Source organism: Nipponia nippon, unplaced genomic scaffold (genome assembly GCF_047370975.1).
Source record: "Nipponia nippon isolate SJK-2023a ecotype South Korea unplaced genomic scaffold, ASM4737097v1 scaffold_5, whole genome shotgun sequence".
In the NCBI taxonomy this organism is placed as follows: Eukaryota; Metazoa; Chordata; class Aves; order Pelecaniformes; family Threskiornithidae; genus Nipponia; species Nipponia nippon.
This window is the reverse complement of record NW_028262369.1, coordinates 21,360,262-21,428,626: the sequence shown is the minus strand read 5'-3', so window position 1 is coordinate 21,428,626 and position 68,365 is coordinate 21,360,262. Positions and strand designations below refer to the sequence as shown.

Genomic DNA, 68,365 nt, shown 5'->3' with positions numbered 1-68,365 from the left:
AACCCATTTGCCTGCTTTAACCAAATTTGAGAAATTCACAGAGATGTAATAATGTTATATTGTCTTTTAACATAAAACACGTTAATTTCGATCCTAAATTGATTTAGATATGCGGTAGTTGGCTCTGAAACTTACAATGAATTTTCATTTTAATACTGGAAAATAATTTAATTTAAAACTATTTCTTGAATGTAGTGGAATGCTTTATTTTTTTTACTTTTTTTTTTTTCCCCCTACCTGTTGGGATGCAGAGGAAACAGAATTTCATTTTAGAATATTCATAGGAAAAAAAAATTTCATATACTAAGCTTTGGAATACCTGAATAAGGAAAACTGAAATACTCTCACTGGCCTTAGTATAATGTTTCCTGTAGCTAGAAGCCTAAGTAAAACCCAGTTCAAGTTTCCACATGTCTAATGCTTGGGAATCTTGATCTTAACAGCTTTTTATCAATTGAATATGGCTTTGTCTAATTGCTGCCTTTGTTACAGATTGGTGCTGTTCCTTTAGCTGCTTTAGGAGCTCCCGCTCTTGATCCTGCCCTAGCTGCTCTTGGGCTTCCTGGAGCAAACTTAAACTCTCAGGTATGTCACACATTCTAAAATTTTCTTTATTGTCCCTAGCACATGTGTAGTTTGACTAGCATACATGATGCTCTTAGTGCTCACCAGTATGTTAAATAACAAGCTGAAGATCTGGAAATACTATACTTAGGTTTGAAGAAGTGTTACAAAATATTACTTTTTATTAAAGGCTTGACTCAATGTAGTCTGCACAGGCTGCTGGTTCTTTAAACTTCTTAGAATTGTTATGGAATGCAGTCTTTGTTTCTTGGCATAGCAGGTTTATATATGAACACTTTTCTTTTGCTACCTTCTTTTCTGTTTTAAGAGTAATTTTCATTTATATCAGTTTAACAGCCACTGTCTGAAAAATCCAGTGGTTGATTTTTGTGAGCACTTGTTTGGAATAAATAGTATTTGTAGGAGTATCAAATTTAATGCCAGAAGGACCTAAAAAATAATTTGGGACTAGTAATGAAATATTTCAAACCTGTTGTTATCAAGCTATGAACCTGTCTTGTACTTAGAGTAAAAAAAAAAAAAAAGTTTGACTTTTTAATTTTGTAGGTGTAAATACTGAAGAGACTTTGTTAGACTGTAGTCTTTTTAAAACTGAATAAAAAAAGACTCTAAGTACTAAGTAATAGTGAGTATAATACTGAGTTAATATTTAAGGGATAAGAACCAAATACTGTGCAGAGACCGTGTTTTACAGGTACAAAAAATAGTAAAAATTTAATGCATTGCTAAGAAATCGATCATTTATCATTCTCTTTATGCATGCCGTGTGTAATAACAAACAAATAATGGTGGCAATGAAACAACGAATGAAAAACATAAGCATTCTAAATGCATGTTAGAAAAATATAAATTTGGTACAATGAAGGATTGTTTCCTTTGTCCATTAAGCCAGCTGATTGTAACAAACTGGGATCAGCACATGGCTGCCTCTGTATAAAGAAAATTAGTGGGGACTAAACATTTTGTTGTTAATACACCGCTGGTACAGGAAGTGACCAATTGTAATAATACTTGGATTTTCCTGAGAGCTGTAAAATATATTTTTTTGTGGAATTTTTAGAGTAAAGAAGCTTTTGCTTATTGTTCATAAATTGACATTGAGGACTTCCCATGGACAGGCAACACAGTTCTCTAATGAGGTCTCTGTTCTCTTGAAGTAACAGAGAAATAACCTGTAAATACCAGAAGTGTATTTTTATTTTAGTGTTTTGATTCTGTCCAGGAAAGGGCCTATGTTTGGCCGCTGTGGAAAAAAAAAAGTACCTAAGCACCACTGAGATGTGATGTTCATACCCTCACCACCATCCACAAGTTATAAAACAGAACAATATGCCTTTTTGTCTGTAACTTGTTTGGGGTGCGGTTTGTTTTGGTTTTCTCACCTGTAGAGACGTTTTGTTTTAGCCACTGCTGAGGGTACATTCAAGGAAGATAATCTTCTTAAGCATGCACATCTTCCAGCATGGTTTTAACTTTTTCTTCTCAGTCTCTTGCAGCAGATCAACTACTAAAACTTATGAGCACAGTGGATCCAAAGTAAGCATCAGTGTTTACAAATATTTGTATTGCAGTACACTTGATCTTGGGAATATCTGTTGTGATGCAGTATCCAGTCTTTGTCCTGCTGGATCTAATTAAGGTTGGAGAAAACTAGTGTCTTGGGGATCTTGTGTAGACTCTCTTCTCTGTGGTAGAGGGAAGAGGGGGAAGAAATGAGGATTATTCAGCCTTGCATCTACAGAATAACACCAGTTAATCTCTGGGATTTCATTTTGCTAGAGAGAAATTTAGTTTTTCATATGTAATTTTTGTCACTTCTGTGTCTGTAATGTAAAGGTGCAGCTAGCACCTTATATCCTGCAAGGATATAAGCCAAGACCAGCAACTGTTGTAAAAAACAATAATAAAAGAGTCTATGTATGTTACAGCTGTCAGAAGGTAACAAAAGACAGCTTGTCTTATTACTTGGTAGAAAAAGGGTACAAATAACTAAGCACAAGTATTTGCTAATTTTTATTTCAGTATTTAGAAAAAGGATAATTTTGTTCAAAATAGTATGGCATGGGGACAGCAAGTAGGGAAGGATTGTAGTACTTAATGTATTAGTGTGCCATTATGCTATTCATAACATTGCAATAGGATGATGAAAGCATATGCCATTGAAAAAAAGCTATTAAAATAGTAGATGAAAAGTGTACTAAATGCAAAGCAACCACATCTGTCTCAGCGCTTGAACTGCAAATTACAGGAAGCTTTGGTGAGAATTCTTTCAACTCTTAACTTTGGGAAAGCATATCAATGTGTGCTTGCCCTGCTGCTGTATTAGCTAAATAGACGACTTCTAACCCTGTTTGGCTGTTGCAGTGTTTTTAAATTGTCAGAGCCATCTGATCTGTACCAGGGGATAAAGTTATGTATGTGATCTATCTTTGTTTTTAATATTATTCTCTATTATATTATATTATTCTCTATTTTAAATTTACATTTCTGGAAGCAGGGAACACATACCTGATTGAACAAAATAGTTACCCAAGATAACTATTACATTAGATAAATATCAGTCAGGTATATTGGGTATACCTGGTTGGCTTCAAAGCCGCTTTGTAGAACACATTTTCTGAACTTTAAATTTCATCACTGTTTGTAGCCTTCTCAGTATGGCTTATAAAAATGGAAACTGATTCTCTACTGTGTAATACAATGTTTCCTGTGGAGTTGCTCTTTCAGGCGATGAGAATTGAAATTACGTTGTACAAAAATGTTCTGAAAAGTGGCATTAGAAACATATCTGTGCAAGACAATACAAACTTTCGTGCTATTTATAGTTGACTGGAATTCTAAATGCTAGTATCTTGTGCCACTGTTTTCAGCACAGATATCGTATCTTATACTGACTACTCTGTTACCTGAATGGTGACAAAACACAGGCAGATTCTGATTTCACTTAGATCAGTCAGTTTGAATAGGCTGCAAGCTGACAACGGAGGCATGTATTTCTTGGATTCATCAATACTGAATTTCTAAAATTCTTTTTTATTTACCAGGTTGAACCATGTAGCTGCAGGTCTTGTTTCGCCAAGTCTGAAATCAGATACCTCCAGTAAAGAAATAGAAGAAGCTATGAAAAGAGTACGGGAAGCACAGTCATTAATTTCTGCTGCTATAGAGCCAGGTAATTTTAAATCGTAGAATACCTCATTCAATTCAAGATGGAGTTTTGATGTAGTATAAGATAAAAGCTAATGGTCTGCAAAATATTGGCTTAATGCTTTCGTGTTCTGCAGTGACTTAATTTGTAGTTGACAGGTTTTTAATTGTCCTACAGTGTAAATGCTGCATGTGTCCTGCAGAATTATGCTGGGAATTAATAATCTGTTTGGTTTTTTTTTTCCCCAAATTCACTCGATTTGAAGATTGCAAAATGCTTGAACTTCCCCTGATTGAAGTTCATACTTCCGTCTCTGAGACTTCATTGGTAACAGCAAGTGGCTTAACCACTTGACATCCTAGTGATGTTTGTTCTTGGGGATAATTTCCTTTCTTTTATTTCCTAATCTGTGGAAATTTGTAAATAACTGGGGGTTTTTTAGCTTTTTTCAGTAGATGTTATTTTAGAACAAGATGCAGTAGTTCATCCACAAATATCAGATCCACCAAATCAGTAACTTGGAACACTGAAAATATAGTTTTGCAGCCTCTTGATCATTTTCAGGAAAGAACAGAGCTCCTGTTCTTTTATTATTCCAGAAAAACGTGCTGATTGTTTTGCTTGAGGCTTTTTGTGGGAAATTCGAAACAATAATTTGAGAGATTCTTTAGCCCTTCACAAAATGGCAGAGATTCTGAGAATTTAATAAGGCTTTCCATTGCCCTGCAGCTATCATCTTTTAACTGACTTTAATTAAACATTTTCTGAATTTTGACTTCTTCAATTTTGCATAAAACTTTGTTATTTTTATGTCACATACATGTCTTTGTCATGTGTTCATTCTTTGTGTCATCTTTTGAGGAAAAGGATAGATAAGCCTTAATTTCAAATGTCAAAATATTCCTTAGGTTTTCTTTGTCTTCTTTATATATGTAGTCTGAAGCTCAACTTCCTCTCCTTTATAAAATCTTTTTGAATACTAAAATAACATTGGGGTTTTTTACTATGCTTTTCCTTTTAACTCCAGACAAAAAAGATGAAAAACGAAGGCATTCAAGGTCAAGGTCACGCTCAAGGAGGAGGAGGACACCTTCTTCATCTAGACACAGGTAGTGAGCTTATTTGCTTTAAAAAAAAAAAAACAAACCAAAACCAACCAAACAAACAAAAACCCCACAAAAACCCCAACCAACCAACCAAAAAAACCCAAACCCACACATAGCTGAAACAATTCCTTCAAAAATACTTCTTGGAAGTGACACTTCACTCATGGAGCAATGCAAACGGTCTGAAGAAAGCTGAGGCTGTGATTTGGCTAGACTGAAATGTGAGATGGAGGCCTGCCTCTGTTTTTGTACAAAGGGTGGGAGAGAGATGATAGCAAAAACCACCTCAAAAATACCTAAACTACTGCAGAAAGAACTTCAGGACACCTAGTCCTAGCAGTGTTTGGACTCTGATTTTATTTAACAATAAATTGTTTCTTGTATCAAAGAAGCACCTTAGCAGAGAGCCTTAGTTTTACACAACCCTCACTACTATGAATACCTAAGCCATTGTAGGCTGTCCATTTTACAATAGTTTCTTAAACCTCTGTTGGTTCTTCAATCTCTTTCTAGTGTGCTCATGTGGTAATTATAAGTTGTCTTAAAACCAAGTAGTAGGAGGCTTCTGAGCATTGTTATTTATGTACAGAAATGTTTACCTGTTGGGCTGTTTGTTTCTAATACGTGCAGCAAATTCAGCTTCATGGAAGTATCTGGGACAAAGTTTTTCCAGCGTTTTCTAGGTTATGGTTTACTTGGCGATCAGGTCAGTTCAGGTATCCTGACTAGAGATCTTAATATTGTTCTACCCAAACAGAAAGACATATGGCTCATTTACGCTTTTGGCTTGTCAGTGCCAATTGGACAGTGCATGCCAGTGGTCTGTGCAAAGCCATTTTAACTATGGCCTTCCCATTTGTACTTTTTTGCTATTTGCATATTCAGTAATTGGCTTGTATTTGGTTTAGTGTTCTAAAAATTTCTTCACGTTTCAACATGACTTGCCGTTTTCCTCTACAATAGGACTGATATTTTCTTACAAGGAGAGTAATAAGAGAGCTGATTGAAGCATCCTTGTTCTTTGATATTTAGCATTTGTGCACTTCCTTTTTCCACTTCCTTGGCCGACTCAATGCGATTCCTCTGCTGTTTTCGATATTTTTCTTTTTTCTGTTTTCTATATCATCGTGATTCTGTATATCAAAATTTCATATCTTTAACTCCCATGTACAATGTGTTACTGGTAGACGGTCAAGAAGCAGATCAAGGAGAAGGTCCCATTCAAAATCAAGAAGCAGGAGGCGATCTAAAAGTCCAAGGCGAAGAAGATCTCATTCCAGAGAGAGGAGCAGAAGGTCTAGGAGCACATCCAAAACCAGGTAATTACTTCAGTAAATCTGTTTTATTTGCTAGAAATTAAATTACTAGATTTTGGTGCTTAATAAAAAAAAAATCAAAACCCACAAACAAACAAAAAACCTAGGGCAAAATGAATTAGTGACTCTTTTTAAAGTCACAGTCTCTTGTAACATCTTATAGAATTATATTACACTTGCCCTATACACATGCACATTTAGTTACATAAAAACATGTAACATGCTTTTCCTAAAAGTCAACAGATGCAGGAGGCATTAGCTGAGTCACTCAGTAGCTGTCTTTGGAAAGCGGGAAATGTGAGCATCTAGACTTCCAGATTTTGTGCTGTTTGTACACAGAAGCTATAAAAGAGCTGTTCTTTTATTTTGCGGTAGATAATTGTAATCTTTGTTTCCATTAATATAATGTGACTGGACCCAGAAATACTAAACAGTATATGCTATCCAATGTAGTTGTTATGTCTTCATTCATTTTCCTACGTAGCAAAAGTAGTGGAAGCTACTTGAGTAGTTTGAAAATGACTTAAAATCTGTATTTTACTAAAAAGGGATAAAAAGAAGGAAGAGAAAGAAAAGAAACGTTCTAAAACTCCCCCCAAAAGCTACAGCACAACTAGACGATCAAGAAGCACAAGCAGGTACAGTAACATGAAGGCTTTCCTTGGTCTCTATTTCCAGCATGCTTTAATGCTTTATCTACTTTAATAGAAAGAACATTCTTGTATGTAACAGGATGATGATTCTTTTGTGGATATATTGGGTATATGCACAAACGCACACATATTCTCTCTACCTATGTCTATAAGATGCTTTATTTTTTTCCCTGATACTGTAATTTTCTGGAGGTATTGTTTGGGCTTAGAATAGTTTCTACTTTCTCTGTATCAAAGAGAGTATGATGCTTTGAGGTCACTGTTAAACTCTTTCCTGATTTATGGAATACATACATGCAAAATGTGTGCCATTCTTTTTTCAAAAAACTTTCAAAATTAACTTGCAATATTAACAAGAACAAACTGCTTTGTTTCTATTTGCAAAAAGTGTCGGTATCCCTAATATGGCATAAGCTAACAATTTGTTACGAAGGTGGAGGTAGAACAGGAAACACCTTACTCTGCTGATCGGCAACTGTGTGGGCTTTGCAGTACTGCTAATAGTAAATATCCATTTTGAGTTATACGTATTTACTACCTTTTGAGCAGTGCTGATTTTGGAGGCAGAGATGTATTTGTAGCTTAAAAAAAAAAAAAAAAGCTTTGATCTCTTTCCTGCAGAGAAAGACGACGTAGAAGAAGCAGGAGTGGAACACGGTCACCTAAAAAACCCAGGTCTCCTAAAAGGAAAATGTCCCGGTCCCCATCTCCAAGAAGGTCAGTAAGCCTCTTGGCTGAAAAAAAGAAGGGTGCCCAGGTGGAAAATTCCCAAGATGTGCGCTATAGCAAAGGTCACAGTGGGGTTACTTTGAAGATGGTGTGTGCTTGGCTTGTTCCTTAAACCTAGCCCATAGGTTGACTTCTTGAGAGAGAGAGTGGATCTCTGCTGCCTGCTGCTGCTTTTATCATAATTTAATCGGCTTCAAGCATAGAGCTTCTCTGTTAGTGCCCAAGAACTCCAAACGCGAGGTATTCCAGGGGTGAGGAGTAGGAGATGCCCAGAGTTCCTGGCCTGTTTGGCTCTGTACAATAGGACTCAAGTGACTTTTGGGTGGGCCTGGGCATTTTGTGATCCTGTCTCCCTAAATGGGGAACTTGAGGTGCTCCTTCATAAAACGCTGTAGTGTTGCTGTTCTTAACACAGCGTTCCTTAGACTTCGTTTTGTGGTAGCTGTGTTTGATCCAGAGCTAAAAAATCAGGATGTTTGGTTATTTTCTGAAAGTGAATGGTGTATCTTAGTTGTACCCTGCTATTTCTCCCTTTAGATTTGTAATGAACTATGGGTAACAGTCTGGACATGGTCTGTGTTCTAGTTATGGAGTGGTGTGATTGTGGTTTTCATTCTTCTACATACTTTCTCATTGTAGACATAAAAAGGAAAAAAAGAAGGATAAAGACAAGGAGAGAAGTAGAGATGAGAGGGAGCGGTCAACAAGCAAGAAAAAAAAAAGCAAAGACAAAGAGAAGGATCGAGAACGAAAATCCGAGAGTGATAAAGATGTGAAAGTATGTTTAAAAACCTGTTTAACTTCACTGCCTGTACTGTAGTATTAACCTTAAACAAACAGGGGCTTTGAAAGCAAGTTTTACTTTTTTTTTTATCTTGGCAAAGCAGGTCACAAGGGATTATGATGAAGAAGAACAAGGATATGACAGCGAGAAGGAGAAAAAGGAAGAAAAGAAAATGGCAGATTCTTCCTCCCCTAAAGTAAAGGAGTCTGCTGCCGATAAAGGAAGTGGAGATTCAGCAAGGGAATCCAAAGTAAATGGGGATGATCATCATGAAGAGGACATGGATATGAGTGACTGAATTTTGCCTTTGCAGTGAACACAGCTGCAGACGTGCATCAGTGTCATTCCTGTGTGATTCTTTTATGCTGTACTTGTTAATCCTAAATCTAGATGTATACAGCTCTAAGCTATACATGGTTTGTAAATCTGATACTAACTCACATCAAAAGCTTTATAGAAAGGTAACCATTCTTGTTACGGCCGAAAGGGATTGCGTAGCCAAGCGATTTTTACTAACTTGGTGATGCTTCAAGCAACAGTAAAAAGCTGCATGCATCTACAGCAGGCATGGACTGTTTGTTGTATGATCTCCTTTAGTAAATCAGCTCACTTATGATAGTGTTTCTAGAATTTGATTCATTGCAGTAATAGAGCAGTATAGGGAATGCACTGACTGCATGTTGATTGTGGCAGAAACATCCTAAATGTTCTAAAGTCCTACAACATATGGTGGATCTACTTAAGGGTCTTAAGCGTGACTACACAAAAAAAATGACAGTACATCTGAAAATAAGCATTCTGATATAGATAGTTTTTTTCTTTTCTTTTTTTTTTTAAGCCATGTGGCTAGGGTTGTTTTGTTCTGTTTTGTTTTTCCCGGTGGGTTTTGTTTGGCTTTGACAAAGTTAAAATGCACTAACCTTTTTGAGGGCTTTTTTTAATCTGTCAGTTCAAATCCATCTCAGGTGAGTTGTAATGGTTCTTAACTTTTCTTCTTGAGCCTTGGGAAGTGAAAACCTCTGCTTGATCAGTGCCCAGTGATTAAAGGTTGATTTGTGCAGTTTTCATAATCCAGGTCGTTTTATTTGTTAATGAGCTAAACACATTGCAAAAAGGTAGTGCATTTTAAAATTGACCTTCGTATGCTTTTAAAAGCAAGTCTACTTGATAATGTACTTTTTACTTGATCTCAAGTTGTATAAACTAATAAATTTGTGTTTACTGTCACTGCAGTAGTAATCTTATGCACACAGTGATTCCATGTTATATGCAAAGTAGTTAGGCAAGCTGTTTTCTTAGTTACAGAAGTTCAAGAGCTTTTACTTTTGTGCAGGTAAAAAGACAAAAGTAGGCTACAGTCTGTGCCATGTTGATGTACAGTTTCTGAAATTGTTTTACAAAACTTTGATAATAAAACCCTTAAACTTATACTCATGTTCCTATACAACTCTGCTGGTATTTATTTACACCACTGAATGTATGAAACTTTACCTCATTCATTTAAAGTATACATTTTTCTTCATCTACCTATTTTAAAAAGACCTTAACTCCATCTCTTCAAAAACTGTAAGTGCAGTGACAAAGCTGATAAGCCTGCCATTTTAGCTCTAGTGAAGGATGTTACACTAAAGAAAATTATTTTGCTTTTGGGGGGAATGAAGGGAATGGGCTTAAATGGGAATCTAGAGGTATTATGGGACAAGTACTTTTAAAGAAATATGTATTTGAAAAATTTTTTGTATTTTCATTGAAATATGAACATTCACCTCTTTGGAATGGTAATGGAAGACTAGCAGAAACAGGAAGCAGCCAGTACTTTGTGCATAAGAAGAGTCTGTTAATGTCAACTAAAAAGTTACTGGTTTAAATTAGTAAGTTTTTGCAATGAAACTATTAAGTGGTGCTTGAACTTCTTGGATCTGATCAGTCAAACCACCTTCTTTTTAAACTGTCCTTTTGCCCCAGGCAAAGTGGAACTTGCCATTTAGATATGCAGCGTCATTTTTAGAATTTGTAGAAATGTAAATTTTTATCAACTGTTTGGAGTATTTTGTCAATACAGAGAGGTATATGTCATACAACCAGTTCTAGGCTTTTATTTCTAGTGGAGAAAGAGTGATAGTTCTTGTAATAAAATAAAAATAGACACAGACAAGGTGCATGATGTCTTCATAGATGTGCCTTTTTTGTTGTCATCAAGATATTTATATGTGAAGTACAAGAACGTAAACTGATTTATAGTAATAAAGTAAACCTCCTCGATCCTTAGACCTTGTTGTTGTGAAAGTCATTCACATGCTGTAATGAAGGACCAAGTCAGGGTAATGAGCTCAAGATGGCAGATCAAGGGCTACATGTAACTAAATTATGTTGTTTCTAGTTTATTTTATTAACAAACTAAGTCTGTGTTGTGTATTAACTGTGTACCTCCGGCTGCCCAAGTACAAACTGGAGAACTGTGTGTGGTTTTAGACCACGTTTGCTAATTGTGCACATAGCCTCTCCGTATTTTTGGTTTATTGCCTTTCAGGGTAGGAGCATGTGCGAGTCGGCTGAGCCGGTGGAGCCGTGCTGCAGGAGGTGGCCGCCAGTCGCGCCAGGGAACAGCCTGTAACCCCGTACAGGGCTCCCCTCCTGCAGTGGTGCAGACAAGCCGCTGCCCTCCTGTGCTGCTTGAACCTGTGCGAGAGCTTCCTCTCCTGCGTCACACAGTTAGAGCACTGAGCCAGAAGAACAACAACTTCATTTTAGTAATTGGAAGTTGGTTTGCTAATTATTATGGAGCATAGGCTCACCTGCCTCTTGGAGTGAGGCCTTCTGAGTCACATAACACCTCTGTGTTACTGCAGTAGTTTAATCCTGATTTAGCAGCAGCTGCTCCTGGCTTCTGCCATTCTTACAGGTGGATTTAACTGACAGCAGTAACTTGCAGGAGTTTTTCCACTTTAAATTGTACAGAGAACCAGGCAGCAATGGTTGGATGCGGAGGCAGCACCCGTTAGTACTGGTTGGCTGGGTCACAGACAAAAGATGCACTGCAGCATAGTAATTAAGTCACTTGCTAATTGTGAACTGAAGGGTGAGGGCAAGCGGTTCCTTGCTTTTCTCCCACTGTCTGTTGGCAGGCTGCAACCAAAGATCGGCAACTATTTTTAGACCAAACCCAAAGTCGCTGGAAAATGCCAGCTAGGAACCACAGGTGAATAATGCACTTTTTGGGTTGCAGTTGTTAAAGCCCATGCTGTGTTAAATGTTTCAGTAGCTATTGTTTCTGCTACCAGAGTTCTTAAACCCCATTTTAATATCAAGTAGGATTAATTTTTGCTTACGCATCAGCCTTACGTTTGCTATTGTCAGATTTCACTCAGATCCTCAGTAGTCCAGCTGTTCCATTTGGACATCAGCATCAAGGTGGCCAAAAGCACGTTCCCTCTCATCTTGAGGAACAAGACATCTTTTCCTCTGAAATGAAACTAAAAACGTCAGTAGAGATTTTGTTCCAACTTCTCAGGTACCCTGTCAGCATGCAGCTCGTTCTGCAATATTTCATTTTGAATGCAGACATGTGACACGTTAAATGAGACCAAAGTACCACAATCCAGATGGAAAAAGTTATGTCCTGCTGTTGACACTGGGGAATTCCGTGTCATAGCTGGGCCATACGTGGATGTCTTACTGTGTGTGAAAGAAAAATGTCTTCCTCAGCCGTACCTTCACAGTAACCAAGCTGGAAAGTCCCTAGCAAGTGTTGTCATACTCATTTTAAAAGTACTTCATCATAGCAAAAGCCAGGCTTGTGGCTAGCCCCACTATTTAGCCACACACATAAAGGCTACAACTGCACAGTTTACTGAAATCTTTAACTGTAACTCCAAACATGAGTGCTCCTTACCCTTTACAAATACGAGACTTTAAAAGTTAGCAAATCTAACTAGAGAGGGATGTCCTGATCTCTGCTCTGCAAGCTCAACTTTTGATGCTTGCAGGAGGGCAGAAGAACAATTCTAAGTCAGTCAAAAAGAAACCCCTAAAAAACCAAAAAATACCTTCGACAAGGCAAAATGAAACTTCACAAGTTCCAGGTTTTTCTCTCCGAGTCATCCACAGTTCTGAGAGACTACTGTGATGTGACCCATTGTCACATCTTGTTATTTAAGTACATTTCTAGATTTAGGAGGTAAAACTTCTGTAATTACTGAACACAGTTCAGCATGCTTAAAAGGTCTCCTTCCCTCCCTTCACAGGTATCTAAACTTCTGACTCAGCTCCAGGTAAATGCCAGAAGCTGCTGTCCATGTCCTTCCACCACTGCTATTCCACTGTGTACTAGACAGTCCAATAAAACTTGGAGCTTTACAGAGGGTAAAGAACAGTCTATAATGAAAATGCAGGATTTTATTTAAAAAATGACCAATAAAATGCCCTAGCAGAATGCAGTAGTGTGAGCTTGTCCCCTCAGATCGAATCCCTGCTCAGAGATGCATGTATGTCCACAGTGTATACATATCCTGAAAAGTACTGTGACAGGAGAGTTAAAAGCTGATTTTCATGTGTTGAACAGTTTCAGAATCAAACAGCATATTTTGGTCTTTATTCTAACAAATGATACAACCAAAAATTACTATTAGTGAAGGTAAGTTAAAAACATGGACCAGACAACTAGTAAAATGCAAAAAAGTGACATTGTTTCCATGATAATTACAAATTGTAAGGAAAATAAATGTGAAACTGCAGCAATTACAGGAAATTTGTTAATACAGATTAAATAAGCAGTTATCCTTGCATGAATTATAAATCAAGAACAAATACATTTAAAAAAAAAAAACCAGACAGTTGCTTTGAATATCAACTTAACAAGGTGGGTTTCCAGCACAAATATATCCAGAGGTTTTTTTGTAACAAATTGTTTTAATACATAAATCAAGAATTGCAGTAAAGTGAGTACAGTGACTGGAACAGCAGCTCCTTGAAAGGAAAAAGAAAATGCATTCCCTTTGCCACAAATTAAAGCAATATTTTGGAAGACCAGTAAAACAGTTTGGTTAAGAAACAACCCTAGGAATTCTTTTGCAACAATTTCTTATTTCAGTTTACCAAAATTAATGGCTGTCTTTTAATACTTATTCATAAAAAAACCTCACAGCCATCGGGGAAAAAAAAAAAACCAACCACCAAACCAAAGTGGTGAGACCAGAAAGAAACAATGCCCCAAACTCCGAACTGAGGTGGTCTCCCACAGCCCTGGTACAGAGGTTTTCTCCTCCACATGCATCACTCGTACACCATTGTCAGCTTCACCTCAAGGAACACCACAGTGTCAATGTGCATCTTAATACGGTGATTCTTACCCAATCTGTGCATGCTCCCTTTTTCATCCCACTTCGGTTAACCATAAATGGTACCGTACACCTCAGCTGGCGTGTCCAGAAAGGCGTTACCCAGATATTAACATTCCCAGGGATGTTGTTGCAATGGAAGTCTCTACACCTGCACATGTCAAAGTAACGAGTTAAAGCTGACACGCTTCTTGTTGCGCAGCAGTGATGAGACAACCTCTGTAAAACCGCTATGGATATGTATTCACTCTACAGGGGACCAAACCCTCCCTAAACACCCAACATGGTCTTAATGAAAAGGGGGAAAATAAAAATTAAGTTCTGCTAATCAATCCTGCTAGAAAAAATAAATTTCCAAAAGATATCTGAACAGATCGCAAGTGGTAAAGGACACCGGTGCCCACAGCACAGCTGCGGACTAAGGCTCCCTCTATACTAGAAACACTTCACCCATCCGCAGTGCTGGCAAAGCTTCTGTGCAGACACATCCATACCGACAAATACACGCTTTGTGTCAGTACAACAAAAACCCTTGCAAGCAAAACAAATTATAGTGGATAAAACATTTGTATCAGTGTGGACAGAGTCACCACTAAAGAACTGCACCAGCACAGCTACGCTGCTGAGATCACATCTCTTGACGCCTGTGGATTGCTACAGCTGTGCCAAGACGTGAATCCCAAAGGTAGTAGGCTCAGCCTAACGTCCCTCTTGCTAATGAGGATTCCTGCAGCTTGCAGTGTATCCATCAGGAAACCATGCCCCAAGTGTCCCTATGTTTTAAGTTTCAAAACTCATCACTAGGAATGTTTCAGACAGAAAACACATCACCAAAAGTTGAAAGGAAATGTACCGAGAAACAGTTCACCAAGTCTTACGTCATGAGGCTGTCACAGGAATCTGAAAACAGTCACTGAGCTGGAAAAGACAATCTGCTCGGAGTCAGATCATTCAGCTCCGTAGTAAGAAGAAAAGAAGTAGCAGGGTATGTTCACCATAATAATGTAAAAAGACTACAGTCAACCAAATCTGCGTCCACTCTTCTCTGCTGACACTCCAAATTAGAGCAAGCCTTAATATAGCAACCCACTATAAAAAGTTTCTGCAAATCTTAAAATGTATCAAAGTTAGTCGTTGTGTTATCATGAAGGTTAAAAAACCCCACAAAATCTGCAGCCAGAGTCCATGGAAATCACGGAAAACATTTCCACAAACTGCAGTGGGCTTCGAGTCCGACACCTCATTTGCCACCAGAAGACATGGGCTGTTCTACAGGCAGATGGAGATATACAGAACCCTCAGTTTTCACGTGAGGCTACACAAAAAAAGCTTGTTTTGTTTTTGTTTTTTGTGTTTGTTTTTTTTTTTAAAGTCTAGAATCCAGTCCATTGCAGTCACTATATTGCCTAAACCACATATCTCCAGCGGTGTATGCTCCTTCCTACGTCAGCAAGCTCTGTGATAGTAATTTGGAATAATCAAAAACGCAAAGTAATATGAAACACATGGTTCTTTCCCTGTAATACTGAGAAAAAGGATTTCTAACATTCACCTTATGGAGAAACGTTCTTCTGTGTTTGCTGAAATTTCCAAGCAACTCGGTACTCCTGTACAGTACCTGCAGTCACTTCAGCTTCACACCCGGCACAAGACCCGATCCAGCAGCACTACACAAAACATTCTACCCTGCAACAGGCATCTGTAAAAGAGGGCGACAGGAGAAAGCTGTATTTGGCCCCATTGACATTTAATCCTGGCCTCCAACACTGACAGCATAATTCAGTCTCTACATACATTCAACCCTGGTCTCTCATGGTAAGGATCTCAGCTGTTTCTAAGGAGGAGCATGAGGTGGGTGTCAATTTATACCATAGATGTAAAACACTTTAGGAATTCATCATTACTTGCAAGAACAAGTTCTATCATTCCTACCGAATGTTCAACATCTGCTACTGATACAGTACAGTACAAGAAGTCATTACAATTCTACATTTCCCTTTGCCTTTTTCCCCTATAGTTTTATTTTCAATTTGATTTTGAATTAATAACTCCAGTGTATCGATCACAGTCTGCAAAGTAAACATTACTCACCTGTCAAACTTGCAGGTTTTATAGAGATGCTGGAAGAGGATCAACCTCAACTTCCTATTTTGACTTTATCTTTACTTTGCTGATAGTGATTCACTAGGACTGCACTTATAGAGTGGACACTGTACTTCTCTACAGCAGCCTCTTTGGGTTTTATACGGATTCCAGAAGTTTTGAAAGAACGTCTACTTCAGACACGTACTTCCACGTTCTGTCGATGTGCCTGACAAGTCAGCTTTTATTGCCTTGTGATAAGCCATCTCCATTTATCGCCTGCATGGTTAGTTAGGTTGGTTACCTTTACTAAGCATCGATGGTACTCTTTATAATAAAGTTTGATACTTAACTCTATTGATTTCCAGAAAAAGTTTTAACTACAGTGCACAAAGAATATAATTTTGAAAATATTTACATTTTTGTACAATTACACCACAGCACTTTAATCTAAATTTCTTAATACAAACAAATAGCACCATTAGCCTTTTGCACAAATTCTTGCTAACAAACCAAAAAGCTGGATTATTGTCAAATTAGGAGACTGGAACCACTTGGAATGAGAACAAGCTCAAGAAGCCAGAGCACTGAAACGCTACCTATTCAAAATATTAAGAGGAAGGAAATTAATGTGGAAACATCCTAAGCATTTGCAAATAAAATCTTCCAATGTGAGCCCTATTCAATGTGCACTACAATTAAACTAACTTCAAGAGAAACTTTTTCTTATATGAAGATTTAATGCTTCAGCTTATTGTTCTAGTAACTCTTTATATGCACCCCATGTTTTCGAGTGGCTGCTGAATACAAATACAAGATAACCTAGTTGATGCTCAACCATTATGGAGCAAGTCTCCTAAGTGAATGTGAAAAAAAAGAAGAAAAAAGTGACAATTTCTAGCTAATGAACCTCTGAGCAGGGACTTCCACGCCAATATGATGAAGAAAAGTTAAGCATAGAGCCAATGAAAGGAAGATTAACAAACAGCTCAGTGAAGAAATTAACGGTTCAGACACGGATAGCACCACAATGGATTGCACTAAGGTGCTAGAGGAGGTACCTTATTCCCTGCAGAGCGAATGCTATTTCTGAAGTGTATTGCAGTATGAAAATGCAATTGTTTAATGGTTACCATTTGGTTCATTCATCTACAGAAAATGCATTCCTTCTAATATACGTTCAACTAACATTCAAATTACTGAACTATACATAATGATACATAGTTTACAATTCATGAAAACAAAGCTTGAAAGAATATAATATGGTCATCTTAAGTATGACGGGATGTTTTATAGGGCTAGTATCCAGCTAAGACATTTCAACTTTTATGCTAATGGTCCAAGAGTGCTTTTTGTATCACCAAGAAATGTAAAAAATTTAAAAACGAATGATAGTCCTCACAGCTGTTAAGTGTTCTCAGGGTCATCGAGGTGTCAGACTACCACGCTTGCACAGTACTGGATGTATAAAAGTGTGAACAACACATCAGGAGACTTGCTGTAAATCACAAACTAGATTAGATGCCCATTATAGTGAGTATCAGTACATCAGTCATTTGATGCATGTTCCCTTTTCTTCTGGATTATTCAGTTTATCCCTTCCTTTATGACCCACTTTTCTATCTATATCTGTGGGCTATTTGCATCCACTTGCTTTCACTGTGGTACGCTGGTATCGTTATTCACCATTAACCTTCCAGTTTAGTTAAAGATCAGGAAAACGGGTGGGGTCCTCCTTGTAGTCATCAGGAATAGTGAAGATGGATTCATCAAATTCGTCATAACGGAACTCCTGAAAAGTCACAGTGGCTGTGATGGTGGGAAATACAGGAATATCTAGATAGGAATCAAAATGGTACAATGAAGAGCAAAGAAATACAAGCTTACCAATAGTTACCAACTGTTACTTAAAAAGATTTGGAACTTCAGACTTGCTAAAGACATAGAAGCTTCTTTAGTATTCTACACAATGGCAATTCAAAGCTCTTAAAAAAAGGAGGTGATTTAAAGGAAGTTATTTCAGATTAATACTCAGATACCCTGAGCACAAAAACAATAGCCAACTCAATACACCATTCAAAAAAACTGTTAATATTATTAATTCAGTGGTTTTCCTTTCTTGATGCAGACTGACGACATGGAAATCAAGGTGCTGTGAACATACAGAGTAATCTGTTAAAATAGAGGACATTGGCCTGAAGATGATACAAGATGAAATAACCTTGCCACACATAGGCTTCAGTTGAGCAAATCCACATGAAAAGACAAACCTTTTTAATGTTTGCTTTAAAATATAACCCCTTTCCAATCTGAATTGAGGTTGAGCACTTAAGAATTATCCTCAATAAAACTGGCTTGCCCATGAACTAACTTAATCAGCTAAGCAAAAATTCAATCCTCAATAAACAGAGCTCAATAAACAGAAGGTACAATATAGTCTGTTCAGAATTGTCTAGTTTAAACAGCTTACTGGTATGCAAGAAATCCTGTAATGCTTGGAAAAGGTACTATTACTTTTTGGCAGTTTATGCTGTGATAATCTATACCATGAACAAATTGCTTTATACCTTTCCATTTGTTAGAAGTGTAATAGTTTTCTATTTATTTGTAAGTGAAAAATATATCACCAGTAATCCTTGAGGAAAAAGAAATACAAAAATGCTACAAAATATTTAACTCATGACCGAGATCATCCCTTAACGCAAAGATAATTCAGCATATCTACATTACTCTTAGAGCAAGACCCTAGCATTAGGAAAATGTAAATTACAGAGCGCTCTTCCTGACTAGGACTACTATATTCACCTTTCAGCTGCAGATTTCCTACCTAATGTTACTTCCACTAACATAACTATGTTCTCCCGAAATCTACAGCAACACACTCTTATGTAAGAGAGTTCTTTTCCAAAACTCAACAGAAGTTTTGAACATATCGCATCAATAAGTACACATGGTTTGGAAACACAAAGCCACAAGAGTTGTAGTCCTCTTACCTAATTTTACAGGAAAGCCTGGTGGAAGCTTCATTTGAACAAATTCTCTAAGTTTGTTAAAGTGCTTGAAGGGTGCAATTACTTCTAAAACATTCAACAATCTGAAAAGGAAAACAGATTTCATTACAAATTCTTGTTTCACAAGCTTTCCCTCTAGCAAAGATAAAAATAACCCAAAGAGCAAGGTGATAAAAAAGGAGTTGAAAAATTACATCATGCTTATATATCTATCTCCTTGTAGCTTCACTATCAGCATCCTCACATTCAGTTCTTAGTGATACACATCGCATTACCATAGGTGTAACAAATAAACATCAAGATATTAATTTCTTGTCCTCATTTTACACAAGAGACTGAAGCACATAGTACCACACCCTCTTCTCCATGGACATAAGGAACCCGACATGGTTCTGTATTGGTTTAGAGGACATAACTTTGTGCTAAAACTTGTTATGGGCAAAAACGTTTTAGAATTCTGTAGAAACAGGCACATCAGTATTGTGACAAGTCAATGATAAACCTGGTCAAACCTCTGGTCTTATCAAGTAAGATAAGCGCTTGGCTCTTCCAATAACAGGCACACCAGCACTGAGGTCTCTAATTTTATCAGTTTACTTGCTTAACAGCGTGACTTCATTCACAGGTTTTAAACTGCCAAATTCTCATATCTGAAGATATGAAGAGTTTTGCAGTTCATAAACACATTAAAACATTTCCTACATATAAACGACATTCATGGCCAATAATTTTGACTTACGATTCAATTCCTAAGGGAAATTCCTGGCTCATAGCTATCGTGGCTTTAAAGGTTTTCTTGCTTTCTTTGCAGACCAGCTCTCTACCCAGATGAGGAGCTCTGTAAGGGTGAGGGGAGAAAGACAAAGGCAGTTTTCCTCTCAGTGAAACCTTCATTTTAAAGGAAGGAAGACAGACTCAGGTTTGAAAATGTCAGTAAAGAATCCCTACAATAAAACAAATACTTTAAAAGTAAAAGCTGTGCATAGTAAAGATGAGTCAGCAACCACCTTCATTTAGATTACAATTGAGTTCTGCTAAACCGGGAGACAAGACAAAAACAGTTAGGGAAACAATGTAAGAAAAATCTTCAAATAATTCCTCATAAACATTATATTAATAACCACTATAGAAAGACATGACAACTACCCAGAAATATATACAGCTGATTTCAGACAGTAATTAAAATAGTCTATACGTGAACAAAGTATCAAGTTGAACTAGAAAAAGGTGAATTTGCTTTCAGTCGAAAATATGAAACAATCTCGGAGAAAAAGTTTCTCTACTATCACTAGAAGGCAATACTGGAAAATACAGGACAGAAAATTCTGTTTTAGGAGAGGAATAGACAGGTAACAAATAAGATAACATATCTTTTCCTCTCTTGCTTTATATTAGCTAGAAACCTAGATTTCCCATTAAACTCCCTTCAGTTAATCAGATTATTAAACACAGCGAAATCTTATATACACACATATTTCTGTCCCAATAGTAATAGCTGTTCAAGCATAACCTATTTATTCTGCTTGAATATTTATTCTATCTCAAATACATTATAAATTAAATTAGTTAAAAAACCCCAAAGAAATCCAAACCAGATCCATGTGCCTTTTTAGTAAGCCTGTACTGTAATATCATCATATTCCCTGGTAACATCTGACTATAGGCTAGTGTAATATGTTTGGAGAAAGGACTTTTATCATTGTTACTTATGCGACACAGTACATTTTTTGGTCCTTCTACATTCAACAGCTAGACAGCATGCAGTCCTAGAAAATACACTCAACTGCTTGCATCTTCTACAAATAAAGCTACTGTAAATTAAATTATAGCTGTTCACAACCTAGTTACACATCTAGAGGAGAGTATCTTGCAAAGATCTAGCCAGTATTAGGAGATCTGTATGTCCATCTATTCCAGAAGTGTGCATTTTTGTACACTGCCACTGCTACTAGAGTCTCACTAAATCATAAACTTTTATTTTAAAACATGGTGAATTGGGTTAATTATTACTATCATAAGTAAAGATAGATTAATTACAGCAATGAATTTGTCAGAAAATCTTCCTTAAAAAAAAAAGCCAGCTTAGATGTTTACATTTCAAGCCATGGGTATCAGGTAGACATACATCCAATATTTTTATCACCAGCTGATGCAATAATACTGTTTACATATACAGGCATCAGCTTCCCAGCCAGCCTACTGAAGAATGTTAAACATCTGAGACTTCAAACCTAATGTTCTTCTGTCCCCAGAAAACGATAAACAAAAAGCACCCACAAACCAGAGAACACATAAAAAATCCAAAACAAAACAGCCACAACCCCAAAACAATAATCTAAAGGTGTCTATGGAAGTAAATGTCAATAAAACAAAAATAACTTACTTTCCATTTTCAGCAGATATGTACTCTTCCCATGTAATTGTATTGGGTGATGGCGGAGTAAGTGACTGCCGTCTCACAGGCTGTTCAGAAAAACATGTCTTAACTGTTTATCTTTCCTTATATTCTCTTAGAATTTTGCCATTCAAAAGATACAACTATACTTCAATTCTACGAAGAACAGCAATACAGTCTATCTAGTTTATAGCCGATACTTCACTTGGCTTTTCCATCTCCTGCTCTTGTTCTCATAGTCTCCATTTAAACATTTGGCCTCAGACTGTATTTTACATAGAAGCTGGCTGTTTTAATACATCAGTTAATCAGTTAATTCAAGTGTCTGAATGACAAGTAGCAAAGCACAAGCTAATACAGAAATAAATTAATCATTTTTAAAAGGCTGTATGCATGTTCCCAGATGATGTCTGGCTCATTCTGAATAGCTCTTGATTTCATGGCAATAATAACAGGCTTAGTCCATTTTAATGAAGCTAAAGGAAAACACGATTGAAAAGAAAAACCAGAAAGGCATTCTAAACAATAAACATTTGGTCTAAAAGAATTAAAGTGATTTGCCACAGCCAAAACCATAATCTTTTTTCTAAGACACAAATTAAGACTGAAATATCCAATATAATCACAGCAATTCCTCAATGTGTGCACTAATCAGGATAATTCATTAACGTATCACTGTGATTATACTTGTAGGTCATATTTATTATTTTAAAATTAAGACAATCAAAATAGAATAAAAACATTATATATACATTTTGCTAAATGACTGGTGTGAAAGATTATTCTTCCATGCAAAAATTCAAATACTGTGAAGAATTACTTAAGTATACCTCAAAATTCTGTTCCATTAAGTTGCCACCTTTACTCAGGCTCTCCATGATAGCTTTATTTCGAAGAATATCCTCCTCACTGAGATGTTCTCTTCTTTTCCTTGATTCTAATACAAGTCCATTAACCAAGTAGAAATCTGCCAAAAAGTTTCCTACTCTTTCCTGCACAAAAGGAATTGGACATTAATGACTCATAGAAGATACAATAAAAACATTTAAGTTCTTGAATATCCAAATAATTGCACTTCAGTGCAATAAGATAACTTCAGGATTGAAATGTTTTAATTTACACAACCAACCACATGAGCTATCAGTGGACAAACCAGTAATGTATGTACAGCACAAACGCAAGAACTCCATCAGGAACAGATATTTCATAGCAACAGAAACTTTAAGACAAAAAGACTGTTTAAGAATTTAAGAGCGGCCAAGGGAAATCTGACTAAAATCTCCTTCAACAGCAAGCTGTGTTCAAGGATAATTTACACATGTACAATATGGATTTGGTATTCAAAAGCAAAAAAGTTCTGCAACACTAACTCAGAATAAAACTTGCAGTGAATGGCACTACCTGAACAGATCCAGATGAAAACAAAATCCTTCAGAGCTAGTCACAAGATAGGAATTTCCTCCTCAAAGAAATTACGACGGTGGCCGATTCAGCTGAGAACTTGCACCTCAGTCAGACTGATAACACGGAAACAAACACCCAAAGGAAACTACCCAGAACACTGCCATCTTCCTGCATTTATCTGACACAGGAGCGCACAGAATCCTTACTGGACGCCCTGGAATGAATTTGCAGAGACCATATACTCCTACAGTAAAGTAATTTTCAGTACAATCTGATCTCCCCCCTGCTCAATAGCTACAGTTTGTTATCTTTCTCCTGGGCTACTTTTTTCTTATGAAGGCAGTCCATCATACATATTCTATGTGGTCAAATTAGTGACAATCGTGGGGGGTAAGGGAAGATGTTTTTCCTCCGTCCTAAACATCTTAATCTTTTACTACTTATTTCTTCCCAACCACATCATCATAAGGCTGTCTGAACTATTTGTCTCCAGTAACGCGTCTGTGAAATTTTCTTTCAGCTTACTGTTTTGTCTTCTCGAAAAAGCCATCCCGTTTGGGCACGTGTGAAGGTAATTGATTTGGTTGATAATGTTGCTGAGTAAATATCACTGCTCATCAAAATGTCAACCTCTTCCTCTGTTTCCATCTCAGATTCCTAGAAGAAAAAATCCCAAATATTGAATAGAACTTAATAATCATGATTACTTCTTCAAAAAAAATACCTTTTTCTTTGGAACTTTTCCCAGAACTAGCATTTCCTGAATTTTCACACTGTTTTATAGAAGCTCTGGCCAAATGGTTACCAAATAGTTTAATCTTAAATATTAATGCAAATAAAGCATCCAAGTGTGATTTATCCAGAAATTCAGCAGCCACACCCTTTCCACAGGCAAAGATCCATATGCTTAAGTGATTGGTGGATAAAGCTATAATTACAAACTTGACTAAATACAAGGGGGCCAATGAGCCCTTGCATTGTTAACAACTAAACTGGCCACAGAGTGACTAAACGGATGCAAAGCAGTGGCAAGCAAGTTTGAAAACCCACCTGAGGACACCTAAATTAAGCGTGCTGGAAAGATCAGAAGTAGCATGCATCATAGCTTAAAAAATATTTGCCTATTCAGAATGATAAAAGATTTTTCCAAAAGATTAATATTCTAGCTTTTTCCTCATTTAGAAGTCTGTATTCAAAAGCACTGTTTTTCGTAACAAAATTTTATGTCACCTATATAGCTTAAGTTGTAACAACTGTGCAAAAAATTATTTGGTTTGCATTTCTTTGGAGCTTGTTTGGATCTTTTTGAGAGGCACATTTTGTTTAATAAAATAAGCCAGACTTCTGATGTGAAGTAAAAGCTTGAGGTATTTCACACCCTACATTCACACAGATCTTTACCTCATGATGTATTCGCTGGTAAACTTTTTGTTCATTGTCTAAAACTACAAAAGATTCAGAGGGTGCGGCATCACCATTAAAAATGAAGCTTAAATCCCCTCGTTGGCACTTCATGTCAGTAAAGTCTATGAGAGTTGTGTCCAGCCTGTGAAAATATACCAATACTTTAGAAGAAGTTACGCATAAACACTCAAATACACTAGTAAGTTCAGTTTGCAAGCAGAAGCATTTTTTTTTTTTTAATCACAACCAAACACACTAAGGCCTAAGATTTCACAGAATATTTCATAAGTGAAGGCTGGGTGTAGAAATAAAAAAACCCTGCTATTAACAATAAGTTTCACATTATAACATCTCTACCATTATAAATGCATTCCAAACTATTCTTACACTAACTTCATAGCAAAAGGTAACATTTTCTTCAGAAAACTTTATTTCAAAACTGCCAGCATGAGAAAGTGACAGAAATTATATAGCCAGTACGTGATACATATTGAGAAATACAACTACCCCGTGTGATCAGCATCCCACTCTACAAGAAGCAGCCACTGATCTGAGTAGCAATATTAGGACATGACCCAAATTATGAAGAGGACTAAGAAACAGACTGATTTTTTTTATTTGACTTAGTTTAGTTGCTGTTGCTATTTTTTCCCCTAACCAACACAGAAGAAATGCTTCTGCTGACCTGAATAACTAGAAGATGGAGCCAAGGACAAAGATCTCTCTAGCAATTCATAGCCGTTATTGCTAGAATATTTACTTCTTTAACAAAGATGGTTAAAGAACCTGAATTTAGTGATCACTTCAGTTCTAAGGGGTGATTGCTTAATACTCATCATATATTGGCCTCTGATTTCAAGAAAGACTCTGTAGCTATTTCCACTCAGTGCCAGTCTCATTACTCCTAGTCTCGTACAAGCAGAGCACACAGAAATGATAAGGAAAAAAATGGTCTCAGACTCAAATTTGACCTAAAATGTCAGTTCACACACCTATGCTAACAGCTTTAATAGAATAAAATTTTCTACAGATTGAATCTTCCGAATCATATGCTTGACTTTTTGTCTGTTTTAAACTTTGGAACCTAAAGAAAAAGACAAAAAAGACAGCTGAATCCAAAAACCCAAACTAAACCAGTTAAAGAGCTGAGCTTGGAAAGACTCTTGGAAGCACTCTATTGAGTTTGTGAATCTGTCACATTAAGCATTTTAAAAAGAGAAACTACACCACTTTTTTTACTACATAGACTGGAGCAGCAACATTTCTCCACAAAATACTGAAAGCTCATTTATTTGAAATTGTGTTAAAAATATCAAATTCCTGTTTTTCAATTAATCATTGTCACGTCTGGTAGATAAAGCCTTATACAGCTTAACTGCTTTTGCTTTATATTTTAAGTGACTCAGGAACTGAAGTTAAGTTCAGATCAATAGAGAAAAAAAAGTCTGAAGTTCAAACCACTTCTTGCTTCTAAATGCCAATGTACAAATACAATGCTGTTTCACAAACGTTTGCAGACTCCACAGCGATTTCTTTCAGACCACACTGGAATCTAATGTTTTCACTAACATGCAGATATTTATGACTTACATAACACACACTGTAAAATCAGTACTTACCTGATATTTATACCTTGTTTGTGTATTTTACATGCATCAGAAGGCAGAATTCGGGAAAGTAAAGGCACTAAAGGCAGGGAGAGAGAATGCAATTAGGACATTGAGGTTCCTCTGCAAAGTGTTTCTATTAAAACTATACATCAGTTTGAATCTTGATGTATTTTAATACAAATATCGCATACCCATTTTCCATCATAATCTCAATACAAATACAACTGACTAATACCAGGGTTATTTCTATTCAATAACAACAGCAAAACTGATTTGTAATTGTACAAACTATTTTCAGCATCAGCACATAATTTAAAATATCTTCAGCCACCGTTAAATAATTTATAAATTCTAATAACTTGTCTTCCAGCTGTCTGAAATTTTAATTCTATGATTTGATAGTTTACTTATATACTGTACTGACAGAAAGCCTAGCTACAATTAAAGCAGAACACCCACAAGCAGGAAAAAAAAATCCAGTGCACTAAGCTTAAAACATTAAGCAAACATTAAACCACCAGTGGAACCGAGAGTCAGTGTAGTATTACAAGATGGATATATGACACTGCATCTGCCCTTATTCTAAAATGGATCATTTACTTTATAGCAATAAAACTAATTCAACACAATGGCATTTCAACACTTTCTTCAAAATGAACTATAAAAAATTAAGACCACCTGTGAAGTGTCATTAGCCTAGAAGACCAATAATTAGGACAGAGGTACTGCCCAGAGCATCTTTTTCTCTTCAAGAAAGAGAATATATAGAAAAAACTAAATAATGTAAACAGAGGTACAGTGAGCCTCCTGTAGAAGAGGACCCCTAGAAGTTCACTTTACCTCTGGCATCACTTTTTCTGTGCAATGTCTGACTGCCACCATCATACCCTGCAAGTCAGGCTGCAGTCTCATCACTAAGCAATGTCTTATCTTACTCCATGCCTAGCTCTACTCTTTTTCACGCTGACTCTTCCACGAAAAAGTAGGCCACTTAGAAAAATGAGGTGTTTGTCCCATATCTGTTCAATGTTTGATGGCAGCCTGGCTGCTCATTCTTCCTCTGAATACTGGAAGAGGCATATAGTGCAGCAAATACTTAGACTATGCCTCTATGAAAGTACATAAAATTACTAACTTAAATTTCAACTGGTAATAGAAGCTATCACTTCCGATATTTTTACATTATTCAGACATGTTGATAATTGTTAATACATTTTTGCTAATTTATTTATATTTTTCTTCTACAGATAAGAGGTGGAAATTTAGAAAATGCTAAATGTTATACAGTCACATAAAAGAAACATTAAGGTGAAGCTAGGATCTGAAGAACCTACGACATAGTTGCACTTAACTGACAGGCACCATTCAGAGTACAGGCTGAAATTCAGGAAATTAAATGCCCCAAGTCCAGTTACTCAACTAAATTGCTCAAACCACTGCTTTATAGTGACACCAATCGACCAGATAGAGACATTTTAATATTTTACTCTTCTAATAATCAGTTTCTTAAACAACAGTGTGTTTCCCCCCCATATTGTATCACTAGATTACAGAATAAATTCAGCTCCAAAAATGAATAAGCAAAAATAATTCAGAAAAAAAGTTGTCTATCCTTTCTTTATCACTTAGATCTTGATAACTGGATTGTGAACATTCCAACATGCAAACCAGAAGAGAATTTAAGCTTGAGAATGAGCGTGCTGAAGACTGATTATATTACCTGCCTATGAAAGGAATACGGAATTGCTTACCCCAACTTTGAAAATCCCAGTGAAGCTCTAGATAGAAGTCACCTAGCTGAGATGAAAAGAGTAATATATTAACAAGCTTTTTAGTCTAAATGACAACTGTAAAATTTACTGAAAGACAGGGAGAAGTTGTGTTTCGCCAAGCAAAGAAAAGGTTTTCTCTAATGTTTGTATTTGAATTTATACTGAACTTAAACATTTCTGAAGCTTTAACTAGAGCAGAATCAATAATGATAAAATTACATAACTCATTTGAACTACCCATTTTTAATGATTTTTTAAAAATAATAATTTACACAGCTATTAAGCCATGGACCGTAAAAGATTTATTGCAAATATGTATTTAAAAAAAGATCTATGGAGCTCTTTGCTTGCTTTGATTGATCATATTCACCCCACGGAATTATGTGTTCTGGCTTAAATTAATGAGTCAGGTTTCAGTTAGGAGTATTCACATACACAAATTTCAATCTGCCTTCTGGAAATATGCTTAAGTCATTATATAAAAATTCCTCTACCTCCATAAACACATGCCAGCCAACTCCTTTAAACTGTATGCAAAGCAAAAGCAAGGTAAGGTGTGACTTGATTAAAATTAGCAAATGTTGGTAATACACCGAGGTAGCCACATACTTCTACTCCATGCAAGAAGAAAAATACGCAACTCTAGGCCAGGTCTTGCACCATGAGAATTAAATCAAAAATCTTTTTCATTACTAAGCAAGGGAAGAGTCATTCATGATTGGTGACTAAATAAAATCAGTAGATTATTCACCAAAACAAAAGATGTAAGAAAGCCTTAAAAATCTAATGAAATGAATACAGATTAAAAATACATTCTTTAAGTTTTAGGTTGCAAAGACGACTAGCAAGTCTGTCTTACATAAACCTTTCTATTTGAATTTCCAGAAGTTGAGAAGGAATTATCTTAAAAATACACATAATTCGGTGACCCCTTAAAATGGGCACTGTAAACCAAGATTGCTATTAAGAGCAAAAGAGATTTGTAAAGGCAAGTAAAAAACTTTTTTACAGTTCGCCAGAGCATCCATACTAAGGACATAAGCCACTGCTTTCCATCATGATCTGTTTTTTGTCAACACAACTGCCTTGAACTTACCTCTTTGAGGGCTTTTAATAATCGAGGTCGCTTTTCTTCAACACTTTCCCTGGACTGCTGTTTAAGCTTCCTTAGGAGTGCTGTAACTGAACAGAAATTAACTTTAAAGTAAATCTGTTCTATTTGTTTGTTAATTACAGGTTAGTGTCATTATTTGATATCTTAAAAAAAAGAAAAACAATGCAAATGTAACATTTCATCAGACTTTGGAGTAATTATACATAGCCTACTCTCATCACAACAGGAAGGAAAACCTCAATAATTGGTTATAATATAAAGTATACAATCGTGTCAATAGGTCTTTTACACATGTATTAGCAAACACATGGGTACACATGTATATTACCGCACGCAAGGCTATAGATTGCATAACATCTGCTCCCACTGAGAAAATTCTTTAGTAGCGAGGAGCTGACATGCAGAATGTTGTTAGCATATTGCAAACTAGTGCATTAATGTATTAATAATATATTAGTATATATATAAAATATATAGTGAGTTTTCTGCTATGGGACATGGTAATACCAAATACTATTAACATCCAGTAGTGAGTAGCAGTAGAATAATTTTCCCTTTACTACTTCATATCTGAAGTGAATAAGTAATCAGTATATTTGCCTACCATCCTGTTGAGATGAAACATAAAAGCAATATCCCACTGCCAATTGGTATATCAAATATACATGTGACCACACGGAGCAGTTCCAATTAGATGATCCCATACAGCTAAAATCCATTCTGACCTTGTAACTCCAATTTTAAATATAGAATGCTGGTTTATAGCTTCTACAATCACTTTAAGCAAAATCTTAACTCTACTTAGTATTACGTATCCTAATGCAATTTCTTTCTTACCAAGGAAATGGACATGTGTAGAGCTTGTTGTCTCATATTTAGATATAAAAAAGTTCAGCTGATTAAGATAAACTCTTCAGAGAACTAAAATAGGAGTATTATAAAAAAACGCTAGCTTGAAAACCTGTTCTCCTGTTCTGAATGAGGCCTCAATTTCTGATTAATTGGGAAGCAGAGGCTCTTACTCATTTGTCTGTCTCCATAGCTGATGGCTTCTGCAAGAGGGCTCCATCCCTGAGCATTTTTCACCTTTACTGGAGCGTTATGGGCTAAAAGCAAGTGAGCACATTCTGTAACAAAACAGTAATAAATATTTTCAGTAAACATCAAGGATGTAGCAATATAATTCACAATAAAGGAAACAATAATAAAGCAAAAGTAGTAGATACTCAATATATTAAACAGTTCATCAAAACACATATCTGGATTCTGACTCAAACTTTAAACAAACAAAAAACATTTATGTAAGTACTTATAGCACTTCCCTGCTTAATATTAGCTGTAAAAACATAATTGGTGATCAACATAACCACTGAAGAAATGCCCCTTCTGCTTCTTATATTTTGCTTTTTATAAAGCTATATTTCTGTATGTGCATATATGCACACACAACTATATAACAAATATTTTTAAAACAGTACATCAACTCTCTCTGCTTAATGCACAAAACCATGTACCAAGGCACGCTTCACGGTCTTCCCGCCCTCTATCTCAACCCCCTTCGCCCAAAGGTCAATGGTGAACTGATTTGCTAGAAATGTGCATGGAGACAGAGTGTAGGCAACTCTTGAGAACATCGCGTGTACAGGAGGCAGAGAGGAAGCTGTGGCACTCGCACATCCCTATGTGCTGTAACATCTTGTGGTAATGTGGCACCTAAAGCTGGCATACAAGCACACTCTCACCTAGGCAAGCCTCAGAATGTGTGCATAACCAGCTGTACAACAGGTAACAGGTATTGTAGGACTAACAATGTGGATACCTGGAGCACTGACAACAGAGCACACAACTCATGGTCCCATGCTCCATCAACAGAGAGGTACACTTGCAACGCGCTACATTTTTCATCAACAGCATCAGTAACAGCGTACATCAATGCCATCTCTAATGCTCAGCATGCACACACTGTGCTGATAAAGCAACATTAACATCTCATCAAAGCCACACAAGTTCCTAGCAGTGTCACAGCTCAGCTTGCATTCCCTTCTCTGTCTGCCATCTAAAAGGTGATGGTGCAATGACGAATAGTCCTTAAAATTAAGGAGAAAAGAAAGCTTTCAGTGTTTCCATGTTTTGAATAAGCTGCCCTCATTTGAAACGGTTCTTCAGTTTCTAACTACAGAAAGTTTCCTCACCACACCACATTAAAATCAACCTGACCTATCTGCAAATGATAGCGCAGTAACAAGCTGGAGCTGCAGGCTGAAGAAATGTCTCATTATGAATAGGATGGGCAGGCATGACGGACAGAGGAACTGCCTGTATTATTCTCCTACTATAGGTGTTACAGGAAACCGTACTAGTCATTCCAGATGCAACAATCGTGAGTCACTGGCAAGCACAGTGTTTGGAAAGGAAGAGACACTTCACCGGTGAATATACTATCTTTTGTGGTAAATAAACAAAAGCCCTGACTACTTTGTCAGCAAGCACAGAGAAGTATTTTTATGGGTGCTTAAATATAGTGCCTAACACAATAACAACACTGTACAGTAAGCAGGCAAATAAGCTTGCATTTACCAGACAGATTACAATTTCAGTTAAGCAAACAGGATGTAAATTCACCCTGCACTTCAGAAAAGACTGGCTATAACGCTGCTATATACAGCTGAACAGTTGATATGCATCACCCCAGAAAGACAGAAAACTGACCTTCGATATCAATGAGACAGACTAACAAGACAGGAAAGGACCTGGGGTTCTTGGTGGATCAACGATTATGCAGGATTCAAAGTCGAAACAGTAAAAACAGATATTGTGCCGGATGTCATGCACAAATACCCCTGCTCTAGGCAAACTAGACAAAGGCTCACCTCAAGCATCCTAAAGGATTTAGGGCTTTACACACAGGATGACTGACTATATGGGAAGAAGCCAGGAGGTGAACTGCAAACTGAAATCTAAAACATGCAGTCAATGAGAAAAGGAGTAGAGGGAAGAAATGCCTCTCCTCACTGTACTATACGTGAGGATAACTCATATTCAAGGAATTTGTCAGCATTGCTTTTTATCCTGGAGCTGAAACATAAAATAACATAAAATAACCAAATTTTAAGAGAGACTTAGAATAAATATTCAACCATACTGAATCAAAGTTGGTAAACTATTTTTTTATCAGTTTTATTAGAAGCATCATCTTTGATCAAAATTGTTTGTATTTATTAACGTGGTATGATACTGTGGTAGTTACACAGAGAGTGTCCCTTCATGAGAGCTAATCGCCTTTTAACCAAAAACACACAACCCCTTCTACATCCAACAGTGCAAAACTTGTAAATATTAACTAATGACCGTACCAAACTAAAGCTTGAAACAAACACTGCAATAAGGCACAACAGAAGTCATATACATAGCTGACCATCACTGCTTGAAAACATAGAGTAAGTAGTTACAAAACTAAAATCTATCTTACAAAGAAAAATGCCTTATTTAAGGCTGAGAAATTAAAGGAAGGTTTCTGCCTCTGTTTCCTTCTGTTGTTCTAAGACTAGCCTAGGACCCTCACTGGAAAAAAGCAGTTCTGACAAAGCACCATTTTTCCCAAGTTTAAAAAAAAAAAAAAAAAATCCTATCTGTGACTTCTAGTGGGCAGGCACTTGTAAAATATATTTGCCTCACTGCTGTCTCAAAAAGTTTCTGCATTTTTTTTTTTAATTTAAAATATATCACAGGCTAGACAAATATTGGCAGATTCCAGCAAGCTCTACTGTTTCTTCTTCTGCATAAGCCACCTCTCTCCCTTCTTCCTTCAAAATTACTTCCCACTCTGACTCTCAATTATCTTAGATCATTTCCTAGGTATTACTAAAACATCCTAACACAACTGACTGCATTTCCTGCATTCCCTTCTCCAAATCTGACAGGTGCTTTGGTTAACAACAGCTCTCTTGTGGAGCAGTACCACATACCAGGTGCAGGACTCACATGCCTGAATGAAACCAAGCCATTCTTGTTTCAGTAGTGAAAAAGAATTTTACTGTCACGGAGACTGAACAATCATACTCCGTGTTTCTTCCCAGTCTTGAAACATCTACTTCTATACTTCCTATTTGAAGTAGAAATTTAAATCCTGTGCCTCGAAATTCTGCTGTAAAGAAATCCTCGAAGGATATCTGGAAAGATGAGAGCCATTGCGAATCAACAGGCTGCACAGTCCTGTAGGCTGTTCTGTGCCCCACATAGGGAATTCTTGAAACATGAAGAAACAGGTAGGCAGTGGGTCAGAAATTTCAATCAAGTGAGTGAAGAAGTATGGTGAGTGGAGGAGTATGCAAAAAGCAGGTGAGTGATTACATTTCCACTCACAGAGTCATTTTATTCTAGAGGATGTTATTCTGATTCACTTCACTGGGAAAAAGCTAAACGGGGTTGTTCAACACCTCCAGTGAGTAGATCAGCAACAAACACAGTGACACTAATAACCAGAAAAGTGTTGACAAAGAGAAAGGGTATCATCACACAAACACAAATTAATAACCCTTCTGTACCACAAATTAATTGCACATTACAATAGAGATCTGCCTGGATCAAGTCCCCTGCCTACACATACTGAGTATATCCCTCCACTTCAGCTGCTTGGATGCCAAAGCGGAAGCAGGCATGCATATGCTTGCCTCCCCTGCTTAGAGCTGTTTCTCAATCTTCTATGACATTCCAAGTTTCCCAATTTCCTTCTAACTTTGCAAAAAGAGAGGAGCTGGGTCCACCCACTGTTCTTGGTCTAGGCTCATAAAGAGTCCAGCTGCTACAACTCCTTTCCAGCTTACCCCATTCACTACCTAGTTCCTTGATTGTGGCCTAAAGAGCAGCTCTGATTTCTTCTCCAACTTTTCTCTTCTAAATCTGCATGGCGTCTTCTTTTCAGAAAACCTCAACTTTGAACTAGCTTGAAACACAAGATCACGTTCAGGAAAAGTAAAAAAATCTTTTTCTCCTCTTGCCCCTAAGTCTTCAGGATAATTTAAGAGCTAACAAAATTGATGGTTTTACCTACCTTTATGTCCCAACATCACAGCAAGATGTAAAGGAGTGTTTCCTAAAATAAATAATAGAAATAAAAAGATATTAGATACAAGATAACAGAATCCACTGCAATTCCTTCAGGCGTTTGCACATACAACTCAAACGTTACGTGTTAAGAAACTTCAGTTACATGACCTAACCAAGGAACACACTAAAATACACCAGAGCAGTTACATTTTTCTAAGCAAGCATTTGGATTATACTTGTTAAAATAAATACATCTGAAACACATTTCATGGGCCAAGAGAGGAGTTGTTTTTTTTTTTTATCTTGAAATTTATTCCAGGCAAAGAGGCCCTATTGTATCTTCAAGAAAGAGATAACCCAAACCTCTATGCTTATCATGGTCTGTAAAGTCTGATATTTTACAAAGAATGACATATTTAGGTTAAAAGCTACTCAAAGATATGATAGTGATTAAAATTTTAAGACCCTATTTTATTAATTTTTCAAAGATTTAGTACAAAATTTTTACTAACACAGTATTGGACAGATTGCACAGTAACAGTAACTTCACTACAAAAAAGCCTTTTGGTTATTTTAATGCCTTGTTTCCAAAGAAAGCTTCCAAGATTATTAGCAGATATTACAAACATGACCCTATTTTCCTGGCTATACATATGACACATTTTGTACTTCTGTTCTTAAATATGCACTGTAAGGTACAGAGAGTTGTTTTTCTGGATTAATGTTGCTACCAGAATTCTGATCCATTAGCTTAAGGATGCCAAATTCTTCCATTTAACTGTATTACTCTGTTTATACGTTTAAACATTTTCTTAGTGGAGTTAAGAGAAAAACTACTGGAAAACAAATTTCTGTTGCAATTATAACAAATGCACTTGAATTTAGGGTTATTTTACAGTATCATGTTAGCAATAAGTACTTGCTACATGCAAAGGATGATGTAGTGTACGTCTAAAAGATGTAATCCAAAACATTGCGAGGTTGCTATACAAAGTAATTGCCAGCATACTATACTATCATGAAATCTTTGATCAAGATAGGCAAGCAGTCAAAGGCAGAGTTTCTAAGTGGTTTTGAATGAGCTATTCAACATGTAGTACAAATTATTCTTGTGGGTCACTAGCAACATCACAGACAGCTACATCCTAGTTCATTATGCACACTCTAACTAACCTAACCTCAAATTTTCTATTAATAGATTTTGTAACATCTGTGAGCCAAAACATAATTTAGAATACTGGATGCAGCCATTCTTTGGGAAGTGACTGAAATAACAATGTTACTGAGGAACAAACTTGAGAATGAGCCAAACCGTGTACTCAGAAAATTCAAATCGTGCAAGCCAGGAGTAAACATCTTCCTCACCTTATCAAGCACTTCAATGGGAGATATCTATATCTATCTATATATATAAAAAATAGCTCTACACTAAGTTTTCTTTTACACTAATAAACCTTAAAATTTAAAAGAACACTCCACCTTTCAAACAGTGAATAAAACAGAGCCAGACAGCTCCAGTAGCTATGACAGCTTGGTATAAAGGCAAGAAACAACAAAACAAAAGCTAACTAGGCCTGTGACAGCTTTCCTGAGAACTTCGTCAGATTTCATTCAGCCGATAAGCAGAAAGTGCAGTTGTGCGATAACACACATCATTTCAAAACTCCTCTGGACAAGGTTCTGAGCAACCTAACTCCAGTGTTATCTCTGCTTTGAGCAGGAGGTTGGACTAGATCACCTCCAGAGAGCTCTTCCAGCATAGATTTTTCTTTGACTCAATGATTGTCTTCACACCAAAAAGTATGCAATTCAAAAATTAGATAGGAAACTTGGATACAGCAGACAAGGGGGAGAAGAAGAGGAGCATGCAGAAAAACAGACAGCGCAATAACCAATAAATCACAGAAACTAGAATCTATCAATTCCAGAATTAAAAAATAAAAAGCTATTTATGAGGAAGCTGAAAAGAGGTAGCACCCTGCTTGCTGGTCTTCAGCCTCTTTAGCTGGTAAAGAGGAGTCTAAGGTTTAACAAACATTAGCAAACTAAAGGAAGAGGTTAGCTGCTGTACTAAAGGGAGAGGAGCCACACTAACAGATAAGCCAGGAAAGCACCTTTAGGAAAGGGGGTAAGAAGGGAAGGCAAGGCAAACACATAGAAAAGGCACATTATGAAACATAGAAAGAAGCACTGTAGTTCCTACCGTTCTGGACTACCTGGCCAGTCAGGCCTTTTCCTCACTGCCCATGATAAACTCCTCTCCAGACAACTCTTAACCTGGACCAGCCCAGCTCAGTGAGCACAGACCCAACAGCGCGGGGCTGCTTTGGAGAGCTGGCTGGAGCATGGTGGCAGGACTGCGGATGGAGCAGTCTAACAATGTGCACGCAGCACACCAAACCCTGTAAGCACCACAGTAATCTCATGTACATTTTTACTGCATCAAAATTCCACTGCTACTTTACAGAAGTACCTCCCTGACCCCCTTCCCCAAAGGAAAACAGTCTCAGCAAGAGCTGAGACACAACGCTAGCTTTGGCACATGCAAAAAAATCAAACCTGGAACAGCATTTTGCACAGTTCCATTACTAATCATCTGTCTTAAGATCTGATAAACCTGGGGAGGTCTTGATGCTCTTTGGGCGAAACAAAATGGGTTTTATCACTAGCAAATTTAACTCTGACTTATTAAAATAAGCCATCCAAACTGTATAAGGTTGTAGGTCACAAAATGAAAAAATTATGGTGAGCTCATAGAATGCCTCTATGCAATCTTCAGGTTCTTCCCCCCAGCAGGAGAAAGGGAAGAGCTGTTCCAGTAGAAAGACTCCTCTTTTGTCTAATCATAAGTCTTAAGCAGAAGTAAGCTTTCACTCTGCCCAGGAAAACTGAGGGAAGACAAATGCCTTGGAAAAGATGAGACCAGTGCTGCCACAGTCTCTCATCTAGCAACAACTACCAACCATCAATTGGTACCAGCAGCAGCAGTACTTATCAGGGTTTGAAGCAGGCAGCAGCCAAAGACTTTCCATACATTTAATCTCAGAAACCTGGCTGGCTGGCAGGCACAACGGGATAAATTAACTTCTACTCCTTTGGGAGAGATGGGATCTGAAAATGTAAACCCAATCCCAGCAGCTGCTGAAACAAAGCCACACTATCATGCTCTTGCTAGCATTTGGATGATAAAAGTCCCAGACTGATGAATTAATTAGTACCAGTGTTTACAGGACTCAAAGGGAACCGCTCCACTGGAATTCCATCATACTGCAACCTCAAGTTCCACCGATCCTAAAATACAGATCATGTTTAGTTGCTTCATCATGGCAAGAACAGCTGCGACTCCTCTAGAATGTTTACTATCCAGAGCATATAGAATAATTCTAGGTAAAATTAGTCTGATGAAAAAAAAATGGTGAGCTTTAACACTAATCAATTTTTCCTAGTCAGTGCACAGTGCAACTAAGCATTTCTGCCTGGATAGGCAAGGCAGTGGGAGAGAGCAGCTTCACTTCTTTCAGTTGCATGGATGTTTTTAACAGCTTGAGGTTTTCAATGAACCACAGCACAAGCCCCAACAGTAAGCGTTAGATTCCATGAAAACAAGTAGCTTTACACGAGGCAGCTGCTGGAGAGAGAGAGGAGTGTAAATATAAAACTATGTCATTTACCTGTGTAAGAGGGCCACAATAAAAAGGGCACAGTAAATATTTCAGTGGCTGATGTGTAGTTCTGATGACTTCCACGCAATTTAATAATAATGATAACGTGTTTGATATGATCATTTCTAGACACTGACTAGAACACGAATGGGCACATACTTGAACAGTTGCAATCAAATCCATTCTTTTGCCAACAGCTTGATTCACCATATAAACAAATCTCACATTTCCCTTCCATCTAAAGACAACTTCATCAATATCTATAGCTTTGGGAAATGAGCATATATGCTTCCCTCCCCAAGTCATAGAGCCTACAGAGCCTTATTCCAAGAAAGCAGTGATAAAACAGTGCCCGAAATCCTGCACGTGCACACCCAGGGCATGCAAACAAAGACTGTTTGCACAAAAATGCACATAAAATACAGTACTTGTCCACATGCACGTGCATGTGTAGTTTTTAACCTTTCGCCAGGCATCTGGCACACCTACAAGGAAGCTGAGTCTGTTTTCCAAGAGTACTTCAGCAAGATTTGTCTATTCCAGAATAGAACATGTTTTTATTCTGAATATATGCTTAAGCTCTTAAATGCATGTTATAGTAAAAATAAAAATAATCTAATAGGTGTACGTACAAGCTTCTCCCAAGAAACTCATGATTTCTGGAACAACGATATTGGCCTTCCGATGGGTAATGTTTTTTGAGGTTAACTTAGAGAGCGAACCAGGGTGCACTCAATTTACAGACACAGACAGCGTTTGTTTTATCAGAACACCAAGAGTTTAACATTCTAAAGGACTTAGCTTTTCTGCACTTAACCACACACTAACAATGGGACTGAATTATAAACACTAACTGTTACTAGAAGTTCCTTCTCCCCTCTGTCACTTCCTTATCATGTACTAGGATTCTTCTGGCTTATTTCTGAGTACAATTATAAGCCGAAGTTATCTACCCCAAATAACTCACAATTCAAATATGTAAACAAGTGACAGATGGATTCAGGCAGAAAGAAAACAATAACAAGGAAATATTAGTCAGGCCTTTGGTATGTCAAGACATCAAGGGTTTTGTTGTTGGGGTTTTTTTCAAAACTTAATAGCAAAGGAACACTCAAAGTAAAAACTTGGAGGAAGATAATGAGACAGAAATCCCCAAAGCGTTCCTACATTGCATTGAGAAAGCAGAAAGACGTTCATTTGAAATTTTTTTATATATGTGTGTGTGCATATATATATTAAAAAAAGGATGGTATCAATGTTTGTGATATACATTGAAGATGATACCGCAGCAAAGATAGATCAGGAAGTGCCTTCAAAGATATTAAGCTTATGATGATGAGTTATTTGATGAGGAATTGGAGGAGTTGTAGGGGAGAAGTCAGCAGAAGGAATACACTGAGTGAGAACATTTCTTCCCGAGTCTGTTGCTTTCATTCTACCAGTATTTGCTGCAACGTTTGGAATGAAGATGACAGGATAAATATATCTGTAGCTATATTTATAACAACGTACTTAGAAAAATGTTATGACAGTTGTAATACTCCTCCCTGTCCTGATTGAGAAAACTGAGCTGTGTATTACTCTGCATACATTAGTTTGTGTTTCAGAGTGACTAATGTTATCATGGACATGACTTATAATTTCCAATTACATTATTCTTCCCATTGTACCAATTCCAAAGACTGCTCTACCTTAATGTTCCTTTTTATTTTACACAACACAATTAAGTAAAACAAAGGGAACATTTATCTCTTAATCAGAAAAAGAACGTAACTGTGCCCTTTAATCACAACTTTTCCACATACCACATACGGTATAACTTAGCATTCTCCAGGAGAAACATATCGTGTTACTCTTGAAATGGGCAGGAAACATAAGAGATGAAAACTAACCATGAAACTTAAGCTGACTTGACGGGCTGATTTATTTTTTAACAATGTAAAATATTCCCCAAATTAAACATATTATTTTAAAACGTCCTAGCAAGATTTTAAATATTTATGCATTACAGAGTAGCATGAGGATCATATTTCTACCTCTGCTACTGCCACTTCTATGTCCAAAGCAAGCTTGCAGGGGAGCAGAGAACAAGATTTTGGCTCTTTCAAATCCCAGAACTAAAGCATTTTAAATTTTTTTTTGTTTTTAGCCTGGAGAAAAATCAAAGATAGTTCCACCGACTGCCAAAGGAACCACTCCTGACTGTGCTCCTCATCTCGGAAAGTAAACAGGTGACAGTTCAGACGCTTTTAGAAAACCAACGTACTTTTAGAAATGAAGTAGTTTTTTGGACATGAAGCAACACCCGGCTGACGCTCTCCCAGCATCACTCTGCTACAAAAGCCGGTACCGCGCTCACTCGTATTACGAAAATCCCAAGAATTTTCCAAGCGTGGGGCCGCGCTGCTCCGCAGACCCCGTTACCGCTTCCACCCCCGCCAACCGCCCAAGCCCCCGGGGAGAAACACCGGCGGCAATTCAGGAAACAGGGGCGAGGTCTCGGGCCGAGCAGGAGAGAGGCGAGGCTGCGGCTCCCGCGGAGCCCGAGGCAGCTCCCCACGGCGCGGCGGGCGAAGCGGCCGCCACCGCCCGCACGCCGGGCACCGGGCCCGCCCCGCGGGCAGCGCCGCGCCGCTCCCCTCCGCCGCCCCGGCCGCTCACCGTGACTGTCCTTCTGGCCGATGCCCTGGGTGCGGATGAGGGCCGAGAGCCGCCTCACGTCCCCCTTGAAGACGCACTCGTGGACGGGGAAGTGCGCCGGGCACTTGTCGGGCTCGGCGGGCGGGCCCGTCCCGCCGGCCGCCGGCCCCCCCTTCAGCGGCAGCCGGTGGTGGTGGTTGCTGAAGATGCGGTGGCCCCCGGCCCGGCCGCCCTTGCCGCTGCTCCCGCGCCCCCCGGTGAAGATGCCTCCGGGCGCGGCGGCCGCCTCCTCCTCGCCGGGCGCCAGCAGGTCCCCGTCCTCCTTGCTGGGCTTGTGGTCCCTGCGCAGCGAGCGCAGCTTCTCTCCGGTCATCGCCAGCGGCGGCCCCGCGGGCGGCGGGGCCCCGCCGGGAAGACTCGCCGCAGCCGGAGGGTCGATACGCTCAGAGCCGCGGCGGCGAGTCCCGTCCCGTCGGCATCCCCCGCCAGAAGCACCCGGAGCCCGCCGCGCCGAGGAGCCGCCCGCCCGCCCGCGGGGGCCCGCTCAACGGCCCGGCGCCGCCGCCATCTTGGCGGACTGCTCCCGCGAGAGGCGCGGCGCGAGGCGAGACTTCCCCGGGCACCGCGAGACTGCGCGGAGGGCGGGAGGCGGCGGCGGGGCCGGGCGGCGGGCGGCCCCCGGCGCGGGGCTGGGGCTGGGGCCGGGGCGGCGCGGCCCGGCACCGCCCCTCGCTCGGCTCGGCTCGGCTCGGCGGGCCCCCTGCGCGCCCGGCCCTCACGCAAGCGGGCTCTCGGCCGGGGCAGAGGCCCGCGGGCGGCCCCTGGTGGCCGCCGCCGAGGCGAAGGCCGAGCCAGCGCTTGGAGTACCGCGGGCAGCCCTTGGTCCGGCGGCTGCGCTGGCTCTTTAGGTCAGGGCTCGGGTGTACCCTTCACAGGGATTTATAGACTCATAGAATCGTTTAGGTTGGAAAAGACCCTTAAGATCATCGAGTCCAACCGTTAACCCAGCACTGCCAAGTCCACCACTACACCATGTCCTCAAGCACTGCGTCTACCCGTCTTTTAAAAACCTCCAGGGATGGGGACTCAACCACTTCCCTGGGCAGCCTGTTCCAGTGCCTGACTACCCTTTCGGTGAAGAAGTTTTTCCTAATATCCAACCTAAACTTCCCCTGGTGCAGCCTGAAGCCGTTTCCTGTCGCTTGTTACTTGGGAACAGAGACTGACCCCCCACCTCGCTACGACCTCCTTTCAGGCAGCTGTAGAGAGCAATAAGGTCTCCCCTCAGCCTCCTTTTCCCAAAATTTATGCACACGCTAATGTATCTGTGCTAAGAATATATCTGGCATTTCTCGGGAAACAGCTGCTTCTTACACTGGCAGGAAGGGCCTCCCGTTGTCTCACAGGCACAGAGAGAGGGAATACCTCGTGGGCCAGGCAGCTCACCATTCTTCCCTTGAGGTGACTGCATTTCTCAGGGGGCCATGCCTTCCTACAGACCTTGCATCCCGTATCCTTGGACCATTACTGCTGCTACAGCACAGGCTCTGGCTCTTGGGAAGCACTCCCAGCTACCCAGGCTTATCTCAGCCTGCTGAGAGAGAGAAGCACCATCTCTGGTGCTGCATATCATGAGGGAAGGACCCAGATTCTCAGTCCATTGCAAAAATCTGCTGTGATGACTCCTATGGATTCCTCTCGGATTCATTTGTGAAGTGGCAAGGTGGATCCAGGAGCATCTCGGTTTGAGGTTTCATTACGCAACTGTATAGATGACAGCATATGTTCTGTACGTTGCGTGCCAGAGGTGTACACAAACCACACAACAATTAAATATATGAGATGAGACAATTCCTCTTGTTTGCTAAGAGAACAGAAGCACTGGGTTATTTCCTGGGTGTTGAAAGGTCAAAGGATTTCTCAACACGATCTCAAATCAGCGTCTCCTCTGGCACTCCTTCTGTGAATCCCCTTGTGAGCCAAGGAAAAGAAATAGGCTGCTAATGCTGTTCTGAACAAAACGTCACCCAGTCCCTTCACTCTTCATCCATTTCCCTTGTTTGCGTGGCAATTTCATTCACCGAGGGAAAGGGAAATAGAAGGGAAAGACCCAGCGTGATACATGACTATGAAAGAAGAAGTTATCTGGAGAATGGTGGGACCTGTACAAGTGTCTTCCTCAAAAGCACGTGCAGGAAAAGGGAAAGACAAAACAGTCCTCCTGTCCTTGTTAGTCCTCGTAGGTGCATTATCATCTTATAAAGTAACTGTGTTAGGTTCAGAGCTTCCAGATTTCCCTGCAGAAACTCCTTCTTTAGTGCCGGTTCTGCAAGTATCTACTTACAATAGTGGAATGCATCATTTAAAAAATGATGATATGTCAAATTCCAGGTAAACTGGATTTTTTACTAATGCTTCCAGGGGAAACAACCTACAACCTTTCTGGGTGACCTCTTTCTTTACCCAATTTGCATCATCTCCTCTCATACTAAGTGGCTAAGAAGAATTCTAGGCAGACATAGGAACTATGAAATACGATTTCTGTGCCTGCTGTCTTCAGAGTGACAACACAGCTGCTTCCCCCACAGCTACAATTACAATTAGATTTTACAGTTCTAACACAGAATTTTAAATAATTCTAGGGGGAAAAAAAGTCACCTTTGCTCTATACTCTATTGGTCTTTCCAACAAGATTTTTCTGGCTCTTCTTGCTTTTAGAGAAAATTAAAACTCATTCACAAACAGAATTTGAGGGGTTGACACTGTCAACAATTCTGATGTCTTTTGTCCGTTCTCCAGTGCTGCACAAGAGGCTGTTTGCTGTGCTGGAAACATGTCAGGTGCATAGCTAGTCTTGTGGAGGAGATGTACTAGCTCAAGTTTTAGCTGATGTTGGAAACTTCACGTTGCATTTTTAATCACTGGAAGCCAGCTAAGAGGAGACAGAGGCATGAAGTCACTGTTTACCAGCTTATTATGGAGTCCCTTATTCAATCCAGAAATATAATGAATGCATTACTAATGGGAAGTGCACTATGAAAACTGGTGTTTGTAGTGAATCCAAATGTCCTCCTGTGCTAGGACTACTGCGTAATTATTATACACCTACAAATTCTTGAGAATGTTTGGAGTTTTTTTACCATCTATCAACAGAACTTTGACTTGTTTATATTCTCTATCTTCTTAAATTACTTAAATTGCTCTCTTCCAAGCACTAGGCAATTTAGATGAAAGTAGCAGGATCAGATATTGTGGCAATATGGAACTACATTTTCTACAGTTTCTGGGCTGTGAGTCTATGGAAACTTCACTTATGGAATTCCTCAAGTAGGAAATAAATAATGGAGGAGTAATTTCTCATGGGTGTATTCCTCCAGGAAGGATGCCGAAATTTTTAGTATATAAATGAATAGGTCAAAAAATAGAGAGGAATAAAAGACTAAATTTGTACAAAACCCGAAGGTAGTCAGTAAATGAAAATGATATACTATAAGTGTGCATCTGCATTTATTCTAGCTGTAAGTCTAACAGTAACATTTAAACTTACGAAGAGTACCTAATAGAATATTGAAAGCACCCGAGTATAGAGAAGTGCTCTCTGGTTGCCTTTTTCCTTATTTCCACAAGGCAAAGCAAAAATAAATGAGGTCCTGGAGGACAGCAAATGGAATTTGCCAGCTCTGGAGAAATTAACTTCTGCTTCTCCCAGGCATTCAGAATGACTGGCTTGAGAGATGCTAGAGAGCAATACATTTTTCAAAGTGACAAAGAACATTTAAGGAAATTAAACTTAACAGGATAAAGTAGGTAAGAAATTTTAAGACATCATAGCCTCAATGGCTTCTGTTCATGAGAAAATATTAATTCTCTTTTCTTTTCAGCTGGTGCTGTCCCAAAGCATTTCAGAAATTTTTATATCTCCGTATTAAAAAAAAAACAAAACAACCACAAGCTATTTACTCAGACTAATCCATGGGACTAGCATCTGCAGAGTTCTTCTTTGCACTTAGTGAAGTGCTTCAGCAGCCAGCTGTGGGGATATTAGGGTGAGGATCTGTGTCCGTCAAAGGAGCAATAACACCAAAGACCTGTATATTTACTTATGGACAGGACAACCTCCTCCAGAAATAGCCACAAAAGAGTATTGTGGGCTACACAGGTAACCATGACGTGGAAGTGGAGGTAGAGGAAGAAATTTTGTATGACAAGGAAATAATTCCATTTTCCCCTTTGTCTCAGCTTGACTGGCCTGAATTTCATAATACAAATTATTATAGAAAGAAAACAGACCCTTTATGGTACTGCCTGAGATTTGCTGGCCACCTGAAACTTTGTGACTTGATGTCCTGGCAGCATGGCGGGTTCAAAGCAAAGCTTTGCCCATGGGATTTATGTAGACATTTTCCACAGGCCTACAGAAAACAGGTTTGTCACCATAGGATTAAATTCCTCCTTCCTAAATTCAAGGTTGAGGCTAAAATTCAGTGCTAAGGCTGAAAAACGGGCTTGAGAATAATCTGCGTATTTCTTCTACTTAAGATTCAGTTTTGCTGTAAATGTACCTGCAAATGGTACGACAATTATTTCAAATTCAGCCTGAAATGCAAGAGAAGAACATGTAAGCATCAGGAAAAGTTCTCTAACCGTCCGTATCTCGGTCTCGGTTGTGTGACCTCGCTGGGCCCCGTAGCGTGCGTCGGGCCGATGGCCTCAGGTGCAGAGACACCTGAGGGAAGCCGCTCCCTGGGGGTCGCTCGGTCGGGCTACCGGACCCCTGTCACCTGCCGCCTGCAGCCAAGGCCACGGGTTGCCGGGCTGCCAGGCGGCCGCTTCTTTTCTGGCAGGAACGGCTGCTCTCAGGGGCCGAGCCACGCTGACTCGCTGCCTGACCTGCCCGCGGGCCGTTCCGCAGGCTGGGACAGCGCTGCCGTTCCCGCGGCAGGCCCCGGGCCGGAGGCGCGGCTCCAGCGCGGCCGCGGCCCCGCCGCCCCGCGCCCCGCTGGTGTCCGGCGGCGCCCCCCGGCGGGCGCGCGGTGCCTCAGCGGGACGCGTCGCTTCCCGCCCTGCGGCGCGGGCGCTGCCCGGCCCCGCCCCACCCCGCCCCAGCCAATGGGGACGGCGGAGAGGTCCCGCCCGCGCCGCGCCCCTCGAGGCGGGGAGGCGGCAGCGGCGGCGCCTGTGGCGGCGGCGGCGGCAGCAGTCGGAGCCGGGCCATGGAGCGCGGCGGGGCGCGGGGCTTCCTGCCGCCGTTCGCGCACTTCGCCACGCAGGCCATCCACGCCGGGCAGGAGCCCGAGCAGTGGCGCTCGGCCGCCGTGGTGCCGCCCATCTGCCTCTCCACCACCTTCAAGCAGCGGGCTCCCGGACAGCACGCGGTGAGTGCGGCCGCCGGCGGAGCCCCGAGGCGGGCTTGTCCCTACCGGCACGGCCCGGCCCGGCACGGCCCGCCCCGCCCCGCCCGCACGGGGGGCTCCGGGGCGCCGCCGGGGTCTGGGGTCAAAGACGTCGCGCTCGGACGGGGCCTGGCGGCGCGGCCGGGGACATCGCGAGGGCCCGCGGCCCGGCGTGGCCCGGCCCGGCGGGCTGCCACGGGAGGTGCTGGCCGGCCGGGGGGGGCCCGGGGAGACGGCAGGCCCCGGGGAGGGGAGGAGGGGCTCCCAGTTTGCAGCGCGTAGAAATATCTTCCCTCGTGCTAGCTCCTGAAAAACAAAACCCAACCATCTTTTTCCCACTGGAAGAGACGGTTGTGCCGCAGTGGGCTGGAGGGCACAGTTAGGGTGATGGTCAGTGCGAAAGCGGCACGAAAGGCAGCACCCAGCGCTCTTCGGCCCCGGCAGCCTCCGCTCCGCGGCGAGCGTGGCGTTCGGTGCAGGAAGCTGCCAACCGCGGGAAGCTTCGGGCCTTGCCCAGGTGGTTTGCGTGCAGCTGGGGGCTTTCTTGAAGACTGTGTGATAGCAGTGCCGCTGGGCCCGGGCAGAATACATTTTGTCATTTACACAGGTTATGTAAGAGGCTGCTTCAGTTGTCCTTCCAGACCGAACTAATATTTCAGTATTTTGTGGATGTACTGTAGAAAGTACTGGAAGCGTTTGTGTTGAACTGTCATGAGGTTTCTGATTGCTACCGTGCATGTACAAGGGAAATGACACAAATTTGCAACTCATAAATAAGTATTTGTTCCAAACCCGAGGTCTGAACGTCTCAGTGTGCTGGTTGGGCAACAGGAATTTGCCTTGTGATCTTTGATTCCACACAAAATCACTTACACAGACTAAAATTGTGAATGCTTGTAAGTAGGTAGCTGTGTTGAAGAAGACCACAGAAGAAGGAGTCACATGCTGCTGTATTCACATACTGATGATAGAGTGGCCACGTTCTTGCCGGAAGCTCCGTGAGAGCGGTCTGCCAGATTCCTGAATATGATGAAGTTGTCATTAAACAGAAATCCTGAAAGTACGCAAATACCAGGATGCTTAGCCAGGTTCTCTCTGTAACAAGTGCATCCATGCATGCATGAGTATTTTTTTTCTTGTTAAATTTTCTCAGTATTCACATAAAAGCTGTTGCACTGAAGTGTGAAACTTGGCCTGATTGCATGCCAGGGAAATGTTTGAGCTTTCAAGAACTTTTGATGAGTACAGGTTGGCACTGGCTAGTGCCCTGTGGCATCTTTCAAGCAGAGTGTCGTGGAGATGGGACGCATTCTTGCTGATAACATAAGAATGAGTGGACTGTGTCAGACCAAGGCCTTTTCTCCAACGGTGACAAGAGATGTATATCTGGGAAAAAGTAGGATAGTGTGGCTAGCAGTACGATACTTCCCCCGGCAGAAACCATTTTCAGGTTGGAGACGCTCAATTGGATGTTGTGTACGTAGCCAGAAAACCAGCCTGCTGTTCTTGGAGGAGGTGAATGCATAACCTCAGTGTTGAAAGGGAGGACTTTTTAAGCAACCTAGGACTATTATTGTACAAAGCTTTCTCTGTGCTGTCTCAAGCTATATTTTTTTCTTGTTTTCACAATAGGGTTATGAATACAGCCGGAGTGGAAACCCTACCCGAAACTGCCTGGAGAAGGCTGTGGCAGTGCTAGATGGAGCTAAATACTGTAAGCAAATAATAGGTTTCTCAAGCAAGATGTCAACATGTGCGTCTCCTGACAGTGTCTACAGTAGGCATAACTTGGGGAGGAAGGACACGGAGTTGTCAGGAGCCGTTGTATCACAGCAAGGCTTTCACAGCTGCTGACTACTGGTTATGGGCAAGAGCTGCTTCGTGGTATGAAAAAGAGTCCAACGCTTATCATTCAGGAAAGTCCAGCTCAATCATTGGACTTTCCATAGTGACTTTGCTTCCTCTCGCTGCATTTGATGCCTAAGCTAAACTGAATGAGTCCTTGTGCAGCAGCACTGAATGCAGTGGGGAGTAGGAGCCCCACAGCAGCTGTTATCAGACTGCGTTACCCGTGTTCATCCAGGGTTCCACCCTGTGTAAAATCAGGCTGCTGCTTTTACTGAATCCACTTAACGAGTGAGATAGCATAAGTGAGAGTGACAGAACAGGTTCCTTCTAAAAGCAAAGTGAGGAAAGCGAAGGCAAGTTTGACAAGGTTGTATCACATTAAAATACAGCCACTTATTCTTTTCTGTTTTAGGTTTAGCTTATGCTTCTGGCTTAGCTGCTACTTTGAATATTACTCACCTGTTAAAGGCAGGGGATACAATTATCTGCATGGATGATGTCTATGGAGGTATGTAAAGCACAAGTGTTTTTGATCTTCATCGTGCAAATGATTAAATGTACCTATTTGTGGTTCTCGTGAACTTTCTGAATTTCCCACATGGGACCTTACTTTTCTTTAAAGCCTTTTCACTTCATGAGAACACAGAACACTCCTGTCTGATTTTGGTGTTAGAAATTCAAACTCTGAAAGATTCTGTGGCACAACATGGAGGTTTAAAAAATATAGCTAACTAGTAATATATGCTTGAATGAGGGGAAAATAGCAATGTCCTAGCCTTGCACAGATTTGTTTGCAGAGCAGGACCCCCTGCAGTCCAATGTAACACAGCTTTCCAGCTTCTGGTATTTCTACTATTCCTTTCCTAGGTTTGACCCTTTACCAACCAGCATTTTGTCTGGTCTGTTTCAGACAACTATCCTGTCATCTTCCCTGAAAGCACAACTGCCATCTGTTACGCCCATGTCTTCTGAATGGTTCAGTGATGATGCAGCCCACTATTAGGTTTTGATTGTGCGTGGGTTTTGTTTTTTTGATCCATTCTTCCAAGAAACTCCCTAGGAACAAACAGAGTTCATCCACCTCTGCTGAAGTCCTTCAAAAGGTTGATGCCACCCAGAAGTCTGTAGCATGGAAGTCTGCTAGGATAAGCTGTGACAGTCGGTGTCCTTAGCGCCCAGCTCATGTGTTTCACTGATCAGCAAAGCTTGTCTCCCTCCGTCTGCTTCAAGGCCTTAGCACAAAGAGGTGAAATCTGTTTTGTTTTCAAAGGAAGGTTAGAGAGGCCAGCAACAGGTAGCGTTTTTCTAAGCAATAGCTGGAAAACCTTTTAGCAAGAGTTATCACCTTTCCCATTGCTAAGAGTGATTACTGTTTGGCAGTCAGTTCTATATGCTTGTGCATATCAAATATAAATACACACATTTGTTTTTAATGTCTTAGTTCTGTTATGCCAGATAGCTTTTCTCCAAAGTACATCTGGAGCCAAGTAGAGTGAAGACAGCAGAAACCCTACTCACAATCTGCTCCTTTAATTCGCGGCCCTCCCACCACAGAACTTGGTAAACCGAAGTCATTTGGCCAAAGTGTATTATCAGTTCCTCACTTCAGAAAGGCCCATAGGTGTATTTTTCAAGCAAAACCAGTTCACCTGCTCATTAAAGCCTCAGCCTGTGGTGGTTTCTGCAGAGATTAATTTCATTGTTTCTTGCCTGAATTTTTTTCATACTTCTGTTGTAAAGACACCAGCTTCCCCACAGACTGCCTTATTCAGTAGAGTTCACACCCCACAACAGGGTACCTCTGCAGATCTGCCACTGGCCGCTGTGGCCACTGTGTGTTTAGCGCCTTCATTCTTCCCTCGGATATTAGAGGCTCCTTGTGCCCTAAGTCCCTGCTTGCTTTTCTCCTAGGCTGTGCTCTTCTGGCTGTTCGTAGTCATCCTTCCTGCTCGTGTTCTTGCACGCTGCAGCCTGATCCTTTGTCAGCCACTTCCTCGCTGTTGCCTGTGCTGACTTCTTTTTGCCGTGTGGGGTTTACTCCTCCACCATGCTTGTCCTGTGCAGCCTTTCATACTTCAGCCCTGTAACAGCAACCTTTGAGTCACTGGGTAGCGAGTGCTGGCACGTGTCCGTGCTCCCCCCGAGGGTGCACTAGCTTCGGTAAGCTTTTAGTGCATTTTTTGTAAAAAGCCTCGTTGGATAGGAAAGCAGTGCTGCGCTTGCTAATTCAAATGAGTCTGCAGTATTCAAAGTTGTCAGAAAAACAGTAAAAGAAAATTAAAAGCTCTTGGGCCATGCTGGAAAGCGTATTGCCTGGGATGTGTTTAAGAGACGCTGAGTTTTGGGAGGCGTGAGGAGGAGCTGTAGGTAGTTGACACCTCTGAATTCTGAGCCATTGCTGTAACTTCTTAAAAGGGCTACTTGCAGTGTAACCTCTCATTTCCATCTAAGTTTTTTTGTGGTGTGCTATTATTAAATGTAAGACTACTATAAAGCAACTTTTCTGTGGTTTGTATTTGTAGAGTTGACAGCCTATATGAAAATTTCCCATGCTTGAATAAACTTATTACAGCACAAGAGAGATTATAATATATAGCTTATTGTAGAAATAAAAGTGTTTCCTTAAAAAAAAAATCATTCAGATGTAGCGTTCAGCACACAGAATCATACCCTGCATGTACTATGCCTATGGCTAGATGGCAAACTACTGTTCTGCGTAAGTGAGTAAATGTTGAATAACCTTGGCAGAAAGACCTAACGAATTAATTTTTAATCCAGGCAGTGTTGCCAGATAGTCAATATGTTGCACATCTAGTGATCAGCTGGTTGCACATCTAGTGATCAACTGGTTGCTTCTGGTTTCTTCTTTTAATCTTTCCAATGAAAGGCTTCAAAGACAGAAAGGAAGGAAATAATCACTTTTTTATGTTCCTCGCTACATGTTTATTTAATGGCATGATAAGAAACACAGTAGCTGGAGTCTTCCCCTTGATCATTATTCTCCCAGATTCTCAATTAAGCTTATTAAATAGAAAAAAAGAGTTTGAAAATATGTGGTGGAAAAAGTTATTAAAAGTAGGTTGGGGGAAAGAAGATATAAAACCGGGAACTGCTAGCTTGTGCATGGCAAAGGGCTGGAGGAAAAGTTAGAAGCAGGCAAACTAAAAGGAGTCTATATAATTTTCTGATTAAAAAAAACCCGAACAGCTATTCACTGAAAGTACTTCATAAATCACTTTGATTCCATATTCCCATTACTACTTTTCCATGATGTTTAAAACTACAGCAATCTTTAAACTTTTTAGAAATAAAAAAATACTAATGTGCCGTTTATGGTGTAGAGCATAGAACTGTACCCTCCTGACTTTCTGTGGATGCATTCAGGAGGCTGGAGATCAGTCAAGGAAAGTTAAGGAAGTTGTTTCATTTTGTGTCTCTGATTTTTTGTTTTGTTTGGTTTGGTTTTGTTTGGTATTTTTTTAGGCACAAACAGATATTTCAGGAACGTAGCCATGAAAATGGGTTTGAATGTAGTTTTTGTCGACTGCACAAAAACGGAATGCCTGGAAGCTGCAATTACACCAGAGACCAAGGTAGGGGCAAGGGAAATTGCTGAACTTACTTGCTTGATGTCATTAAATAATTTTGTTCTTGCTCTTGTTATATTGGGTGTATGTGTCAAGCAGAGGGGGCTGCAGGGGTGGCCTCTGCAGGGACAGGTTGGGGCACAGCTGGCTCCAACACATTCCCTCTGCAGGCCACGTGGTGACGTTTGTGGTGCCTTTTTGAAAACGTTTTAAGAAGGGCAAAAAACACTGGGGGGAGAGAGAGAGAGAGGAGGAGGGGAAAGGTAAGAAACAGCAGAGGGAGCACCAAGGTCAGAGGAGGAGGAGGTGCTCCATGGCACTGGAGCGGATAATCCCCCACTCTAGTGGAAGATAATTCAGCTGGAAAAGGCCTACAAACTTTGGGGTGTAAAGACTTTGTCCTGGCTATGTCAGGCCTCCTTCAGATGTGATGCACTTAAGTTTTCAAAAGCTTTGATGTTCTTCCCCTGTATCAGTTGTTTTTGTGGAGAATATTACCTCTCCCAAGAAACCTTGCCTTTCTTCAGTAAGGACACTTTCTTATTTCCACTCTGCAAACCTGTCTGAGAAGCTGACACTCAACGAGTTAGCGTTTAAAAGCACTTATGACTTACACATGTATCATCACCAGCATTGTAAAATCTCTAAACTGATGTTTTGTGTTGTTGAATTACTGCAGCTCGTTTGGATTGAAACGCCCACAAACCCCACACTGAAGGTCATTGACATTCAGGCCTGTGCAGATGTAGTACATAAGCATAAAGATGTTCTTCTTGTGGTAGACAACACTTTTATGTCTGCATATTTCCAGGTAAGCCCATTGTTTGTTTACAATTACTCCATTATTTCAGTGTATTCAAAGATACATTTTTAAAATGAAAGCGCCACCAAGGAACTCTAGTTTTGATCTATGCATTGTAAAATTACCCATTCTGTTTCTAAATACAACCCATGTACTGCTGCTGTTTACATTAGTAAAGATGGTATGCAAAGTATTTTATAGCTAGCCATATACCAGTATGATACCAGCAAACCAATATAGCTCAGCAGTCAGGTAAACACACTGAATCAAGACAAGTCAGGTAAGCCATTGGGAGAATGGCTTCTCTGTCATTCAGAAATCATGTTTTTTAGTTCTCACTGATGGAAATTTTAACAGACCTATTAAAAAGTGTCCTGTTTTCTAACTTTGGCCTTTTTATACCAATTCTTTTGCATATGCTGTTTATGATCTGTTCCGAACCACTTGATATTGTAAAAAAGGTAGTGGAAGAAAAAGTTAAAACAAGCAAACTTTGTTAAATCTTTCTTTGAGACATTCAAGTTATCTTTTTCTTCAATATTTTGGTAAATGTGTAGCTTAGAAGTTTGTAATTTTGATATCGAACCACTGGCATAACTTTTCTGGTTTTATAACTAGAATACATGAAGTGAAGAATTTCTTAAGTTCTAAAAATGCTTTGGAAGTCTTGTTCATCTTAACATGGGATAGAAATATTCATGTATATTTCCCAGGAGACCAAGCTAATCCCTTGTATTTTATGTCTAAAGTAAAATTTTTTAATGAGTGCAAAAGGCAAGGTGTCTTTGGTTTTGTTAAGGGTACTGAGATCTTTATAAATTAAGAGAGCTTTACATAAAGTGTTAACGCTTAGCTAAAGCAGCACTTGTGTTTGTCTTGTACATACCAAAGACTTGGTGATTTTACCACCCCTGCAACATATATTACTTCAGAAAGACGTGTGTGAAAGAAGGAAAGTGAGCATCTGGATAAATGAGCTAGTTAATATATCTTTTGTTGGCCTGGTGCTAAGAGAAAGTCAGTTGTAATGATTAATTCTAGTAAGCATAATAGGTAATGTCTTTAAACCCCTCCGGGCTGCTGCTGATAGACTGTACTAAGAAGATCATAATTTTAGAGTGATTTATATAGCAATATTGAATGTAAAAGGCACTGGTGTTTATGCTGCCGTTCTCCTGGCTGTGCATTGGAAATGCACATTGTCCATGTTCCTTGAATAGATGTCCGTGTTTAATCTGACAGCAGCAGTCTTTTATTCTAAATCTGCTTGCTTTGTTACCCTTTAACATATTGATACTCTTCAGTCTTTATAATATATTTATATTATGTGCAAAGTCTTTTACTTAGGGACTGATTAAAAAAAATATATTTTTCATTACTTCTTGCCCATCAACATCTCAGTTCGCCTTACCTTAAAAAGGCTTCTGGGAAGAAAGCTGGGAGGTTAGGGAAGAGAGACCTGGCAAACAAAACCCTTTGCACTTTCTTCAGGTTTTCAGTTGTTCTTTTGGTGCAGTATCACTAATACTGATATCTAGAAACCAATGCAATTTTTTTGCTTTGCAGACTGTGTTGAGATCTTCATTTTCTAAGGAAATACACTTTAGAGTAAATACCATTACTTATCCCTGCCTCAGCTAAGCGATATAACTTTTTTTTTTTTTTTTCCACAAATATGAATGGGCTGTATGTCAGATGTATTCAATCACTCCTCTCCCTGAAGCCAGTGGGAATTAGACCAGTGCTTTTAAATCACATTTTATTGTGGGTTCTTTTTATTGTGCTTATCTTGAATTCAGAGTGCTTTCCTGTATTATTGTTTTTGCCACGTATTCTATCTATCTTCGTTCTCAGGTTTTTGCGTTTAAGGCATTAAGTTTTTGTGGGTTTTTTAGCTTCTCCACCTATTGGTATTTTCTCTGTTGGATCACAGCCTTTCTGGATAGCCTGAAATGAACCAGAGTGCACACAAGCTTTAATCGGACCTATTATTTTCATTTCATTTCAGCGTCCTTTATCTCTGGGGGCTGATATTTGTATGTATTCTGCAACCAAATACATGAATGGTAAGTATGTGAGTTCAACACAACTCAGGCTGGCAATTTAAAAGCCATTCTGGCTGCAGGCAGTTCACAAAAGCTAATGCATCTGCCAGTAATTCTTAGATGAACCGTTAGAGGAGATGGACCATTGAATAGACCATTAGTCTTCATAGCTCCTGAACTATCCCTGGGAGAAGGAATATTGACCTGACTTCAGGTAATAGACCTATAGGTGTTTATAGCCATGTTGGCTTTAATTTGACTACAACAAAGTAAGTGGCTTCAGTAGAAGGTAGCAGCCAGAAATTATATTAAGATTCAAAGGAGGTTTCATACAGCTGTGTTGGAGCCTGTCCGAAAGCACATTCACTGTGTTGTTTCCCAAATAGCCCGGACCTGGAGCTAACATGACTGTCGCTGTGTTGTAACCATGTGTCCCTGGTGGTGCAGATAGAAGTGGAAGTTTTCTAGCTGGTGTTCACTCTTGCTAAGACAGCAGCCTGGTGCTGTTCAGCAGGACATACCTGATTCCTGTACAGTGTCCTGCTTTCTGGCAGTTAGCAGTGGCGGGCTTGGGAAGTGTCTGGGGGCATGCAGCACAGGGCAGAGCACACTGCTGACTAGAGCTTTAGAAAAAGCTGAAATCTGCATTATGATTCATGTGCTGCACAGGAAGGACAGCTGTAGCAATGAGAAGGAACCCAGTGTTTCACAAAAATGGGACTCTATTAGCACCAAGACTGAGGCAGAACCCTGGAGCAGATGGAGTGGCTGATTCTGTTCTTGTCTTCTCCTTGCATTTTTAGGGCATAGTGATGTTGTAATGGGACTTGTTTCAGTGAACTGTGATGATCTCTACGAAAGGCTCAAATTCTTACAAAACTGTAAGTAGTCAATGTAGGAAATACCTTAAAAAGAATCATATTCAAATATACCAGCTCGTAATGGGAACCATGTTGCAGGCACACAAGTGTGAAATCTATCTAGAGATGTAGCTCAGGCATTTAAATGTGCAGAAGTGTAAATTGCAGGGAAAGCGGTAACACAGATGTAGGAAACCTGAATTCTCTTCCCTGCCTTTCACTGGTACATAGGGTGGCCTTATGCAAACATGATAGCTTTCAGTATGCCTCTGTGCCTTCTCTCTCAAATAAAGTTGATGACACTGGTCTCCACTTCCTAACTTCTTCTAGAAAAATGCTGAGAGCAGTGTGGGTTGTTCAACATTTGTTCACCAGGGGCTGGTGAGTGGGGTGAATTGTCTGGTGGCAGGTGCTTGAATGCAGGCAGCAGTCTTCACTGCAGGACTGCAATTCCCCTCTATCCCTCCTTTCCTGAGAAGTGTGTGCCCCGCTGCTTCTGTGGGAGGACTGAGCTGCGGAGCCTCATTCAAGCGTGCTTCCCGGAGCCACGCGCTGGTGCGGCATGGAGAGCTCTGCCTGTGCTCTGTGCGTCATGCGCAGAGGCAGGAGATGTGGCACGTCCTGAAAGCATCAGATGCAGAGCGGCTGCAGTCTGTCTCCCAGGTGCAGCACCTGCAGTTACATGGGGCATGACTGCTTACAAAGTGTTTCTTTAGGGTACAGTTAAGACCATGGCAGAAGGAGCACAATTGTTTCCTATGTTCACTTGACTTTGTACATGAAGAGGGATACAAACCTTTAAATTACACATTTATTTAATTTCATCTAACTCATATCAAGTACATCTGGGTTTTTTTAAACTCATTCACACATCAGAGGATATGCCTAATGCAGAATTTTTGTATATAGGTTGATTTTAACAATTTTACTGCCTCGTAATTGTAATGAATAAATTCCTGTACAGTGTTCTGTCTGCCTCCTGTCTACAACAGAAGGAGTAAAGGTATATTATGTCTAATAAATTTAATCCTTGAGTCTTCAGCTTGTTAATTCAGCTCATTAATTGGCTTCCCACGTGTGTGAGATGAAGAAGACAGATTGCATCACATGTCTTTCCATTTGTCTTGTTCTAGCTTTAGAAATTTTGAAAATTGGGACTGTATTTAGTTTTACTAAAAAAAAATCCCTTTGTTTTATGTGGAATTTTGTTTCCATTTCTGTAGCTCTTGGAGCTGTTCCATCTGCCTTTGACTGTTACATGTGCAATCGTGGTTTGAAGACACTACAAATCCGGATGAAACAACATTTCCACAACGCATTAGCTGTTGCTCAGTTCCTTGAGTCAGATTCCCGGGTGGAGAAAGTCATTTTCCCAGGTAGGTTGGCAAGACTTCAGAGCAGGTGAGGTCTTAGAATGAGGCTGGATTTGGGTACTGTAATACTACGTGTTGTTTGTGCACCCTTCGCATTTGGTGACTCTGTCTTAGGTGTCCACCTTGGCAGTGGACTATTTCTACATAGCTGAGGGTGAGCTGCTTTACCCTTTGAAGTGATGGTAATTAACTTAAAGCAACTTCTACAAATTTCAGGCTTGCCTTCACACCCTCAGCATGAGTTGATCAAACGGCAGTGTACTGGTTGTCCTGGGATGGTAACCTTTTACATTAAAGGAAATCTCAAACATGCTGCTACCTTTCTCAAGAATTTAAAGGTAAACGATGGTAAATACGCACTACCTTAGAGGGGCTTCAGCCTGTCCTTCTGAGGGTGATAATGGAAGGAAGTGGTTTTTCTTGAGGTGGGGAGAGTCTTTCTCTGTACTTGCAAAGCTCTGAAAGTAACCATCTCTAAATAATAGATTATTTGTAAATGGGAGGCTAATGAGAGGGAGGAAAAGGATGCCTTAGCTCATTTGAAGTATTTGTTTACACCATAGGGTGTAGTATATCCAATTAGCCCAGGCATTGCTTCTAATAAAGGGCCTGCATACCAGCCTTTTGCAAAAATACCTGTAGTGTTTGAAAGCAGAGAAGCTGTGGCTGGTGTAATACTGTTGTAATATTTCAAAGTACTCATCAGGAGAAAAATCTATTGAGAAAAGACATGAGTCTTGAAGCAAAGAGGGAGTCCCTCAGCTTGGACGATAGTTGTTTATTTTACCTAAACTGTAGGCTTTTGCTTTTGTCTTTGCAATGTATTAATTCTGTCTGTACTCTTTAATGTGTTTACTAGTCTTGATCTCTGGTTAATTTGCATCCTGCTCTTGTGTTTTTGCTGTTTTGTTCTTGGAAAAACAAATCAGTAATAACTGAAAAAGGTAAATTAGAACTTCCTTCTCCTCATATCCTTCTTACTTGCCAGCTAATATCATCAACTGAAAACGAATTTACTAAAAATATTATTTTCCCACAAAATATCTTTTCACATGAGAGACAGCATTTAATCCTGGCACAGGAGATCTACCAGCTTTGACAAAAAGCATCAGAGAGTACGTTGCAGAAGTAGTCCCTTATGAGTATATTCACTTCATCCCTTTGACTTGGATAACCATCAGTTTGTCACTAGGTTGGTACAGAAGTACAGCCATTTCCTTAAACCAGGCTGAAAAGAGAATTCTTTCAGGCTGAAAAGAGGATTCTTTGGTTGATAGGTTTAGTTGTATTTTTTTTAAAGTAAAAAAAAAAGTCAGTATGAGCAACGAGGGCTGGAGAGAAATGTTGAGGGCATTCACAAAAGACAAATCGTGAATCCGTGTTTGAATGCAGTTGGGTCTCTAGAGAGCCTTTTTGTCTTCCAGGAATATATGTCCATAATTCAAAGAGCAGTGCTAAAAAAAACCCTAACTAACACTAAGCATTTCACAAACACTAGTCCTGTTAGGCACTGAAAAATTTAGGCTGGTTTTCAAAATACTAAACTAACCATCAGATCCAAGCAATGAGTGAAAAAAATCTATTCAGTCTTATGAGGAGAATCTTAAATGTTTGGGTTTTTTCCCCATCAAGTCTGCTATTTGCCAGCCTGAAAAGCATAGGTGTTAAACCTGAACATTTATGAGTGATGCTGAGAGTATGTAAGGATAGGATATAATCTCTTCAACCTTAACTGAAATTTTTGAGGTCTGACTCTTATTTTGTTCAGGCAAACAAAATTTTGTTTCAAGCAAAAAAAATTTTGTTTGCTCTATCCTTCCTCTGAACAGAATGAAGACTCTGGTGGTGCCCAGGCAGAACCTGCTCCCTCATGTTGTACATTTTCCCTTCTGCTCTTCCTCCATTGCTGCCCATGCATTGCATTGTAGGAACTACTCCTGAGTTATTTCAGTTTTGCATCAGGATCTCTTCAGAGCCTTTATAGGACAGGTCTATTCTAAATCTTAATAGCTCTTAGCTGCTAAATGTATGCTTTTTTCCCTAATTACAGCTAATACCTTTCATAATATAAAAGTTATAGAAAAACTTAGAAAAAAAACCCCAACCACTAAACATTGCTTTTTCATAACTGTCTCTTTCTAAGCATTCATAAACTTACACTTCTTATGTTGACTTCTGTTTAATTTTTCCTGTAGGTTTTTGCACTGGCTGAGAGTCTGGGAGGATATGAAAGCCTAGCAGAGCATCCGTAAGTCATAGAATCATAGAATGTCCTGAGTTGAAAGAGACCCACAAGGATCATCGAGTCCAACTCCTGACCCTGCATAAGACAACACCCAAATTCACCCCATATGTCTGAGGGCGTTGTCCAAATGCTTCTTGAATATTGTCAGGCTTGGCACCGTGACTACTTCCCTGGGGAGCCTGTTCCAGTGCTCCACCATGTTCTGGGTGAAGAACCTTTTCCTAATATCCAAGCTAAACCTCTTCTGGCATATCTTCCTGCCGTTCCCTCAGGTTCTATCATTGGTCACCAGGAAGAAGAGATCAGCGCCTGCCCCTCCTCTTCCCCTTGTGAGGAGGCTGTAGACCTCAATGAGGTCTCCCCTCAATCTCCTCTTCTCCAGGCTGAACAGACCAAGTGACTTCATCCGCTCCTCATACGGCTTCCCCTCTAAACCCTTCACCATCTTCGTGCCTCTCCTCTAGACACTCTCTAGTAGCTTCATATCCTTTTTATACTGTGGTGCCCAAAACTGCACACAGTACTCAAGATGAGGCCGCACCATTGCAGGGTAGAGCGGGACAATCACTCCCTCGACTGGCTAGCAATACAGTGCTTAATGCACCCCAGGACATGGTTGGCCCTCTTGGCTGCCAGGGCACACTGTTGGCTCATGTTCAACTTGCCATCAACCAGAACCCCCAGATCCCTCTCCGCGGGGCTGCTCTCCAGCCTCTTGTTCCCCAATCTGTATGTACATCCAGGGTTGCCACGTCCCAGGTGCAAAATCCGGCACTTGCCCTTGTTAAACTTCATACGGTTGGTGATTGCCCAGCTCTCTAATTTGTCTAGATCTCTCTGCAGGACCTCTCTGCCCTTGAGAATGTCAACAGCTCCTCCCAATTTTGTGTCATCAGCAAACTTAGATAGTAGTCCTTCAAGTCCTGCATCCAAGTCATTCATGAAGATACTGAAGAGCACTGGCCCTAAGATGTACCCCTGTGGAATCCCACTAGTGACTGGTCACCAGCCTGATGTAACCCCATTTACTATAACCCTTTGAGCCCGACCTGTCAGCCAATTGCTCACCCATTGCATTATGTGTTCATCCAGCTGTATGCTGGATGTTTTGTCCAGGAGGATACTGTGAAAGACAGTATCAAAAGCTTTACTGAAATCCAAAAAGATTACATCGACTGGCTTCCTTTGGTCAACTAGGTGGGTAACCTTGTCATAGAAAGAAAGAATTTTGATAAGCAGGACTTTCCCCTCACAAACCCATGCTAGCTGGGACCAATGACTGTTGTCTTTCAGGTGTTATTTTCAATAACTCCCAGAAAAATCTCCATAATTTTGCCAGGCACAGAGGTGAGACTGACAGGCCTGTAGTTATCGGGGTCATCCCTGTTGCCCTTCTTGAAGATTGGGAAAACATTTGCCAGCTTCCAGTCAACTGGGACCTCTCCAGATTCTCAAGATCATTGAAAAATCATTGAGAGAGGTCTCACTATGACATCAGCCAGCTCTTTAAGTACCCTTAGATGAATCCCATTGGGCCCCATTGACTTATAGGGATCCAGCTGGAGCAGCAAGTCCCGCACAAGTTCGGGGTTGGTTGGGAGTTTATCATTCTCACAGTCATGGTTCTCTAGCCCAGGGCTCTGGGGATCCCAGAGCCCATCATCAGTGTTGGAAGACCGAGGCGAAGAAAGCATTAAACGTCTCTGCTTTGTCTATGCCCCTGTTTGTGAGTTGACCATGCTCATCAAGTAACGGGCCAATGTTATTTCTGGCCTGCCTTTTGCTATTAACGTTTTTAAAAACCCTTTTTATTATCCCTCACAGTACTGGCCAGCTTCAGCTCTAATTGAGCTTTGGCCGCGTGAATTTCCTCCCTACAGTGGCGAACAGCATCTCTGTAGTCTTCCCATGTCGCCTGACCTTGCTTCCACTGGCCATACATTTTCTTTTTTCGCCGTAGTTCTAGAAGAAGATCCCTACTCACCCAAGCTGGCCTTCTACCTCACCTGCTTGACTGCCGACATTTTGGAATAATTCTTCATCTTAAAAGTCTTAAAAAAGCTGCAGAGTAACAAAAAAGTTTCTGCTCTATTTTGGTGGGAGTTCTAAAATTTTCTAGTACACAAAGCTAAGATATTTTGCGTACAATTGAGATTCAAGGATAGTATGTCATATAGCACAAAACCCAGTGGTTACTCCAGAAACGAGGGTGACTTTTGTGAATGCAAGAATGCAATGATGAAAGAATTTCCACGCTTCCTGGTTTTAACTGGAGACTGAGCCGCAATTTGTTGCTATGATAACAAATCCAAGAAATCAGCATGTGTTTGAATAAGTAGTATTGACCAGATTTGGTCACACTGTTGAGGAAAAAGATCTGCCGTTCTGCCTGCTTACACAAGAGGGCATGTTCGGTATGCTACACTGAACTGCATCTGTCTCCATGTCAGGTAAATTTTGTGGGGATTTTAGTAATACTTAGTTGCCCCTGTCTAAGTTAAAGGGCTAAAAATAGGATTTTTGTGGAATTAGATGATTTTACTTCAATTCAATCTGCTTTTCAAAAAGATACATAGAAAGTTATGACTAAACTGATATGCTAAATCATTTCAGTTGCTCATTTTAGAGTAACAGCAAATCTTAAAACAGTCAAGGAGTTGAAAGCTAATTGCTAACTGGTGGATGTGAGTGACTGAGCATATGGGGGAAATAGCTTCTTACCTATGTCCTCCATAGCTGGAGAGAATAAACTCTTCAATGTAAGTGGTACAGTTTGACAAGTGATCTGAGAAAACAGAAGTTAAAAAAAAAAAATGGAGATTTTATACTGGAGATTGTATACTATAGCTGTTTCTCCACATGCTTAAAGTAGAGCTTTTAGATATGTTTTTTCAGGGGAAAAAAACCAAAACAAAACAAAACTGGAAGGAAGAGGAATAGGATTTTTTCACCGCCTTTTTCTTTTCCAGATTGCTAAGTACCGACTTCTTATTCATCATCTGTAGCTTGGAAATACTGTATTGAAATGCTGGGAGATACAAGTCACTGACTTACCTGCAGTTCGTGTAATTTACAATTACTGATGATGGGATCTCTTTCCATCTGTGGGTTAACCAGCAAGTGGTACACAAAAGGTGTAAAGTCATTATGGAATTTCAGGGGATGCTGGCAGGAAACCAATTTGTTTGGTTCTTACTGACAAAAGTAAACACTTCTTAGAAAAAAGGCTATTTTTTTTCCTCCAGGGCCATCATGACTCACTCTTCAGTGCCTAAAGAAGATAGAGAAGCTCTTGGAATCAGTGATACATTAATCCGCCTGTCAGTTGGTTTGGAAGATGAAGAAGATTTACTGGAAGACTTAGACCAGGCTCTGAAAGCTGCAGTAAGTGGGTTGTTACCTTAGTGCTGTCACTCTAAAAATAATTTCCCCTCTAGTCCTCTGCCTTTCTCACTAAACTGGCTGCTGGTAATTCTTACCTCACGTAATTTTTAAACTGCACAGAAGCATACCTTGCAGAGTGTGTGTAGGGTTTTAAAGCTTTTGTTATTATGTTTCTCTTCGCAGCGAGGTTTACAGTCCTTGTCAGTCATGATTTGAATTCACATGAATTCCTATAGCAGATGGGTTGTCCCTGGCATGCGAGTGACAGGGATAGCCGTTGAAGTCAGGCTGAGGAGAGGCTCTCATATAGGCATTGAAGTGCTTAGTGTGTGCTTCAGATTTTTCATGTCATAGTTTTAGGGAGGGTTGAAATATATTAAGGGGCTTCAAGAAAAGAGCTTCTACCAGACGGTAAGTCCAATGTTTGACTAACGCTGCTTCCTTTACAAGTACTACTTCTACTCCTCTACCCATAGTTCTGTATTTCAGACAATAGACTGAAGTTGTTCTTAACACATGGTAAGTAATGTGATTCCATATCATGTCTTTTCTTCTCAAGGCAGGTTTCCTAAAGTTCATGAGGTGTATATGTGTTATGTATGAGTATACACACATGCATATGTGCAGGGGAGAGGCCAGTTAAATGCATATTGTATTTTGGTCCTACACAGCTTTGTGCTATGCTTTGGGTCAGCTAATGCTGTGACTGAAGGAATAATGGGGGTTTTTCCAAGCTTTTTTAATCACTTTTTTCTTTTTTAACTGGAAAGGATTAGTCATAACTGGAAAATATGAATTATGGGCACTTGGCTTTGAACTGGTACATCAGTCTGATGGATCCTGTTTGGTGGCTGCAGACTTGCAGTTTGATGTACCAGTATTTCATTGCAGAATATGCTATGTCGTACTGTACCGTGTATTTATCACACTGTGACTTATCAAGGGCATCGCCAATGTCTTTGGTTTCTGCAGTTGCAGATAACTTGTTAGCTGAGTTTCCCAGATGATCCTAGGAAGCAGATTGCGTCATGTGAAAGGTCCTTTCTTTTTCCCAGAAGGAGGTCCCTGACCTGCGGGTATGCAGGAGAATTCCTCTTGATGTGAAATCTCGTGGCAGCTTTAGATCTGAATGTGTGAGCAAGGCATGTGAACCAGATGCCTTAAGCCTACCCAGGCACTCTGCCTCAACCTGTAATTTTGTCTGTTTTCCAGAACTTTAATGGAAGACTAAAATCCCTCCAACCTTCATAAGCATAATTATGTGTTGGAGAGAGGAAGTAGAATTTCCTCTTGATCCTGGCGGGCAACAAACAGAGCCCAGAGGTATGGGATGGCTGCAAGCAAAGCACCAGCCAGTCCTTTCAAATGCTGTTGGAGATCTCAGGATATCCACTGCTCAAGGACGCTTACTAGATCTTTAAATCTTGTTGCAAGCTCTAGTTTTTGTTCTCAGGAACTGCCAACTACTGTTACACAGTCCCATCCATAAAATTTGTTATTCTGACTTGACAATTTTAGGTTCCTTTCTCAAGTATCCTGTTTGCCTGATATAGAGCTTCATTCCTGGATAGTCAAAAACTTTGATTTACAAAATCTAAACGTACTCCTAACCTGTTTGTATCCACTTGATCACATGTTGCTCCCACACAGAAAAATGTAGGTATTAGACATGTTGCTACCAGGCAGTGAAAATGTTTCATCAGAGCGGCACGCTCTCTGCCATGCCATGGGGTGGGCAAGGGGGTCAAAGAGAAGGAGACAAACCAAGGACTGCAGCAAGGCACATGCTTAAGAGGGGCTTCAGTAAGTATTGGAATAAAGTTTAATAAATAACCACACTAAAAAAGCACAAGTTTCCTTCTTCCCTTCTCCCAGCTTGTACTTTCGTACTGTAGGAGCACCATAACTCTTGTTGGTTTGTCTGTTTGCTTTCTTTGAGTGGGAATTCTGCAGATTTGGTGACTCCTCAGTAGTCCTAGCAACACTGAGGACAGAGTTCACAGTCTTTGGTGGACCTTGAATCGGCTCCAAGTCAATGGCCAATGCAGAACTAGGTTCAGCACTACCTTCTTCTCCTCTGCCACCTCTGCATCCCTGCAGGCACCTGCATTGCAAAAAAGAATTAAAAAAATAAAGGTGTTTGAAATACAGAGTTTTGTCTGTGTAAAAGAACATGGTGGTATTGGTAGGTAAAGTATAAATTTGAGTCCTGCAGCAATTGTAGCAGAGGTATAGTAGTTTGATGTACTGCACAGACAGGAAATTTTTTGTCCCTCTATTTCTCTCTCTCTCTTTTTTGTTTTGTTTTGTTTGGTGATAGGGAAAATTAGCAACAGTAACTGCATGTATTTCTATATGCCAGCACAGAGCATGAAGATAATCTAATGCTAAAATGTATCTTATTTATGAAAAGAAAAAAAAAGTGCAGGATTGATATAGGTGTATAGCATAATTATCTCTCATTTTTCCTTCTCATTGCAGTTTGCAGACCATGAGGCTTGATGTTTAAAACCAGAACTTGGAATCGAACGTTGAAATGGCTAAAGAAGATGACATATAGAAAGCCAAATTGCTAATGATTTTCCTTTGATTTGCTTTTGAGAATTGAAATCTGTTCAACGCTGGATTCCTGGGGAGCTCTCACTTTGTGGTGTTATGTTTGTTCTGCTGATGTCTGGCTGTACATGGACTGTGCACTGTGGCACACAGCCTGTGCTCTCCTGTGGGTTCATTTCTGTTGTATTGAAATCCTTTGGCTTTGGATTTATGGAGTCAATAAGTTGTGTTTGAGAACAGCCATGATGCACACTCAGGAGTATTATCCTCGTTCTCTCAGTGGAGATGAGTGTTTCTCATTTGTCATGCTAGTGCTGCAAGGGTGTTAGGTCAAAAGGGTTGGTTTCTGTTACTGCTTCTCAGGATGCACAGTTAATTTTTCTCATATCTTCTAATCCGATAGTCCAACTTAAAAACTGTTGATTTAACTTAGATTTTTTTTCTTTAATTAGGTTGGAAATGTGGTTAAATGCTTTTTCACCTGTTGATATTTTATGGAGTATTGAAAATGAAGCAAAATCCAATACCTGGTAAACAATAGTAACTTTCTAAAGAAGATTCTTTCCCTTTTTAAAAAAAATCATGTAATGTTGATTGTGGTAATGATTTGATTTATATTTGGAATGGCAATAATTTTAATTAAAATACACTTTGAATTTCCCTGATGTATTACTTGTTTTGACATTTGCGTATACTACTTGCATTCAAAATCAGGTGATAAAATAACCCTGGATTTGTTCAAATTCTCCTATGGGACAGCAATGCCATCGATGTTTTTACTTTTGTCAAGAAAAAAAGATATAAATTCTAATGTATAACAACTTACCATGCAGTATTCAGGCAAGGAGTATTCAGGTGCCTCAAGGCACTGCTTGCTTGGGGTGGGTGGTGGGTAGCTGTCTGAGTGCCCTGCAAGGTGTCATCTCTGAGCAGACCTCAGCCCTTCTGCCCACTTCCTGCGCCTTATCTAAATATCTCTGCTGAAGAACCAGGAAAGACGCACAAGTACTACAGATATTTGTTACGAGACTGACTACGCAGATCTTTCTTGGTAAAAACATTTAGCTTTCCCACACTAAATGAAAATTAGACTTTCTGGGGGTGTCTTTTTGTTTTGTTTCTTTCTCAGATTGAGAGCTGGCATGAAATGCGAGTTCAGTGGCTTTCACTCACCTGCTGACTAAAAGCTGCCTTAGATTATGGTACGGAACACCCTAACACATGTGCAAGTGAGACGAGAGGGCTGTAGCTGGCTGCCAGTTGCCGTGATCCCTGGTGGTACCCCAAGCAGGGATAACTGTTGTCTGCTGTTGCTGTAGGAGAATTGAGGTTCTGCGTGGCTGGGGCAGAAGTTGCGCGCGAGATGGAAATGAGTGTATTTCATCTAGTCTCAGAGCGGTTATTCTGAGTCATTCTTGGTTAGCCTGTCTGTAATATAAGTGAAACATTGCAGGTAGCTTTTTATTAACTTCTACAGGATAAATATTGTTACCGTACTCTCCAGATCTGTTTTTGACTCTAAGCATAAGCAGCACATCAGTGTTAATTTCTGTGGAAAGACTTCAGCAAGTAAGTTTTTGCATATATAATTATGAGTACAGCTTTAAAAACCTTGACAAGCTCCAGATTACCTGTGTTGGCATTTGTGCAGGTATGTGGCACATCAGTGAGGCTGGCGGCTGAGTTGGAGGGTGGGAAGGGGCTACGGCGAGGGAGATCCAGCAGCAGATGGATCAGATGGGTCAGAGACTGCAGGGGATGCCACCTGTGGTGCAGGCAGCGTGCTGAGATCCTAGGGCCTGGTTTTGGGACAATAAAGCAGGTCAGCAATGGAGCGGCTGTGCTTTGCACAGCAATGGTAGTGGTAGTAGTGTGGACATGCTGAACAGGTGTCGCGGTGCATCAGTCTGCCCTCCCTGAGGGGGGAACCAGCACAGAGGGTGCCTGTACGTGTCTGCTTACAGAAAACCGCAGAGCCCTGCTTGCATTGTGTGGCCCAGCACAGCGGCTGAGCTGAGGCAGTGCTTTAAATAGGTAAAGACTTCTATTTGTTGTAATTAAAGTTAAGACTGTGCTTTCTATACCGGATCAATACAGCATTTCGATGTGAAGTATGGAGTACAAAGATAATCCTATCAACCTGTCTAGGCACTGTACCTTCTGAGCAGCAAACAATTATGTATATTGACACACAGACAGAATAGTCTTGATTATCTAGAATGACTAAATCCTGGGAAACCTGAGATGAAGGTATGTATACCAAACAAACACCTCATTTACTTATCTGCATTGCAGAGTACATCATAAAAGCACATGCAAAATCAGTAAGATGCTATAGGGGATGTAGGCTGGTAGGTGGTATGAAAATGAGGAGCTCTTGTTAAGTTTTGAAAAGGTGATGAAGAGTCTGAAAGGCATTGTGGTTGTATTGTGTGAGCTAGTAACTCTCCCCGCTCTAGTAAAAAATATCTTCTCTTCCATATTAATCTCTCTCTTAAATTTTCATGTTTGTGGTTACAACATTTTTTGACTAAATATCTGATTTAATTTCTGTGTTCCCAGTCTGGATAGTTTTTGCAGTGTCTTCACTAACATGGATGTAATGAGTGATAAATATGGGCAGTTTTAGACAGGATAAACTGAACATAAAGATGTGGCTGCATCTGCAAGGAATTGATGGGAAGATGCAAATTTCCCAGGGACTGTATGCATCCTTAGGTGACAGATGGACTGGAAACTGCTTGTGCAGAGTGAAGCAATAAAAGGTGAGCAGCTTGCATTTTTCCCCATCTCAGGAGATCAGGAACCAGAAGTAATTTTTCCATTATTCTTTATTCATCTGAATGTCCTTGATCAACATTTCCAAATTAGATCACAAATGTCAAAATAAGATTTCACTGAAATGTCAAATACAGGAGCTACCACACTGAAGTAATGCCTGCGCTTGGTGCGTAGCTGGGTGGAAAGGGGAGAGCCAGGCCTGGGGAGGCTGAATTGCAGGTCAGGGCTGTGAAGGGGACAAGAAATCAACACCAACCAGTCCTGGGGCAGGGAGTGGTGGTGGTGATGGGCCAGGTCTTGCCGTCCCGATACAACCTGCCGTCTTGATGTGGCTCATTTTGGTGGAGCAGGGGCTGAGCTGACCCCTTCCAGCCTTGCTCCAGCTCAGGAAGTATTTATCTTCTTGCAATCGAGTTAAAAAGTTTTAAGTGTTGCTACATAAAACAGCTTTACAATCAGGATATCCTTACTTCTGCTGAGGTTTTCCCAGGTCTAGCACACAAATGTGAGTGCTTTGTTAACCACAGCTGCTGTCTTTGCATGGATGATCCTCTGAAGAGCTATGATTTGAGGGTTGGGGAGATCTGCTTTTTTGCTGGACCAGTCGGCCCCGCCAGAGCCACCTTCCTCTCCAGGCCAGGAAGGACACTCTCTGCAGCTTGTGGCAGGTTCAGTAAGGTTGCTGGGTGTTGTGTGCAACATTTTGGTTTTTAGTTTAGTTCTTCTTCCTCCAAAATGTTGGTTACTGGTTACACCAGATCAGCAGCTAGTAAAAGCCAATCTATAGGAAGTCAGATACGTATGTTTTTCTAGTAACTATGCAGCCGTTATGTTGTGCAACGAGCTCCAGGTCCTGGTGTGGGAACAGTTGGTCTTCGGCTGTTTGTGAAGGGGCATGAGTGTCTGGTTTCTATCAAAAGAATATCCACCACAAAATGAATAGCCTGTGTGTTTTCTAACTCTTCGGCTGCTGCCTTCTGCAGACATTAATTTCCTTTATACCATTTATTTGGGGAAAGGACAGATGAAACTGCCAGCAGCTAAATTCTCAATGCATTTTTCAGTGATTTTCTTAACACATGCAATATCGGCATGAAGTTGGCTATAAGGTTGTCCTCCCTGTGACTGGGGGGCGGCCTCACATTGGACCTGCCAGAAACTGGTCTCCTTATGTTGAAGTGAATGGTAGGAGAATGCAACAAGCTGATTATACATCTGAACAGAAGATAATCCTTTGAGATCTTCTCTAAATGTCCCTTTTTTCTATGACTTTCCTGGAGTCATCCCATCTGCCCCCTCTCATGGGCTGACTCCAGATCCATCATGCATTTCACATATCACATTCTTTCTGAAGTTAAAAGGGCACGTTTCATCCTTTGATTAGATTTTGCAGATGTGGATTCAGATTGCATTACACTTCAAAGGGAATTATTTATGTTGAGGCCCAGATCACACTTGTATTGAATAAAGATTACATTTGTTTCCTGAAAAATAATTTTATAGCGCTAAGCCTAGAAATAAGACCAATTAAACAGTGCCTGTTCAGAGAAACTGCAGCCTGCAAGGCAGCTTAATGGTGTCGGGGGGAAGTGCTGCGGTGTGGCAGCTCCCGCACAAAATCTGGCCCTGGTGTTGCAGATCTGGTCCTTGCCCTGTGAATTCGATGTGCTGCGAATCTGCATGGTGGGGATGCC

At 40.3% G+C, this 68,365-nt stretch overlaps 3 protein-coding genes across 14 annotated transcripts in view; 2 read left to right on the top strand and 1 right to left on the bottom strand.

The window, feature by feature from the left end:
* The window catches only part of SRSF11 (serine and arginine rich splicing factor 11), a 22,315-nt gene extending 12,564 nt beyond the window's left edge, over positions 1-9,751 (top strand). For 8 of the 10 annotated variants that reach the window (XM_087734788.1, XM_087734786.1, XM_087734792.1 and 5 more), the window contains 9 exons: positions 493-585; positions 2,072-2,121; positions 3,630-3,757; positions 4,761-4,842; positions 6,027-6,158; positions 6,704-6,793; positions 7,430-7,525; positions 8,177-8,315; positions 8,422-9,751. In XM_087734788.1, coding sequence (XP_087590914.1) covers positions 493-585; positions 2,072-2,121; positions 3,630-3,757; positions 4,761-4,842; positions 6,027-6,158; positions 6,704-6,793; positions 7,430-7,525; positions 8,177-8,315; positions 8,422-8,619 — 1,008 coding nt within the window. In that variant the 3' untranslated portion in view covers positions 8,620-9,751. The remainder of the gene's footprint in view (positions 1-492; positions 586-2,071; positions 2,122-3,629; positions 3,758-4,760; positions 4,843-6,026; positions 6,159-6,703; positions 6,794-7,429; positions 7,526-8,176; positions 8,316-8,421) is intronic. The other 2 variants (XM_087734789.1, XM_087734787.1) reach the window with 1 other exon arrangement.
* A 2,945-nt stretch (positions 9,752-12,696) lies between these two features.
* Positions 12,697-40,557, bottom strand: ANKRD13C (ankyrin repeat domain 13C). Of its 3 annotated transcripts, XR_015699340.1 has the most exons (14): positions 39,819-40,557; positions 33,500-33,541; positions 29,472-29,576; positions 28,432-28,517; positions 27,315-27,360; positions 25,573-25,639; positions 23,951-24,095; positions 23,075-23,206; positions 21,976-22,137; positions 21,134-21,213; positions 19,490-19,588; positions 18,733-18,833; positions 15,749-17,575; positions 12,697-15,356 (listed from the first exon to the last, which is right to left on the bottom strand). XR_015699340.1 is itself a non-coding variant. In XM_087734784.1 (13 exons), exons 1-13 carry the CDS (start codon positions 40,168-40,170, stop codon positions 17,445-17,447), a joined length of 1,548 nt encoding a protein of 515 aa, XP_087590910.1. In that variant the 5' UTR covers positions 40,171-40,557; the 3' UTR covers positions 12,697-17,444. The 3 variants fall into 3 exon arrangements, 2 of the variants coding, with proteins under 2 accessions (XP_087590910.1, XP_087590911.1); XM_087734784.1 differs by having other exon boundaries at positions 12,697-17,575; XM_087734785.1 differs by lacking the exon at positions 39,819-40,557 and adding an exon at positions 39,424-39,795 and having other exon boundaries at positions 12,697-17,575.
* Positions 40,558-44,929: 4,372 nt separating this feature from the next.
* Positions 44,930-64,550, top strand: CTH (cystathionine gamma-lyase). Its single transcript, XM_087733820.1, has 12 exons — positions 44,930-45,172; positions 46,823-46,904; positions 47,451-47,546; positions 50,522-50,631; positions 51,305-51,436; positions 53,436-53,493; positions 54,276-54,353; positions 55,556-55,708; positions 55,922-56,043; positions 57,901-57,953; positions 61,196-61,334; positions 63,816-64,550. The coding sequence occupies exons 1-12, from the start codon at positions 45,011-45,013 to the stop codon at positions 63,834-63,836; spliced, it is 1,206 nt and encodes a 401-aa protein (XP_087589946.1). The 5' UTR covers positions 44,930-45,010; the 3' UTR covers positions 63,837-64,550.
* The last annotated feature ends 3,815 nt before the right edge of the window (positions 64,551-68,365 follow it).

Coding starts and splice junctions, on each gene's coding strand:
- ANKRD13C (XM_087734784.1), bottom strand. CDS start 40,170: ATGACCGGAGAGAAGCTGCGCTCGCTGCGCAGGGACCACAAGCCCAGC. Junction 22,138..23,074: donor TTTTTCGAGAAGACAAAACA/GTAAGCTGAAAG, acceptor CCTTTTGTGCAG/GAAAGAGTAGGAAACTTTTT. Junction 19,589..21,133: donor ATATCTGCTGAAAATGGAAA/GTAAGTTATTTT, acceptor TCACCCTTACAG/AGCTCCTCATCTGGGTAGAG.
- CTH (XM_087733820.1), top strand. CDS start 45,011: ATGGAGCGCGGCGGGGCGCGGGGCTTCCTGCCGCCGTTCGCGCACTTC. Junction 46,905..47,450: donor GCTAGATGGAGCTAAATACT/GTAAGCAAATAA, acceptor TTTCTGTTTTAG/GTTTAGCTTATGCTTCTGGC. Junction 55,709..55,921: donor GGAGAAAGTCATTTTCCCAG/GTAGGTTGGCAA, acceptor TACAAATTTCAG/GCTTGCCTTCACACCCTCAG.